The sequence below is a fragment of the Anoplopoma fimbria genome, chromosome 11 (assembly GCF_027596085.1).
Source record: "Anoplopoma fimbria isolate UVic2021 breed Golden Eagle Sablefish chromosome 11, Afim_UVic_2022, whole genome shotgun sequence".
Classification (NCBI taxonomy): Eukaryota; Metazoa; Chordata; class Actinopteri; order Perciformes; family Anoplopomatidae; genus Anoplopoma; species Anoplopoma fimbria.
Genome location: NC_072459.1, coordinates 11307238 through 11379000, shown reverse-complemented (window position 1 = coordinate 11379000; position 71763 = coordinate 11307238). Strand labels below are relative to the sequence as shown.

The window sequence follows — 71763 nt, the reverse complement described above, 5'->3', positions numbered from 1 at the left end:
TTCTTCTGCATTATTTGCATGCCCTGAACATCTGTACGCAATGGACCTGCTTACACTAAAATCTGGTTCTGAGTTTGATGCATCTGCGCCTACTGTATATGCTGTAAAGAATCAGAGATTAAGTTGTGCATATGTGAATTGATTTGTCGATGGGATGTGTAGCAGCGTTCACCTCACTCTTATATTTTAAACCCCTCTCTCTCTTTGCAACTTTTATTCCTCTCCCACAGAGCTGAACTTTGTCCAGCAGCTCTATCTGGCTCCAGCCAGGATGCTAACCAGTCCCAGGTGCTGTTGTAGAGTTAGGCTAACACAGTAGGCCCACCTAGACTGGGAGGCCTTGGGTTTCACCTCAAACCGCAGGCAGCGCTCACTCAAAGATTCAAACTTTACTATAAAAGTGCTGCGGCTAAACTGCGTTAGCCCTTTTGCAAGCACGTCCCATGATGCATTGTAAATCTCTTTACATTTCCATCATGCGCGATGAATTTCAATCACATTTCTATGGACTGAGGTTGTTTACTCTGGTTGAGCTCTGTGTAAGCTTTGAACAAAAGGGATTGCTCAACGCTCCCTGTAAACCAAGCAGGCTCTTTCAAACCTAGATATATTTGTTGTCTTTTGTTAATCCTGATCTTGCTGAACCAGCATAGTTACGGTCTTCGTCTGAAGTTCCTGTATCACCACCATACTTCCTGTTTCTGTTTGAGGTGTACTATATGTGTTTGGCTGATAAAAATTCAGATACAGAATTAAACTGACCTTTTGAGTTGCTTGTCTGAATGCTGTCTACATATTTTGACTCTTTCAAACCTCAGAAATGTAACATGGGTCAACAGATGAACATGCTGTTTGCTGGTGAAAGTACAGCAAAGCAATGCAGCTGGTACTTTGATGCTCGTAATTTTTCTACCTCCATTGTGCCAAAACAGTCTGTCAGGTGTGGGTATTCGGCCATGCAGGCAAATATGGTCTGCACATTGCCTCCATGGCCTTTTGCCAGCACTTTGTGAGGGTAATGTAGTTGCAGACACAGGCAGGTGGAGGGAGGGGTGCAGTGGCTACGTGCCTGAAGAATGTTTTTTACAGGGGAGGGAGGAGGAGAGGGTGTACTATGATAAATCTCCTATACAGTACACAAGACTCTACCACCATGCTCTGCGTATAGAGATACCATACACATTATGCACAAGTGCATACTAAGAACAGGCTAAAAAACACGTAATCCCTTTCATATCACATCCATCACAGCCCTCCCTATGCGCACACTCATATAAACTCACCTCGAACCTCAACTACATCCTCCTTGAGGCCCCGTCCAACTCTTATCTCTCTCCCCCCCCCCCCCTTGCTCTTCTCTTCAAGTTAAAGCTGCCACCTTCCATGAAACCAGTGGTTCTAGATAGCGGCCCAAATGGCTTGGTGACATCATTTTTTTTTTCCACAGCAACTATCGGCCACATCACCAAAAAGTCCTGTTTGCCAGTATCTAAACTGGCATCGGACCCATTTTTTGTTGCCTGTTCACCATGCCACTCCCCGCATTGCCCCACTAAAATACACAAGCATGTACGTGCACACGTACACATGCATACACACACACTGGCACCTCTACCCTGGAGTCTCAGCCAAAGCCTGCAGCAGGCAGCGTCGTAAGAACATGTCCCCACACATCCAAATCAGAGGCCATTTTAGTTTGCTTAGTTTGTCTAAGCCTGAGCGGAGGAGCGTCTGAGAAGCTGTAATACATTTGTCTTCCTATACGACATTTTAATGTCACATTTCATCAATAAAACCCTGCAATGAAATGCACAGGGAATGGTATACATCTCCCTGACTTCAGCTTTAACACAAAATGATGTCACTGTGCCAAGCAGATCCCACCCCACAGCTGCAACGTACTTCGACGGTGCAAAAAAGAATATAATTGAAACATTGCAAGAGACACAGCTCTATTCCAACATAATGAGGTAATTCCTTCACATGCCTTACCCTCAGCTGTATAACTTCATCCTATATGTTTAATGAATCCGCTGGGTTTTTATCTCTACATTCCTTTTGTTACAGGGTCAGCCACGGGTTAACTGATGTCATTATGAAGCCGATTATGAAGGTGATTTTTTCTTTTCTGTCTTTTGTAGTGTCTCTATCAGTAGTCATCTTATTCAGCTACTGTTTGCTTTTCAGCCCTCATGTAGCCAAGATTCTTGTCAACACTCACACATGACATCATGAGTGAGAGGCAGATCATTAGGGTGCAAGTTGGGTTTGTTGTTTGTGTGTAAGACAGGAAGAGAGGCAGAGATACAGAGGGGGAGAAAGAGGAGTGATATAGAGGCACACAGTAGGCCATGAGTCATGGGGAAATGAAACACAATACCCTTTTTAAAGACATATCCTGTGGAGAAGAGCCCTACAGAGGGAAAGGTAGAGGCCGTTGGTGCCCTATGTCATCTCTTTCACATCAAGCATTCATCCTTATCCCTTAGCAAATACAAAGATCTGTCCAATCATGCAAACAACATTAAAAGGCTGCACCGCCATTCTCAAACCAACTTAATTGAAGTTATTTTAAGGCAACACCAACGTTGAATAAATGTTTGCACACGCAGGTACATTATTTGTTGAAATATGGACTGTACCACCTGTTCAGTGTTGGTTATGTTTATTTTATTTTATGAAAAAAAAAAAAATTTAAAAGAAGTATCTTGAGATGTCAATCTTACATGTTACAACATGTCACCTAATGGCAATTGCAGTCGGAGTTAATGAGTGAGTGATGACTGACTGTGTGGGTGACTAACCAAGTAGGAAGAACATGAAAAACAAGAATTGTTACCTGTCTGTCACTGGAGAGTTTTACAAAAAAAAAAGAACAGAAACATTTCCGTTTTATGCACCTTTGGCAAACATCCATTCATTTCACAGAAAGTGTTAAGGTTAGTATTAACCAAGGAGACTGCCCGGTGATCAGGTGATCAGAGCGTGTGGCAAGGAGTGAGAGAGAAAAACTGTTTTAAATGTCTTTTTGAAATGATCAAACAAAAAAACAAAAGAAAAACTTGTCAGTCCTGTAGATTAGTCTTTGTGTGTGTGTCCTGTCAGAAGACTTGCAGGTGTAGAGCAGAAAGTAGGGAGGGAGGAGGTGAAGTGCTGCATGGCCTTGCGTTGCGTGGGTGGTAGGGGTGGAAGTGCAGTGGAGATAATCCCCAGCTTTTGCCCTAAGTCCTGTGCACGCTGGGCAGATCAGGGACTGAGGGAGGAGTGGTGCTACCCCGTGGCAGTCACCCAGCTCCGAGCCTTCCACCTGACCAGCCTGGCAGCCCTGCAGCCTGCAAGCCCGGGGGGGCTCAGCTTTCAACTTCGATCAGTTGCGGCTATCTGACTAAACAGACTTTGAGCGTGCTGTTTGCGTGACTGTGTCCTAAACTGCCCCTGTCCACTCAGCGTTAGCATGATCTGAGCTTTTCCCCGGTCACCTTGTGAGCTTTATCATACCTCATGTTTCAAGTTTCACAGAATTTGTAAAATTAGTTTCTTGAGGCAGGAAATTATAGCTATCGTAACTACTGAGGAAGGATGAAGTGCCCTGTGTATCAATAAGCAGGACAGAGGAGGGGTTAGTGGGTTAATGCGTTCAGTATGGCTATGCGTTTGGCCCTGGGGAGAGATGAAGTTGAGAGGTTAACCCAGAGGTCAAAAGGTGAGGTAACCCCAGAGCAACACTCCAGGCCGAGCCCAGATTCAGCTGGACACCCTGAGGAGAGACCCCTTCAACCCACACATCACCCTGCATGATGTTGGGAGCACCAGCTGTGAAGAGGAGCAACGGAGGGAAGGAGGGAGGGAGAAAGAGAGAGAGGGAGCTCAGCTGACAGGATGTGCTCCGGTCCCAAGACAGTCCTTCACTCCCATCCATCCATCCCACACTCTGGGTTTGTTATCAATCATGCTAAGCCCTTTCTATGTTCATTTCAAACTATTTCCCCTCATTTTGATGTCTTATAAAACAGCAATAAATAATGCCTTTAAATGACACCAATTTCTGAGTAAGTTCTGGATTTGAAAGCTGAAAAACATTGTGGTGTCACAGTTAATTAGTCCCCGCCCCCCAGTGGCAATAAACCGTGGCTCTTCCTCAGCTGGTCGTAACCTTCCGGTAACCCCTCCACCACCGCTGTCATTATGGCCATCACAAGAGCTCTAATCATGTGATATGCGGAGCTTGGCTCCAGCTTTAAGGCCACAGCTTCACACCCATGTCCATGGGCTCGCCAAGTGACTCCAGCGTGGTTGTAAACACATAAACAAGAGCCTAGAACATTGCTACGCTGGAGGGATTCTCTAGATAGCTGAGCTGAATATTTCCCCATTCTGCACCACAAAGTCATTTCCCTCTGTCTGAATAATTCCCTTATCTTGCTTTCCTTCTCTGAGGGGAGTTCCCAGGTGCTTTAAATGATTGCAGGAGGGGGAATGGTGTATCAAAACAGGAAGAACAGCTTGATATGTGTAAGGGGCATTTAATGGTCTGACTTTCAGTATATGCCAAGTATGAGAACAGTGTGATCAGATTCAATTTTAAGTGTGTAATGTTAGGTATCTTGGGTGTAGTCTTAAAGAGGTAAACAAAGGTTGTGTAATCTAACTGGGTGAGAATGTGTTAATTATGCTTCTCACAGTACAAAAAAGCAGAAAATGAAAGGATGTCATTTAGAGTACCTTCATACACTAATTGTGTTTAATTAGACCAGAAGATATTTGCATTATATCCCATGAGAGACTGGGCTTGATCCCTACAGGTGCTAAATAACACACCTGCGAAGATGACAATGTCATTAAAAGTGCTTGAGGAGTAGATGGGACTATTTCATTATGGCCGTTCTCAGGAGGATTCAACGTGGGAATGCTTTTTATCCAGCAGTGAGAACAATGAAACTTTTCACATCCAGGGCTGGATGATCAGGCATTTGTTAAGACTTTCTATTAAAACACACCTGACAGAAACACACAAACAAAGCAACCAATTCACAATTAGAAGTTCCTGCATTTTCTCAAGCTGAACACTATACAGAAACAACAGTGGGCAGCATTTTGGCACAATAGTCTTGCAACCAGATTTTCAGAAGAGGCTGAGGGCCAGTAAAGTCCTTGGTCCTGCTCTCCTACACGAACACGTAGAGAGAAGACACAGAGTCACATCAGGCCCCCACCCTAAAACACCAGTCACTGTCAGTGATTTGTTTTGGTCATGAAGGCTGTAGAAAATAAAAATGGGCCTGTGCATATGAGCGTGTCCCACAAATACATTGATATTCAGAGGGTCTGGCCTTTTAGAGTTTTTTGCAGTGCTACACTTTCTGATCTGGTTGTATTATGTGGCATATGTTGCCACTGACAGATGCTACCGCTGCACTTAACTCCAGAACTCTCACTGACTGGACAAAGGCCAAATGCAATTAATTTCTCCATCCAAATAAAATCCCTTTAAATGAGTGAATTCATGTTTGTTTCTGAGCACATGAAAGTAAACTCTGGGGAGTAGCTCACTGTGTTGTTTTAGCAAATGGACCTGTTGAGTCGTGTCCAGACACTTTTGAACTGCTGTAATGCACAGAGAAGTCTACAAATTATCCACAGCTGTTTTAAAATTGTCCATAAAATGATTCATGATTTGATTGGCTTTGAAATTAGCATCACCGTTTGGAGGACATTAAAGTGTCACCATTGAAGTAATGACCAATATAAAACTCTCTTCTAGCCGACCATTCTTTACCATATGCAATAAATACATTTTTCAATTCCAATATACACTATACACTATTACTCACTAGTACTGAGGACAATATTGCTGTAGGGGAATGTTTTAACTAGTGGGACCCTGTTTTGTTGGTTCCTGTGCTACAACGGCACACATGCATGCGCAAATGTACGTGGGGGTGTCAATGCCTTCACACTGTCTTCACACAATGATCTACAGGTGGAGAGAATGCAACAAGAAACACAGCAATGTGTCAACAAAGGGAGGGACAAAAAAGACTGCTATCAAATGACCATGGATGTAAACAAGGCAGGTTTAAAAATTAAACAAAATATTGGCTTTACAAATACAAAAAGGAAGGAAATGCATTCATAGCGACCTGCTGGAGGCACATACTTTGCACTGAAGAGAAACACTGAAGGTAAACAGAAACTTTGTTTACCTGAAAACTTCTCCGAGCACCTTGAACGATAAAAAGATTAACATCTGAGATGTAAACTGTGCTGCTTATCATATTCATTATTGACATTGTGCTAGTATGATGAACTCCCTGAACTTAACTTAATCCTTAGCATTCTTTTGCTTTTAACCAGCTAAAATGAAAAATGACTGTTTGACATATTCTTCTCTCACCTTTTATTAAACTAAGAAGTAATAAATCAGAAAAGTAATTTATTTAAACTCTGATGTGTAAGATAAAAGAACATATATGTTAACTGTTTGAGGATCTCAGATTTGGCAATTACAACATTACTATAACATGTGAATGTGATAAATAAATGACCTGTTACACAAATCAATGCATCCCAAATTGAATAAACATGATATACTCCAAAGAATTCTGAAAGGTGTTGACCACATTTTCGATGAAGTGGGAAGCGTTTAGAATTTCTGGCGAAGACAGGACCATTCTTGGACTCGCTGATAAGATCACACGTCAACTTTCTGGGCTACATTTCAAGCAGGATGGACAGGAAGACAAAGCTGCCTTTGAAATACAAACACAAGTGAATAAAAACCCTGAGTGTGCGGTATTTTGATCATCCTCTGTTACAAGATCAAAAGCAGGACCTCATTTTATTTTGGATTCATCCGATTTCCGCCCACAGGACGCATGCTGGGTTTAACCTTTACCCTCTTTGGTATCATTGTCAGCCATTAGCAGCCTTAATATAAACTCATTAAAATCTAGAGTCATAGCAGCAGTTTGTGTGGCAGTTAGAATATTTAATTTGGCATCTTACTCGTTCACTTTTCAGCATATTGAACTAGGTGGATTGAAAGTGTGCAATGGTTCCCGACAGAAGGAGAGAAAGGCATAGATGGTGTCGATTTTTGTCCATATCTTTGTTTTGTCCTCTACTGTGTGCAAATATGGGTGTCCGACATTTTTTCTGGTTGATGTAGGTGTGCGAAGGGGGTGAAGCAACTGAATCAGAAGTGTGTGTAGGTGCTGAGGGTCTCACTGGCTGTGTAAACAGGGCCGGACTTCCCTGAGAGCTGATGGCTATCGACCAGCACAGACCCAGGAATGACAGGTCTTATCTGGAACTGGGATTGGCTATGTGAGATACATGTCTACGTGTGTGTGTGTGTGTGTGTGTGTGTGTGTGTGTGTGTGTGTGTGTGTGTGTGTGTGTGTGTGTGTGTGTGTGTGTGTGTGTGTGTGTGTGTGTGTGTGCATGCAATACCTACAGTGTTTTTAACGTACTCAGTTCAGACTTTGTTCAGGGAGACATGGAGGAAATATCTACGTTGCACACAATGCCATGATTGACACACCACCATCTTTGTCCGCGCTAGCATTGTGATAGATGGCCGTGTGAGCTCTTGTTGTTCCTCACCACTCTGCCAGCTCTACACATTGAGAAACGAAATTCAAGTGCTGCATGTAAAAAGGAACTTTGAGAGTGTGGGTCAAGGGGTCACTGCTTTCTCTGACCAGAGGATTCCTGCAGTGTGGGAGGCAGAAAACTGCCGGATCGGTCTAGACAAAAATAATAAAATCCTGATATACGGTGAAATCACAACTCTCACACAAAAGGCAAATAACATAAGGACTTATTTAAAATCTTCACTTCAGTTCACAAGTACTGCTTCAAATTTAATTTCAAGACTTGAAATATACCTTGCGATGAGGTACATTGGTACTGGAGGAAGCAGAGCAAATAATGCTGCCAACTGATTGTAACATTTCTTTCTGACAGCTTCACATGAAGACATCATTTATTCATGCAGCTGACAGGTTGACACCCTCTGTCTAAATTCACCAGAGGCATAATGAGACATCTCTATCTGACTGTTTCCAAAGGTAAACTCCAGAGTACAACCAGATCTTCCAAAGAGGAAGACAAGTGCTGACCTGACCTTTGACATGGCCTGTCTTTCACGAACAGAAGAAATGAGCACCTCTAAACATTTTTGTGTCTTCCATTTAAATCTGAACCTTCCTCTTTTGCCAATCAGTAAAAGGTCAGGCCATTAAAACTGCTGCGCTGAATCACCGACCACTGGAAAGTTTTCAGATTTTCAAGTGAAATAAGAGAGAAAAGAATACATAATTTGTCATAATTTCCCCCGTCGGACTGACTCGGCTCGGCGGCCAGTCTGCAAAAGTTCAAACGTGGTGTTCAGCGGGCTGGGAGTGACGTTCTCACCAAGCAGGGACAACTCAAAGTGTTTGAGGTGGTCTCTCGGCTGGAATTCTGAATCCAGGAGTGAAATGGCCTGTCAGAGTGATGTATGATGTAGAGGGGACAGAGGGCTGGCATCCTGGACTTGAGAAAATCTACCTTCCCCTCTTAATTTCACTCAGATAGGAAGCACACATACACATGAATTATTTTACTGTCTCACACATCTGCATGAAATAATGATGATATACTTGCATGATGAATGTGTTATAGGAGGCGAACAATTCAACAATAATGTTCTAAATGAAGTTGAAATCCTAAAGTATTAGAACTTACTGCTAATCAGCACTGACCGTAATTCATTGAAAAGCACAGTCAGTCATGTGTGACCTAAAACATACAAACCAAATGGAAAAAAAAAACTTTTAACAGAGATAAAACGTTCATGACCACTGGCTTAACATTTGATGATGTATTGTATAGTTCCTCTGTCTATAAATATTTCTATTCTTGTGATCACTTCTCCAGAGACAAAAGGAAACAGAAATGCTGCTCTGACAAATGCTCACATCATCTTTGCCATAATTGAAACTATCCCTGCCTCTCTCTCTCTCTCTTCCTTGCTCTCATTACAAACTCTTGGCTCCTCTGGTGATTGATTCACATCTTGGACTGACAACCCCAACCCACCCCACCCCCCAAAAATCCCACACAACCCCACCCCCAAAACTCTCCCACACCCCCTTGCCCCCGCCCCTCGCCTTGCCTCTGCCTCTTTGCATTGATGCTAATAATTACGAGTGAATGGATCTGCAGATTCCCATGGATGTCAGTGGAGCCTTTGGCCTGTTCCGTTGCTCCCCTCCTCCTCTTCATCCTCTCCTGCTTCCCGAGTCTCCCCTTCCCTTTTCTCAATGGGGATTAAGAGAGTGGGTGAGAGGCGCGGGATGGAGAGGGTGAGAGAGGGTGCTTGCCCAGACTGAGGGATGGTTTCCCATGCAACTGCCTCATCTATGTCACCTCGCCAATCAAGGCAGTCCCCACGAATAAACCAGAAACACTGCAGCGAGTTTTAATATTTTGGGGAAGCACATCACCTTAATGTCACTATCAATTTGCTTTTGACATATTGATAAGGTTCTTACTTGGGAAAATGTGGTCATAATACATTCAAGGTAAATCCCTTGACACATTAAATAATTGAAAACCTGTTGGAAAATAGGTTACCTCTATAAAGAACAATTGTGGAAAATACAGAGAGAAAGGAAAGTAGTGGATTCCCACCATTTCTCCTGAGCTCCTGAGCAGAGCTGAGTGGATCGACGTCATAGCCACTGGGAGCCCACGCACCCTCAGCATGCCAGAGGTAACCCATACCCAGTCAGCGCTCATCCAAGCTCGAAAACCCACTAAAGTTATGCCTGCTTCCAACAAAGTCCATTTGAGGGGCCAACCCGGCACACCACAGTTAATCACATCACACCACAAAAAGCGGCAAGAAAGGAAAAGCATGAAAACTGTAAAGAGGTGCACTTAAAAGTGGGGAAAGAGACTTGGCTTGATGTGCTAGATAAAGACAGAAAGCTGTACGGGAAGAGCAAAAAGAGAAAATTGTCTTACTTTTTCCAGTAAAACCAGAATGTACCAGCGCTACCATGCATCATGAGTGACTTTTTACTGCAATATTTAACGTTCAACATGAAATGTGGACATTTTCCAAGACCAAGTAGTAATTGTGTCATTTTTTTCTTCGGATGCAGCTCCAATTTGAGGAAATGGTTTGGAGTGTGTTTAAAGGCGACTTTGGTGCAGGAGTGTTTGGAACCAACAAGGTTTGGCTCAGGGCTGCATGTCAACCTCACTTCAAATTATCCTCATTAACGACTTTTCCAAGGGGAAACAGACATTTTTTATGTGTGTGATTGTCCTGGTTGAACACCAGCATGAAAAGTGGCATTTATTAGTCAGGGTCACAGGTTGTACTGAGCTGACGGAGCCAATGGCAGCTCTGATACTGTGGGAGAACCGGAGATTTGTTAGTTGACGTCATAAACCGACGACTGGAGGAACACCCCAATTACTGCACTTTTTTATATTGTGCGTACATAGAAAAAGAAGGAAAAATATATATTTTATCTGCGAAAAATTGAAGAAAAAAATAACTAATAGAAAAAATAGAATTTTGGGAGAGTAGACATACTTATATTCTACAAAAGGATGAATAAGGAAGAAAATTAGGGAAGTTAGGGAAGATTGAGCAGGTGTGAATCCTCTGTCTTCATTAATTAAAAAAAATGAATCGTGACTTGCGGGCTGTGTATGAGCCCACATCCCTCTCCAAATGCCCCCCTCTTCCATCCCACACACTCCCTCCTTGAACCTCATGAGAGAGAAAGTGAGACACAATGAAACTTGCACCAAAACTTGGCGCAGCTTCAAGTGAGAGCTCGGCAGCTGACACAAAGCTCGTGCTTGACATTAAAGGTTTGTGGCTTGACACCTCTTGCTGGAATACATTTCTTTTTTTGCGTTACATCGATGCTCCCTATAGAGGAGAGGTGGAATGAAAAGGCTGCAATTATATCCAAGACAGTGTTCCACATCCCTCCCCTTCTTCCCGTCTCCTATCATTTCCCAAGACTGTTTACCACAAACACAAGCGCAACACTGCCTCAGCTCATTATGGACAGCCAGGCCGCAATATACTGCCAAGTCCTGCCCTAAAGCCTCTGTTGTCTTGGGAACCCAGCATCCAAGAACATGGAGGGGAGGGTTGGTTGTGTGCTGGTGGTGGTGGTGATCTATTGGGGGGGGGCATGATGTCATCCTGTGGCATGGAGGGGGCCAATCAAGCCCTGAGAAAATTATGTCACCTTTTGTTGAGCTGCTCCATTCAGGGCTATAGAAGTGCAGTGAATTGAGAGCTGCAGAGAGGTCATTTTTCCCCTGAGCTGTGTATGTGTGTGAGAAAAAGCGGGGGAGAAAAATAAAAGAGGGGGAGGCAGGCAAGTAGGGAAGTCCATTGTGGACATGCTAATGTTGTTGACCATAAGCAGGGCCATAAAGATGTCATGAAGCTCAACTTCCAAAACATCAGCGCCGGGGCCTTCACACCCCTTTTTTCCTTTTTACAGATGGAGATGACCTCGTCCCCCACAAATCTGATTCTTAATATGATCCCTATGAGGCTTTGAACAACTTGTCAGAACATTGTCAAGCGGCAGAATAAAAGCCTGAGCAAACCGCAATGGAGTCCAACCCGGTCTGCTTTGTTTTATCGCAGAGAGAAAGACAACAATAAGCAACCCCTTGAGGAATAATTACCCCCTTAGCAACTCAGCATTGCCGCCGCTCCTGCACCCACGTCCCATTCCCCGCAGATACCCCCCCGCCCCCTTCCGAGCCAAACCTTATTGAATCACAGCTGAAATTGACAGTGAAAGACAGTTGAATGGAAAGTCACTGCTGAATTGTGGAACTCACTTAAAATGAGTGAAAACAATAAATGCATTCGTAGTATGGCGCTGGAATGTCTTTCTACGGAAGACGACGAGGAGCTGTGGGGACTTTCACCCACAAAACTCCCTGCAGTTTCACTCGTGTTGACCTGGACTGTGACATTAAGCACTTCTCTGTCAACATCATACATACAAGGTTTACAGAAAGTAGACTCAGCAGCAAACTCATTTTCCATGAGGTCATCCCTTGCGATAAAACGAAATGATCTTTTAGTACAATAAATTGTTATACTATTTCAAAATTGACCTATTATTCATGCTGGTATTAGTGAAGTAAAACCTTGTCATTTTCAATTCAGCACATCAACATTTAAATGTCACATTTTTCCATTTTCACTATGTACTTCACTTTCACTCTGCTTCTCATTTCCTGAGCAATAGAGAAAAATAGATAGAGTGATACAGCTACTGAGAAACTTCCTAGTAGCAGACTGGCCCAACTGGTAATGAAGCCAGAACTATTATTAATAAAACGTACACATAAACGTAATGACAATGAACGCGTCTATTCGGCTATAAATCTCTTAGATCTGCAGCTGTGACAAAACAAACTGACGGCAACTTGAATACACCTTTTGTTTTTATTTCTGTTACATGGTTTCCCAGACACAACAAAAATGATGGTGCTATAAATCATTATTAGAAGAAACAGCTTGACAAGATTATTAACCAAAAATAAAGAAGGCTGCCAATGGGAGTTGTGGCGTCAATAGTTGTATTCATAAACACCTTGATTACAATGGCTTCTTTGTGATCGCAATTATAAGACATCAAATGAAGAATTCTCGATCTTATATATATTAATTAACTGTACAAAATAGAAAAACATTTGTTGTGCTCCTCACAAAATACACTTTGTATATGATTGCATTGGTGTAAGTGCTGCCTTCAGTCTGTAAAAAGAATAAACCTAAAAATGAAAATAACATCTGATTATTTTCCATTTACTGTTCCAGCATTTGTTGATACTGTATCCATAATAACACAGTATATGTCACAACTGCAGTGAAAGAGCAACAGCGTGAATAAACACTGAATATCAAAAGCAGATGTATATACGGGGAAATATTAATCCAGGTTCAATTTAGAAAGAGTCAAACAATGTGTAGATCCATTGTGGTAACCACGGTAATCGTACACTCATTGAGTTGACTTTCCTATTGAGCGCCTCTCCAGACAGGGTTGACTGATCTGTTCCATAATATCAGAGCACCAGAATACACTCCACTGTCCTGCTGAGTTTATGTCACAGCTTCTCCAAGTCCATGCTGCTGGCGCTGGATCCTGAGAGCCGGATTGTCAGCGAAGGAGCTCACGCTGTTCGCAGCCATGCCAGGAGCAAACATCTGCTGCAGGGGATGCTGGTCCACAGTCCAAACCAGGATTTAGTATGATCCTAGAAACAAAATACAGAAACTAATGATTGAATGAGGCCAAAGAACACTTGAAGCTTAAACATTGACACATGTTTCCCATGGCCATACTAAAGAAAATTAGAGGTTTTGATCTTTTCTGGCAATATTGCTTTTTAAATGATAAATGTCAATTTTAACTGAACTGTTACTTAAAACAACCAGAGAATCATAAAACACCAAAAATTGATCAACACAAAGTTCTTCTCCACTGATGCCTAAAGCAGGTTTGGCTGCTTTCACAAACTTTCCACACAAAAGAGGGCTTGAGGATTCAAACTGGCATAAAGAAGATGCAGATGAAGAGCCACATCCACAGCTGAAATTATCACATTATAAGTGGTGGCAAAAGTGTTTTCGCTTCCAGCAGAGAAGACACAAACACAGATTATTCTCAAGTTGGAACTTGAAAACCAGAATTAAGATGTCAAACCGAATATCGCTTCAGGCCAAAAGAAAGTACTGATTTAAAAATGAATGTCTTATTTCAATGGCACTTGTATCTAGAATACTTGTGGGATATCTGGGAAAAACAGTGGGATGAATGTGTTGTTATCTAACGAGAGAGCTGTTGATCAGTGTAAAACATCTGCTTTTTGCACAACCACGTCAGAACAACCAGAAGGTGAGGTAATGCAGGTAGGTGGCCTCTTGACAAACCTGTTGCCTGCTTTACCCGTGCTTGTGCATACAACCACCCAAGGAAACGACATTACGTCATCTGCCCCCACACCCACACCCACACCCACACACATCCACTCAGCCAAAGTGGCGGGACCGGCCTGTCCCGCTTCGCCCGGGGAAGGAACAACGTGTCAGATGATAAGTAGACATCCATCAGTGTTTCTCGTCTTCTTTCTGCCTGTCTGCACCTCGGAGCCGGTTTACCTGCGAGGAGTCACGTTCCACCGGCGTACAGGATGCGGCCTCACTTGCGTAGCTCTTTCTTCACCTCACCTCCTCCTCCTCCACCCCCTTCACACATCATCATCTCTCTCTAGCTTGCTCGCCCCAACCTAAGCCACAACCACTCTATTACTTTTTGTTAACACTCTCTGTTATTTTCCCCCTTATCTTTGATTTTCTGCTTTTTCAGCTCCACCGCTCAACAATCATCCTTTCACCTGATTTCTTCTCTATCGCTCCCTTTGCCCTCCTCTGTTCAGGGTTTTCCCTTCCCACGTTTCTCTCATATGCCTCACCTTGGAGCAGAGCCAGTAGAGCAGCATCAGCACACAGAACTGGGTCCCAACCTGCCTTTGAGTCTCGGCCTGCCCGTGTACGCCGGTCTGTGCCCGGGGCCTGCGACTGAGGCCGGCCCCTATCACCCTCCCTCATCAGCACATCTACTGTACCTGTCTGCTGGCACCCTGCCAGTCTCTCTCACACACACACACACACACACACACACACACACACACACACACACACACACACACACACACACACACACACACACACACTCAGTTCCCCTTCATTTACCCAGAGAAACTGGAGGATAACGCAAGCCCTAAAATCTATAGAAAAGGACTACTCATGTTGGGGTCAAGCAGGTTTGACCTCCATTGAGAACACCCACGGCTTCCCTGAGAGGCACACGTATACAGTACCACGCATTCAGCCTGCTGGCTGCCCCGCGCAAGCCCATCAACAGGTTTCTTTGAAGGGCACCGACTCAGTGGTGGGCCATCAAAGCATATCTTCATTCATGTCCACTGAAAGGATCTGAGGCTCCTGAGAGACGCCGTGTTTGAAGTGATATCTCTGTGCCACTGCATTCTTTACCGTGCTGTCATGACTTGAGTTACACAATCAAAAAAAGCAAGAACACAGGCGTAAAGCCAGTGCCACCCCCCTGATCATGTCTCACATATATGTGAACTACTGCTACCTTTGTTTGATCAGTGTGTGTACCATCCTCTGGTTGTTTATAGCAACTGACAGTTCATAATAAGGCTGCACTGTGTGTGATTACATATGCCACTTGAATGAAGATCAAACAAAGAAATAACACAGAGCCATCCTTACCGGTTGAATCTCCTGAGATCATGTTTCCATTACTCAGCCTCTTCTCGGCGCTCACCTGAGATCATCTGAAAAAGATAAAGGATGGGGAAATGAAATGATTCAGAGAAGAGCTCATTCAAGAGTAAACAGACGTCGAGCAAAAAAAAACAGAGGAACCAGATGTAATTGCTCTGCCCGAACTTGCATCAATACTCTTGACAAATATTTATTTTTCAATGGTACGATGAGAGCAATCAGCTCCTTCCTCTGAATTCACAGGTAAGATGAGGTTACAGTGCAGCGGTTTCCAAGCTTTGAGTCTCAATTTCAATTTTAAGGAATCATGAGATGATTCACAGGATAGGAGAATGAGAAGAAAATGCATGTGAAAGCAGTGATGGTGGGCCACATATACACATGGCTTTAGTTTAATGGGACATAAGTCAAGAGGCTGGGGACCAATGGTCTAGGACCAGCTGTTGGCCCAAACACGTTCGTGGTACCATCATCATAACAAAAAAAGCAGACCGTGTTACTCAGACTTTATTATCACCCAATTGACCTGACTACCTCCTTATCGCATTATCTTTTAGGCTCTTTGTCAACCAAACCTGGCTTTATAATAACCACATGACTCAAAACCTTCTCCGATATCTCCAAAGAACATTTAAAAAGACAAACCTGGAGTAGTGACATAAATTTACATAAAACAGATTTGGGTGATCTAAGGTTTCAGTGGAGCTCTGCAGAAGCTGTCAGGTCAGGAGAAGCGATGGAGTCAAAGTGTCTTTTCCATCGCAGAAACTTTCTTGATCACGGGTTTCTTCATACCGACATGTTTAAGACTGAAGCTGTGCTCTCTGGACCGACGACAGCTCCAGTCCCTCCTCATCCATTCATGAACAAAGGTGCTCTCTACTTCTGAGTTTCACCGTCCCAGACCTGTTACCTTGGCAACAAATGCACTGTTTCCAAGTGACACAAAGCCTGAACTTAAAAAACCTCCTTTCAGGTCGAAGGCTCCAAGAGTTGAGGGGAAAACAGCAATAACAGGACGGCGGGGAGAGAAACTGAACACCGGCAAATTGCTTCCCAAAGTTTCTGGAGGAGGACATAACAAAATGATTCTTTCTTTCCTCTCCCTTTTAAAATACCTTTCCCTGGCACCAGGCACCATAGGTAGTTGTGTGCTGTGCTGGTCCCATTTCTTTTATATCCCTTCTTATATTTCCGTTTTTTTTCTAGCTAGCGTACTGAGCTAAGTGAGTTGTCATGTAGACCAGCAGGCCCGAGCAGCATGTGGCTAGGCTAAGCCTCCAGATGAGGTAATGTTTAGAGAGGTTGGCGAGCCAGGAGAAGGGGTTGGTCAGGTCTTGATTAGCTCAGGGGTATGGGGCGCTCTCTAATATTGGACACCCCTTTGTGTGGTGAGATTACAACCTTATGAAAAACTGCCCCTGCTGACACGCCTGATGGGATCAGAGCTTCCTGCCCGCTGAATCGTCTTGCTTATGAGCTCCCCACACATGGGAGGGGAAAAACACACAACCAAACACAAAGCTCACACACTTGAATCTCTCCGGAAAGACGGGGATGAACTCTGGGAGATCATACACAACAACTCATATGTTCTGTGCATGCAACAAGATTGTACACACACCGACAAGCACACACATAAGCTGCAAACGTCACCTCCTAGGGCCTCCTCTCTTCCACTTGTGTAGCCCATATAATGACCACAACTGATGACCCCCAGATGTAAAACAACCTGAATTTATTAATGAGGCCAGATGACACACAAACACACGCTCACTTGCTTTTACTGTGGTTGTCTCCTACGGCCACTCTCCAATGAAAATCACATGATGGATCAAGTCCAGCAGAGAATCTCCACCCCGAAAAAAACATCAACAAACAATGTTAAAAAGAAAACACGGATGATTCAGAGGCGAAGCTTTCAGGGGATTTAATCCCAGCAGTCCACTAGAGAGGGCTGAGGCTATAGGATGATTTCAATTATTTGATATAATTTCTGATGGTCCATTAGTTCGAAATAAAGCTCTGATTATAAAAGATGTGTATACAGAAAGTTACAAACAAAACCTGCATCAGTCTTTTTCCAGATGTGCAATTGACTGTTAATTTGCAGTGGCCTTACTTTCATGAAACCCTTTTTCCCAAATAAAGCTCATTTCAAATCAAGAACAACGGAACAAATGCTGCATTCTGGTTTGTTCAACCACATAGCAAACTTCAACACCTATTTATTTCTACTGTTTAGGAGGCTGCACTAACAAACACTCATATTTCTGCAGTGCACTTTGTGAGAGCAAATAAATACTTGGAGGTGTATACTCACAAATATGCAAGCACACATGCATACATCCACACACACACACACGCACACGCACACGCACACAGTTAGGGACATGGCACAACCTTGCGCCAGTGGTCCTTTAAACCAGTCATGTGAAACGACCCGTTAATTTCTGCAAATCAGATTACATCTCCAAGCTGAGGTCTGCAAGTCGACACACACATTTAAAGCTTGGGGGTTCATGTGTGTGTGCAACTCACACACATGTACGCACTCACACAAACACAGCTTAATCAGATTCTGTCGTACAAACCCTCTCGTCTTTGTGAATGTTCGCAAACTTCGAGTATCAGCCAGGGCCAGGCTCAAAATGTGCACAAATTTATAGTGTACAGTAAATGTAAAGCAGATATTAACTATATTCTAGAACGAGTGTAGCTAAGACCACTGATTCCTTTGAAGAACAAAACTTTTTTTTTTGTCAAGGAAAATCATAGAGGGCTGTGATAAGCCTCCTTTCAGCAGCGCTCAACTGCTGTTTGGCCGCTCTGCTATGGAATGAGCACATGTGGAAACATGTTTATAGAGTGTTTGGCAGGAATGCAAATGATAGATTATTCGCAAATGATTCAAGTCCTATCCAGGTTACCTGGAGTACTGATGTGTTAAGCAGCAAAATCACACTTGTTTTAACTGCTTAAATTAGTGTTACATTTTCCTGGGTCAGTGATTGTATTGTGTTTTTTGTAATTATTCAATTGAGTGATTGAGTTGGCAAATAAATAAGTACGTAAATGGTTGAATAAGCACAGTAAGAGAGATAAACATATTGAGCATGCAAACCGGCTGCTTTTACTTTTAACGTCTCTGCACATTTTAGCTTCACTGATCAGATTTGCAACACAGTGTAAAAGAGGCTGTTTGGCTGGCTGGCTGCTGGTGGACCAGTCGGCTTAATTAAACCCAGAAAGTTGGAGGAAGTACAAGTCTCTGTCCCTGCAGGATCTACATTAAGTCTCCACTCTGCTAATCAGAAAGCCCTTCAACTACATCAGCATGTCCCTCTGGCCCAACAAACAACCAAATCTCATTTGTCTTCGCAACTTTTTAAGGAAGCTTAAATTACTTCTCTATCAAGTCTGGAAAATCAATCACGGCTGTCTCTGCGTTCATCATAATCAGCGACATCCTAAACAGATCGGCTTTGTAGCTCATTGTCTGTTCTTCTTATGCCCTTGGTACCATGGAGGTCAGAGGGTGGGACGCTGTGGGTGGCAGGAAGTTGAGAGAGGTGGGCCTACAATGGGGGTGTCAGGACTCTGTCAGTCAGCCCAACTCATGTTCAGCTCAAGCGGGTTGATTCTCCCTCTTCACAGTGACATCGGAGAAGTTCAGCGATGGAGACCGGCAGCGAGGCGGATGGACGAGCAGAGGGGCCGCGCCCTGGGTTAGATTGCACTAAATGCTCAGATATAAGAGGACAGGAAAGGGCAGATTGGGACAGGGCGGCAGGGAGAGCTGGCTGGAGTTACTGTTACTCACAGGAAGAGCTCACTCATCCCTCAGATCACCTGTGGAGGTCAGGATCTGGTTCAGTCACGCAGGGCCACAAGCCAGGAGGACTGAATGTAAACTGGTGTACAGTAGGGTCACTTCTACAGCAATTGTGTACAATCAGTTAGTGGACTGGGGGTTTTACATTTTTTAGCCAAAACATACAAATATGCATCTATAAAATGGCTGGCAACCCCTTTTCAGAGTACACCAAATTTTTAGATTTGGAACATTCCAGTTATTCCATTATTTTTCCATTAATTTTAGTGCAGAAACATAACTTGCAGAGTGACTTGAGGCACGCTTGACAGAATAATTAATTACAATTTAAACATTTTTGTTGAAGTTACATTGTTATGTGTAAATCCTTTTCGGTGCCCTCAAGATCAACCTCAGGTTTGAAAAGTGAAAAACTTCTTAACGCAAAAAATGGTCAGATGTGTTTGATCCTTTATTGAACGTCCACATTGTATGTTGTGAGTGGGATTTTATGACAACATAGCTGTTGAATGCAACACTGGCAGCTTCTACGTTAAATCCTGTGACTCTTTACAGCTGACGTGCCATGTGACCACAGCAATTACAAGACAAGCGGGTTTCTGTAGATTGATTTAAAACCTAACTGAAATGAGATTTGTAGTAATTCTCGGTTTTAAATAATTGTAAATTGATTATCTTATGAACTGCTAGTCAGACGAAATGTGTGCTCTGTTAACAATGAGTATTTGACCCATTATTTCTGACATTTAGATGAGCTTAACAAGCAATCAAATCATTGATTAAAAAAAACAGCAACCGGATAAGGAAATACTGTGATGCAACTCGAGAGACATATGGTCAGTACTGCAGCACACATTCCTGACAACAAACACACACACACACCGGTAAAATAAACCATGCTGTAGTATCTTCATCTGGAGTGCATTTCCTGTCCTCTGGCTTGGCATATGTTTGCTAGTTGCTCATTTACAACATAGCATCTCTCTGTTGTAGCTCCCCGCCTGCACACAAACTACTGTCCAACCATCTGAAACAGAACTTTAAGTGAAGAGGACCACGACGTTAGACTTCTGTTCTGGGTGTTGAAAATGTAAAGCGATAAAATGCACTTTCCCACATCTGGAAAAATCCTACACGGGGGATTATGTTGGTTTAGGGTATAGTTTTGACAAGCACCGTTTCCAGTTTTTGCTTAATTCTCTCACCAAGAGGCAGAGAGGTGCAATCATCAGTGTCAAACACTGACCCAGAACTCACTTGTGGAATGGAAATTTAAGAGGATAATAAAGTAACATCAAGCAGCTTTTTAATAAGACACATTTGACAGCACAACCCACCTCCCTTGGTGAACATGCTGTTGAAAAAAAACTACTTTGTGCGTCGAATTTTACAAGGTGAGAAGTTAGGAGACACTTTAATTCAGCAGCAACAGTTGCGATGAAACTAATAAGAATGTCACAAAATTATCCTCTATCACCTTTTTTAACCCAGCAGAGGTAGTTACCAGAAGTGGTCACAGGAGCTGTGAAATGTTAGTTTTAGGTTGAAAGTAAACAGCCTCTCCCATGGTGGGCCTGTACCCTACACAGAGTAAGCACATGTTTCCCATTGTGGTTAAAAGGAAAGGGGATTAAAGTGTAGTGCAGCAGGAGCCACAGCCATATACCCCATGGTGGGATCACAGTACTCTCAGGTCTTTCAGTACTGCTGATGCAGCCCAGTTGGAAGTGGCTGGTGTGTAGGGAGCAGCCGTGGCCAGATCTATCAGATGGACTAGTCAGGGTCCTCTAGAGCCCAAATATGAGGCCTTTCTTTGGAGCTGAGGAGGCCGACATGTTACCATGTTGACAGAGCTGCCTGACTGAGGCTGGCAGACACTCACACAAACACAGGCAAGGTAAGGATTATGAGGAGGTGTTGAAACAGAGCGGATTTTGCTTTTCAGAGGCCCGATTTTTCCCTATGAATAAGAGAACACCTTTAAAACTCATATTAAAGACACTAACAGAGGTAGAGAAAAATATGACGTTTAGACTGAAAACAAAAGTAGAATAAAATCTGGTAAATGTTTTTTTTTTTTTTTTTTTTTTGCTGTAAAATATGGGCTTTTCACCCCAGGGCCTCAGGGTCAAATAGGCCACATTCAGGTGCCACAGGGGACATTTAACGCAGGAGACTGTGACTGTGCAGCCAATTAAAGGACACTTTAAAAAGGCAAATAGTGCAAGGGACATTGAGGAAGATATGCATAGTGGAGCATAACTGCACTTACCAAAAACTGCCAATTAACCAGCACCCCATGAAGCTCAACTGTGACCGCTTCAGCTGGACGGCTTCCATGTGCAGTGAGAAAAAAACACTTTCTGAGCAGGGTAACAAAGGATGTAGAGGGAGGGGTAGACACTCTTCGAGGGTTTACTGAGCTCGATTCAATTCAAAATTTGAAACCAAGGCATAAAAGTTCAAACTTGACATGGGCTTGACTATTCCGAAACCTGACTGCCTAAAGACTTGCATTGAGGCTTGAAGCATTTATTAAGTCTCAATTTTTTACCTGATAAAAAAACCCCACACAAAAAGGACTTTGAAGGCCTTTCCTGAATATTACTTGTTCTTCGCAATGCAAACTAACACTCTGGGTTGGAAATTAAAATGCTGCTACTTGTCATCCTGCTCATTTTATCCTTTTATTCGTGTAAACAAAATATGTGTAAAATTGTCATAATTAGTATATGGATTCTTGAGTTATGGCCAAAAATGTGCTTTGTGAAGTCACAGTGAACTTTAAACACCTATTTATAATCAGTTCATCTTTGAGTGCTAATAAAAAAAAAAATGTCCCAAGATGTTCCAGAGATATCATGGCAATGAGACAAACATGAGGTCACAGTGACCTTGATCTTCAGCCTCTAAAATCTAATCGGATCACCTTTTAGTTCAGGTGGATGTTTGTGCCAAATTTGAAGAAATTCCCTCTGTGAGTTTATGAGCTATATCGTTCACCAGAGTGGATTGGATGGACGAATGGATGTCGGACATATTTACGAAAGTACCCACTTACAGACGGACAACACTAAGACATTATGCCTACGACCACGGCTGGCGCTGGTGGCATCAAAAGCACACAAGTTACAAAACTAAACACATAGTCAATGTCATATTACACATTAATACAGTCCATGTTGATATCTGTGACTTACATTTTCTCAGTCACGTAGCAATGTGACTCTATTAAGAATATTGATGTTACTAAATTAGATTTTTTAGTTTCCAGAGGATACATCTCGCTTTTTCCATTTTCAACTTGCAATTTGCTTATGTAGAGTTGTGACTGGTTGTGTCCTTAATGACTTGAAACTTGAGTCTATGCCTCAACTCATGTCTAGTACACTTTGCTCCATCCAGTGGGATGTAATTCTCACCCAAACAAGATTAAGTCAAGTATTCTAGAAAGTTATGAAGTTTCATCCTCAACCTCTTGGCCTCAACACCCACACACATAAACAGAGATAATTACGTTTCTATGTCCCAAAAATGTTTGTCAGTCTTGCATTGGTGTATCTTCTTCTCTGTATAGTGTTTGTGGGAGGAATTGGGGAGAAGGGATTTTGGACAGGGCCTAGAGTAAGTGTTTGAGAAAGTCCTGCAAATCTGCACAACCACAAAAACATAATCGGTGAAAAAGTACGGCATGTTATTGTGCATGTGCGTAATCGTGTTTCTGAAACTGGAAACAGATTTATGTAGTGTTAGGGATCAGCTCTTTAAAAGGTCACACTGAACAAGTTAGGTCTGCTCAGTAAACCCTGTGTCCTCTCTGATCCAGGTGACTCCGGGCCAATAGCCTCACAGCACACAGGACATAGACGTAAGTACTCTGACCACTTCATGACATCAGCCATTTCCAATTTCCAATGACGCAAAGCTGACGTGCAGCATCTTTGATTAATTAATTCCTATAGTGCTTTTGATGTGTTTCCTTTGTCCAAATACAACCAAAAACTGTTTGGAAGATATCTACCCAAGTAACAGAGATAACCTGTTGACACTATATGGGAAGGAGTTAGAGGGGATATCTGTCAAACTCCCTTGATTACAACAACACATGTGAAATTGCGCACACACACCCAAACACACATTCATGCATCGACGTACTAGCCTAGAAGCACGCCATTGCATGCGCATGTGTGTGTGTGTGCTTATTGTCCATGTACACATTAACAAAACACACAAAACTCCTTATGTAAATGCCAGGGACTGCAACGGTGGAAAAAGGTAGGATGAGGAACACATCAAGTCTAATCCAGCCGGGGATTAGGAGCGGGCAAATATCGCCAATAATAAACAAACGACTAAAATTCCTGGTCTGTGTGGTTGCAAGGCCTGGGGCTCCAGCTAGAACCCAGCAGGATCTGGATCCAATCCCTGCTGTTTATCAGTGCGAGTAGAAGCGGCCACTTGTGAAACCTCCATGACAAACCCACAATGGCAAACAGAGTAGTCCAACCAATCACTCCTCCAAATGTTCACCTTTTTACTTACATTGTACAGACTAACGATTAATCATAAAAATAATTAAGACAGATTATTAATCAATTTAAATTGGTAGCCCTAGATTCATATCTTGGCCTGATTATGTTCCAATGTGACACAACTTGTAAATATTACCACTTTATGATACAAACCAGGGAAACAGACCATACTTTTTTGTATCACAGATGGCATTTGATATTTGAGTCCATGTAAAGTCTTCACGCTCAAGAGCTGGATGGATTTTATGACACAAGGCAACACAAGAAAGAAAGAAAGCAGAGCAGCACACCTGTTCAGCATTATTGACAAATATTGATTACTTGTCAAGGCGTCACCATGGAGATTATTGCAGAGGAATGTTGGACCGATAAAGTAATGGGCCATAAATTGCTTCAGGTAGTAACAGGGTGGGTAAAGGGAGTAGAGTGTGATGAAACTGAGATCAAAGGTAAAGCAGAGAAAGCAGTTTTTAATTTGGTCAGTGCAGTTTTTCTGCGACTAGGAAACAATGTGCAAGAGGTGAAAGGGCTTCTTCTGGAAATGCAGACCCAGCATGTTTCCCTACCAGCTCTTTTGTCTTATGTGACATCAGATGAGATGCTCCAATAAGTCTCTACTTGGGTGAATGTTCGGAGGCCTTTATCTCACTCTGTATATGTGATTTTGTGTGTGTGTGTGTGTGTGTGTGTGTGTTGTGTGTGTGTGTGTGCTGCGAGCTATGTGGATTAGAGCCCTTTGCTCTAATCCACCTATTTTGTTCTGCTCCACTGTTCAGATTCAAGGTGGAAAAGTGTCGAGACCGCAACGTTTTGTCTTCACCGTCCGTCTGGCCCACAGTGCTTTACCTGCTGAGCCCTAGACTCACCAAGCCTAAAGGACTCTGTTGCTTTAGCCCTGTCCCCAAACATGTCCCTGGCCTGCACAAAAGCCATCTGGGGTGCGGCTGAGGGGCTTTAGCAACAAAATAACTCTTTCAATCTGCACTCTGCATGGTTCTGACCGCGGGGCGCTGAGGTTGCCAATACCGAGAAGACTCTTACTGGACTTCCTCCTCCTTCTCCTCCACCCCTTTAATCCTGGTCTACATGACTGACTCCGACTGAAAGCCCCACACGCCAGAGGTGGGAGCCAAAGGCACTGTGAGATTCAAAAAAAGACCACCTGCTCATCAAACTAAATTGCACTCACTCAAGGCAATGGGGAACAGAGAGAATGAAAAGGAGGGGAGCAAGAGGAAAAAAATAAGTAAGAATAAAAAGAAAGACAAGTCACTGCTCTCCCTCTGTGATCTTGGCAGACAAAAGAACAAATTGCATTTCTGCGTCATGGCACCCGAGGGTCAAAATCGGCATAGGGTCCCTCTCAGTGCTGTTTGTGTGCGAGCATGCTGATAACGGTTCCATCAGTTCCCACAAGAGAGCCAGAGAGGTGCACCGGCCTACGTTTCAGCCTTTCATCTTGGCTTCTTTTGTATTCCACTACACTCTGTTGTCTCTCTCCTCTATTGGGCGGAATTGACTGTTATTATTCCAAACAGCATTATCTTTATTAATGCCACAGGTCTCAGGACTGTGCACTCCCGGGAAGCCGGGTCTGGCCAGAGCTGCAACCAATCTCCCTAGATAAAAGCTCAGTGGAGAGCTGTATGCAAGCCAGACAGCTCCAACAGGCCTTCATCCTCCCTCTTCATTCTCAGAGAGAGGTATTGGCCCTACAAAGACTAAGATATGGCTTTAATCTTAGCACTTTCAGTCAGAAAACATTTGAACTGAGAGCAGCTCTCTGGGAGGCTATCAGAAGCCACCAGTCAAAACAAACAAATGTATTTCAGTAAATACATGAAATAATACTTAAAAGTTGCAAAATAAAAATTAGCCTTAATAACCAAGTTTTGAAAACCTGGATATTGAGTGAAAGGCTCACAAACTGCTCAGGTTATACGTCATAAAACTTTATCTTCTGGTGCGACGGTTTATGAGTGTGCCCTCCGTTTCTACTATGGTGGCTTATATTGTTGGTGAACTTGGAGCTGAAGCAGTTTCCCCAAAGTCAGCCATGCATGACGAGTTATTCTAAAGGTGGTGTGGAGAGCTGACGTGTGGCCAGGCCGGGCCGGGGCAGCGGCTGGGGTCTCGGCTTAGTGCCTCAAGCCCCCTCGCTCCAGTGGTCACACAGCATCAGCTCCCGGCCCGAGCCCGGACACTGATTTATGGGACAGGGGGATTACCATCAAACCAGCCGTGAGGACCACCCAGATGGTGGCACAGGACGACAGCCACACAAACAGACACACAGGCACACAGATTCAAATACACTAAATATATTCACACAAGCACTAAGATGGACCTTTTTAAGGATATACCCACAGAAACAAATATTGACTCGAAAGCAAGTAAAAACGTTGCTGTATAAGATGTTGAAGATTAAAACCCTCTGGAAATAAACAAGCATGAAAAGCTGCACATGCCATTTGTAATGACTCTGTTAACCACTCAAGTGCAGTGGGAGGGATTAGTTTGCTGAGGCTTCCTCATTACCACAAAGCAAGGGAGCCAACTTTGCTCATCTGGGTTCATATACATCTACAGGATGTAGCCCGGCTAGAAGTAATTCCTCTCAATCACGTCATACTGTTTGTCTTTTTTCCCCACTTCAGTTTGCAAAATGCCTAATTGAAGAGTGACGAATCGTGTAATTTGACGACAAACAATTCACTGCAATGAACAATTCACTTTCCCCTTTTGCTCGATAAAAAGGACCGGACACATCTCACTTTCATTCCAAATGCATTTACCATCCTTAATACTTTTCCACCAAGTCAAATGTTCATCCAAGAACACGTGCAAATACACTGAGCAAGAAAAAAAAAAGCACATATTTCTCACTTGCCAGGGCGCAGCACAGCCTAACCTCAAAGCACCAGTTGGATGAGCTGAACAATAAGAGTCAATGACAAATCGGACGTGGTGCATTCCTTGGGCAAACACTCACTTCATAAAGGGAGACGGGTAGGCAAACACTCACCTGCCCTAAGCTAATAACTTGTGTGGTGGCAAATACACAAACACACACACACACACACACACATGTACACACTTGAGCTTGTCGAGATGTTGAGACAATGATGGGAATTAATTAAAACTGTGTGAGTAAAGAGAAAAGGACCACACTTCATCTTCGAGAGCATTGTTTTGTACTAAAATCATAGCAATGAGAAATGCAGGAGATCTGTGTCTCTTTGTCCTTAGGTACTGAGCTATGTGAAGCGTGGAAATAGACTGATACACATCTATAATGTATATGATATGCCCGCTCAGTTTAGGGTTCTTTTAATTAATGCACTGCAAAACTAAACAGAAATTGAGTTATTATAACCAAGGCCATGTCAATGGCTGCAAAAGGAGAATTTAAAAGGCTAATAAAAAATGTATTTTATACTAAGCAGCAGATCATAAACCACATGTCTGTACGTAAGCCTCCTTGAGCGCATTGTGTCCATTTTGGTTTGTAAATCATGTGTCTTGTGTCATGTGACTTACTTTTCTACTAAACAAATTACACACACTTTCCCCTAAGGCCTTCTTTCCCCAGCAGAGCAAAGCAAAGCTGCAGTGACAGCAGCGCTTCTCTCAGTGGGATGCACCCTCAACACTTCCTGACCATGTGACTTCCTCCAGCTGCCTTTTGATTGGACGCTCAGAGGCGGCTACTTGAAGAGATGGAAGAGGGGGCGGTTGTGGCGGGGAGCTAGTTGGCAGCGGACACATGGGAGAAAACAAATTCCTGCCCCATTGCCATGGAGATGAGTCAACAGCCGGTTGGGGGGTGGTGGTGGGTGGGTGGGGGAGCAGAGAAGGCCGGGGGTTGTGGGGCACAGGCTGACCTGCTGTAGTTAACAATTCATCCCCGTATCCGGCTCCCAAATGATTGGGCAAACACGGAGTGCTGCAGAGTCAAAAGGGCCCCGAGGGGCTGAGAGAGGGGCATCACCCTGGGGTGACATGCTGACAGGCACACACTGGTTGGTAGAGGGTGGACCAGCAGAATGAGGGAGTAAGGGAGGGGGGGGGGCACCAGTGGGGAGGAAGGGGGCTGATGGGATGGGGAAGAGGGGCGAAGTACATTGAGGCAGGCTGCAGCACAGTCACAAAACAGTACTGGTGGCTGTGCATTGATGAAGCTGTGTAATTAAATATTTGATGTTAATAGGCCATTTTTAGGATGATAAAAATATCTTCATTACATCACCACAAATATCACCAAGTAAATGATATCCATATTTTTCATGTTAAGCTAAATAATTAATATTTGGCTCCTAGTTGTGCCAATAGATTTGTTAGACTAAAAGTCTCTGGCATACGTCCGCTTTCTCCAAATCTTGGAGAAAATAAGAACACAACATCACCTTATGGCAACTAATTCTGCCCAATAGGGACACATGGTCAAACCCACGGACTTAGTGTGCTTGTGGTGTTTCAGTTCTCTCCTGTAAACATCTGCTGATACTATTTGCAGTCTTTAGAAAAATATAGGCTACTCACCAGAAATTCCCTGGGAAGCAATTAAAGGTCGACATCTCATTTCAAGTATTTGGATTCCTTCACTGTGAAAAAAAAAAATCAAAAGAGGACAAACGTCACTTCATAAAACTACAGCATATAGTATTGCATTGCTATATCTGCTTAACTCTTAAATCCATTTGTCCAGCTGGGTTCATTTAGCTTAAACAGTGTTAGAGCATGTAATATGAGGCATGAATGGAAAATGGTTTCAAAGCCTCAACCCACAGGACCAAGTTCAAAAACATTGACCACTTTACAGTGGAGCAGAGCGGCGCTTAACAATAATGGGTCAGGGACAGAAATAACAAGATGGGCGACCTCATCAATATCACATCATACAGAAAAAGAACCATAGCGCTTAAATACGGTTCTTATAATAGGCTAGACTTTATGTAGTGTAAGGTTTTCTCTCAGTCAGCATAAGCTGTCACTGCATGCACTGTCATGGTTTAGTTTGCTCCTGAGAATGGCAAACAAAATCCCAATATCCCATTGGCCATTTTATTTTGAAGGGTTGAAATGCCACCAGTACAACAGACGATTCACTGGGCAGCGGTGTAAGGAGGGTGTGTTAGCAGAGAGGACCTGTTACTGGTTCTCCACTGTTTCTCACGTCAGAGTACAGGGTGTTCATAAACACTGTTAAAGCATGTCATTCCTTTAATGGGAATTAGTATCCTCTCCATAATATTCCACCCAACAAATCGTATAAATGAAAAACAGGACTGCATCATTTATAGCGTGTCTGTCAGGAAAAAAAAAAAAAAAAAAAAAAAGAGAGAAAAAGGAACAAAAACAAGGGAAAAAAGTAAGACCGTGATAAAAATAGCAGATGTTGAGAGTCATTTCTCGAAAGGTGTGTCATTCAGGGAGTTTGGGACGAGCTTTTGGCTGCGGCTGAGCTCTAAATTTAGCATATTTACTAAAATAAAAAGTGAGTTCAGTCGCTGGCACTAGAACTTTCTCCTCCCCATTTATGACCTCAGTGGTGCAGCCGGCGTCACTCATGACGAAATACAAACCATATAAAACAACAAAAAAAGACCTCCTCAAATACTCTGAGCACACGAGGAAACAACCACAATTTAATGTTCCCCGTAAATGATCGTATTATGGCAATCCAAGTCCAGATCAACAGAATAATATGGTTTTGCACATTCTAAATTTAGAACAGAGTTTGGGCATGAATTACCTTTTACATAAAACCTTTGAACAGAGCAGTCTCTTGTTTGAAATTGAAAACTAAAGTAACTTAACTTTCAATGAATACAAACTTGACTGTATGCACAGAAAGAGAATAAAGCATGTATGCGAATAGCTACTGTGTTTGTTAACTGTACTCCAACATGCCGGTGAGCCTGTGTGTGTGGCAGGCTGGGGAGGATGCCCCTGGGCCAGGCTGACGAGTAAGTCAAGCAGAAGCCCCATCTAAGCTCCAAAGCATGCGAGTATCAGGCCTGTAACTAAAACACAAGCATAAACATAGGCGATGTTAGGGATTACACCCTGCAATACTGCCGCAGGAAACCACAGACAGCGCAGGTGTAGCCATCGACCACGGACACATTCTTCCCCGTCTCCGTTCTATCGCTGGAGGTCTGACTGACAGCTCATCACCTAACCTCGTTAGCTGTGTGAAACCTGTGTAAACATCTGCGGGCGTTTGTGTGTATGTGTGCGCGTGTTGAGTGGGACACAACGGGTGAGGAGGACACCCACACACACACACACACACAAGTATTACAATGGCCTAATGTCATGTTGAAGAAGCCTTGCAGCACAATACCACACACTCCACAAATCTTTCCTTTTGAGAAACTGTTTTATTGATTATATTTAACTTTATTTGTCTCACTTCCCCTTCAAAGTTGAATCTGATCCGACACATCAATTTTGAAAAATAGTTGCTACTGTTGTAGCAATAATTTAAAAGGCTGCACAAAAATAGGATGTTTCTAAATGTTTTCTAGAGAATAATAAGGATAAGATTTAGCGAGAGCAGCAGGGATGAAGGGAGAGACAGTACATTTCCTCAGTAAACAGCACCCTCTAGAGCTACACCATACATTCCATCCTGCACGTCTCTCTTATTGTTGCTGCCTGTATTATCATAAACAGCAGAAAATTATACGGCAGACTCATTAGTAACAATTACTACATGTAAAAATGCCAATAAAAAAAACCTGTTGATTGGTAAACTGAGAAAATCAGTCAAGCTCACAGGTTAATGGTTATTTCTAAGCAGGTTGTGTTATTCCTGAGCCACATATGCAGGATTACAGAGGTGAGGTCGAACCACTCATTTTCCCAGTGTGAGTTGATAATGGGGTAGGCCTTTATTAAGATGTTTGCTTTAATCGTGTGCAGGTTTATTAGGGGCGGTTTTCTGTACACAAGAGAGATTAAACATAGGCCACGCACGACGGAAAGAGCCGAGGAGGCCAACGATAAGCCAGCTACCCACAACTGTGAGGCGGGCTGAGAAATATGAGTGCACAGTAGGACATGAAACCCAGCAAGACAAACCTCTCCCTCTCTCTTTCTCTCTCTGCCTCATTCGCCCTCTCTCTCTCTCTCTCTCTGTTCGCCTCAAATCATGTTACACAACCACAAAGGAATGCCTCGTATATCGGAGACAGATTTAAAGCAAGCGGAAAGGAAAAGAACAGTAAAGAGAGAGGAGTGCAGAGGGATCTATAGAAGCAGTGGGTGTTGTTTGGTTCATTTCTGTTTGTGTAAAAGGACAACATGGCAGTGAGCTTGGCAGCACTATAAAGGCACACTGCAGTGACACACAAGTCCAGACATATACGCACCTAACTACTTCACACATGCTTACATAAACTAAATCAGCCCGAGACGCACAGTTGTGTGCACCAACCAGGGAGCACACGCTTCCTCTATGTTTTTTTCCATGACATTAATAAAAATAGACACTGCACTGTTTCGATACATTTTGTTGGGATTTAGGGAGCACTTGGAAATTCATCATTTTATGAGCTTTCTAACTTTCCCACAGAATTCCAACCACTTTATTTTCCATGCATTGGACCCAAACACATTAAAGTAGCACTCAATTAGGACGGCACACTCGTATGCTACTTAAACATGAAATATAGCACCCACTACCAATATTAATAAGACCCACGTATTAAAGAAGTATATTTCCTGAAATGTGGACAATGGAAAGTCCTTCATTAAATACAATTAAAAGAAAAAAAAGTGTTAAAGTTGTGAACTGAGGCCAAAACTGAGCTAAATGATCTCGATTTCATCAGATGGATTCACATACAGCACAGATTTGGTCTTTGTAAACATTATGCTGGACTTTGTTGCTTTATCTCATTCAGTTGCACAACTATTAAACCACAAAAACCTGTGATGAAAATGAACATTTCACAATACCTTTTGCACAGCACGGTCTGACTGCACTAGGGGAAGGTGTGTGTGTGTGTGTGCGTGTGTGTGTGTGTGTGCGTGTGTGTGTGTGTGTGCGTGTGTGTGTGTGTGTGTGTGTGTGTGTGTGTGTTTGTCTATGTGTGTATCAAGTTAGCAGAAGGTCATAGTGGTGAAGTATTAGAGCACTGTTTGCTCTCTTCCATGTACTCTTGGGGACCAGCCTGTTTGAGAGTTTGAACAGTGACGTGTGAAACCCGTAAAAACAGGACATAGCACCGCTCTGTTTGTTTAAGAACACCAAAAGAATGGACTGCCATTACAAAACAAATCCCTCAGCCTGCATTCCTCCTGTCCATCAAACCCTACCTGTTGAACAAGATATGACACAGAGCGGAAAAGGTAGTTACAAGAAGATCTACTTCATGGGGGGAGGACTTGCAATTATTCAAAAGTTGTCAGCTCTCTGGCCTTCATATCGGACCCACGGAATGAGGCAGGCATGCACAAGTTTGAGCATTTATTCTTTTCCCCCTCTCTCCTCTGATTATGAACATGTGCAAACAAACACAGAGACAATACATAGTTTTTAAGCATATCTATTAATCACTAAGAACCATAATGGAAATAATCTTCGATATTTTGATTGTACTTCATATATTTCATTTTGTATAGATTGTTGGACAGAATTCAGGGAGAAATTGATTAAGTTCCTTTTCTGTGAGTGGCTGTTGCATTATGATCCTCATTAAATGATATTAAACCACAGAATTACATTTGGACTTAACTACACTTTGGTGCACCAAGCTAGTGCTGCTAGCAATAATTAAGACTAAAATAAAAACGTTATATTAAATCAAACAGCATGTAACACTTAGTATTTATGTATTACAGGATCTAAATGATGGTGCTTTGTTTGATATCATTGTAAAATGATTAACTTTTTATTTAATCAGATGTCGTCACCCTGAGCTCAGGAAAATTGAGATCTGTATTTTCACTATGATTTCTGACATTTTTTCTATATTGGAAAAAAGAATCAACAGATCGGGGCAATAATTACAGATTTTTTCATTCTGCTGATTTATTTTCTATCCATACATTTTTTTTAGAATAACTGCTTAATTGTTGCAACATAACACATGAGAAAACTGTGAAAATGTCAGTCACAAATCAAGGTGGTGTGTTTCAAATCTTGTTACATCCAATCAACGGTCCAAGACCCACAATTTAATTTCGTATGATATAAGATAAAGAAAACCAGCAAACGCTTATATTTGAAAAGCTATTAATTAACTTGCTATTTTGTCTTGAAAATAATCAATCAATTATTAAAATAGCAGCCAATTACCTAATCATGAAAATACATGCTTTTTGCACACAGTCACAATTATCACAATGCTCCACAGTGTCATGATAGATGAGTTTTTCCCAAAGTTGCATCTTACATTTTGAAGCACCAAAGGCAACAGACAGTTTAATAACGGACGCCTTCTGTCCAGTATCTCTCATATGAAACAATTTAATGATGTTTTCAACTTGCCCTTATGTAACATGGGATTGAACACAAAAACAAACTGATGGATCTGATAGTAAAACTGGGGGTGACACTGCGTGGAAATCCATCAATTTGAACATATGAAAGGGGAGAGAGGCACCACAAGATTCCAGCCCCCTCCCCTGCCTGCTATCATCCTCGTATCAGAGGAGCCATTGGGGGAACTGGATGTGATTTGTATGTGTGTTTTTGAAGAGGGGTGCTCATAAACAGCCATGAAAGGGGCCCCTCTATTCAGCCCACTAGCAAAGATGCGCTTCATTGGGCCGGCCTTTTGTTTTCCCCTGTTCACAAAACCTTAAGCATAGAAAAAAAAAGGGGTTGATTCTCTCGATGTGTGCAGGCCCAAATGATGCCATTAGATTGGTGCCCGCTTTGGGTGAAAAAAGGCTTCAGTAGCGCTTGAAGTGATTTAAAAGGTGCAGGAGAGAGCTGCCTGCAAATCCTGTTTGGGAATAACACTGGGGGAGAATGGGGAGGCAAAATGCCAAGCTGGTGATCATTCTATAGTATGCAAAAATGCTCTCAACTCCATGAGTGCCGTGGATGTTAAAACAAAAGATGCGGAACATTCCTTTGTCACGTGATGAGGGTCAATGTGCTGCGGTAGTGCATGGGGTCAGGAAGTTCACCAAAGTTCCCACGCTGCCTCACACCATCAGATCACGGTTAAAGCCTGTAACACTCTTCATTATTGGCAGGGGGGAATTTTGTTTCGGAAAAAGGGCCAGTGCACTCACACAGGGATGAGCCATCAGAAAAACTAAAGGACTTCCTCTTAAGCATTACAAGGCAAAAAAAACCAAAGTGTATCAGGTACGCTAGTTATGTCACAGTGAAACAATGACTTAAAAGTTCAGGTATGTCATCCGTTGATACAGTTACGCTATAATGAAACTAAACGACGCTTACGATCGGTCTGCAACTATTCAAGTCAAGCAAGCAGGTGACAGTGGGACAATGACACCCAGCCAGTGGCATTGTGCAGGGCATGTCATCATGGTGCCCACTCACCGACAGCAACCTAATAGGCATGAGAACCTCGCAGTGTCAACAAAAGGGACGATGCCAAACAAAACCACTTGTTGTGAGTGAGAGGGCTCCTGAACAGGCTAGGTCCGGTTCCACTCTGCTCAGACTTCATTTCCATTATTTCCATTTCCATTTCCTCTTGACATCTCAGCTATCAGGAAGAATATTTTATGTTTGTTTTCTCTCACAAATGATGCTCTATTTTCAGCAGCCAACCACGTTGACTCTCAGATGTTCTTTTCAGTGTTTGAATTCTTTGGAGGTTTTAATTGTTTAGATAGTTTAGACTCTTTTGTTGTTGCTGTTGCCCAATAACAGATTGACAACGTCATTATGACATTTAGGAATAATAAGCAGGTAAGTAAAAGTTCTGAGTGATTATTATATTATTACATTCAGGGTAACATAATTATTGACATGTGATTAGTCTTGTAATTACTTAAAGTTTTTCCTCATTCCACAGGGCATGGAAATAACAATCATGTATATACAATTTATTTATTTAAATTATAATCTGTATTTATACACACCAGGTGACTAACAGTCAGTTGTTTGGAGGAATTCAGTTTGTCAGCTGTCTGGCCTGCAAAGCAATATCAACTCTGATTGCATACGATAGGGTTGTCAAATGCCCTGAATACCACACTTATCTGTGCTCGTTAGTAACAGTTTGAGATAAAGTTTCTGCTGTAGACTACAGTCACCTCTGGGACATACGTAACTCTACGTGGACACACTGTTTTCATCTCAATAGTCATATCTACAGGAAAGGATACTGAATGAACCAACTCTTTAATTCCACTACTAGGAACTAACTAATGCTGAGCCCTTCTAGGAAGCTTAAGCATTGAGCAGAAAGACTTCGAGGAGAAATTTGAACTCGATACCACAGCAGCTGCTCCTCAAGACCGTTATGTTTACCAAATACTATCATCAAAATCTACGTTAATGAGAATGAGATGATGAACTCTAATCTTCCTGGAAAAAAACAGGAGATACACAGTTGTAAAAAAATTACACTTGTTTCCATTGTTCTAACAATGAGATGTTATTCTAATTCCAGTATTACTTGTGACATCCAACACTTCCATAACAAAATAAATCTTGCATCCTGGGTTTCAGCAACCTTAAGTTCCTCAGAAGGAAGTCAATTTGAAAGTGTCGTAAAACTTGCACCTCTGTACTGACCAGCAGGGGACAACTCCTCTGGTTGCAAAAACGACCCTTCTTGTCACTTGATTTATTACCTCAGTAAACATGCTAAACATGACTTTATGGTCCCAATCACTAGTTTCAAGTCTTCTTCAATAAAGCATGATGTTCATTTCGTAAATTATGGTCCTATTTAGAGTAAAATAGATCGTAAACCAGGATATGCTTTTGGGAGCTTACTTTGATTGACAGGTCGCTGTCGCTAGCAGAGCTGTATACTGTGTCTCTACGTCACTCCTCTGCAGTTCAAATATGGTCACTTTAATTCACCGGTTGCAAAAAGTAAAAATGGCGACAGCCATAATCCAAGATGACGACTGCTAGATTGCCAAACACAAGGCTTCATAACAGAAGTCCACAAACCAATGTGTGAGGTCAGGATGACTAGGTCCACTTCTATAGTCTATGGTTACAATTCAGCACCACGGTTGTCAGATTGAAGAGCGACGGTAATGTTATGAAACACATTCCTTAGGAGGACTTATTTACATGTAGTTAGTCAAATCACAACTGATTTAAGACAACGTGTGTTCATTGCCTCCGCCAGGCGTAAATGATGTGTCTGGCTGGTGTGTACGTGCATGTGTGTGTGCATGCGTGTGTGTCTGCCCATGGCTAATCTTGCATACTACTGGATCCATCAGCCTAATATTTTTTGGGACTGATTTATAACTGTATGCTCAAGGACCTCTCGTGGTTTTGGTGATTCACAAAAAATTGTATATGGTATTGGGGCCGCAAGTGATCAACAACTGCTTCAGTTTGGAATCAGCTTGGAATTTCGCTATGGCTTAGGAAATTGTTCCAGTCCAGATTTGCACGCCTGGGTGAGTTGCAAAAGTCAGTCCAGTTGTCCTCCTGATCTACTTTTCCATCAAGAGTGTTGCATACGATTGTGTGTGTGTGTGTTTAGCAAGTGTGTGTGGTTGATCGAGCGAGAACGGGAAAGACTGGCAGACAGCTGTTGGCGATCGGAGCAGAGGGAAAGTTTGCAATGAAGTTGCCTTAAGAAAATGTGCAGTGTAGATTAGGTTTGCACGTAAATAAACACTGCAAAAATACTCCTCAATATGCCCAAGAAGTTCTCACGTCTTGCATCCCAGCTGCTGGGCAAAAGTGAAGTGAGAGTCTATGGGATTAACAAAACGGTCTGTGGACAGAGCCTCAGGCCTCAGGTCGCTACAAAGCACACTTTTCTGGTATTGTTCATGCTTCCATGTGAAACTAGGTGAAACTATAACTGGTGTGGAACTTAGAGGCCATGATGTCAGTGGAAGTCTTTACCAGGATGCTTGATATGGCTCCTGTGGGCTCCCGCTGATAAGATTGAGGAGCAGGTCATTAGGAGACCCTCAGCCAACTGGTTGTCGGCTAACAATGCTGCCTCAGTCTCAGCTATCAGGCCATCTCCCCACAGACCACATGTGGGCTAGCCGGACACAGGTAATCAGGGCTGTCAGAATGCAACCAGCTCTTCTTGCAGAAACCATAAACCGCCATCTCCACCCTATGAAGCTCCTTCTACTGAAAAGCAGGATAGAAACTTGTGCATTAAGACATTTTATTTTTATTGGTAGAACAAACTAAATGCTGTTGGTAGCGCGGCACTTTGGCAAGGACTCACTTTGTGCTTTGTGTCAAGCAAACATTTCTTGTCCTCTCTTAAGTGACCCTCCTTGCACAAGCATCGTCACAGACTCTCTGTCGAACCGGTTGGTGTCGAAATCACTGTTCGTTGTGTTGCCTGTTGTCATGGATACGCCCAGGTGTTGCTCACGAGCCAACGCCGAAGAATCAGAAAAGCAAGGGCGCTCGCTAATCCTCTTCCACAGCAAAGTGTGTCAATAATCAGGAATGCACTGGCTAAACTAAACCATTGTTCCTCTGCCAAGAAAATCACAAATATAAGCACTGACACTGCCTCCGGGCACTGCCGTCTCTGGGACTGCAAAAGGAATGAAGTGAAGAGAAACAACAAGATTCAAAGATGGAAGAGGGAAGCTTTGAAACCTCTCCAGACAGCTTAATAATGTCTAAATCATAAAACTTTCTACTACAGTGCATGGGGGGGATGTATAGTGTTGTCCTGCTGGGGGTTGACTAAAGCTGAGTAGTCGCTTTTTCTTTTTTTTTTTTTAATACAGTCGGACAAAGTCAGAGCTCCTGAGAAGACCAGCGGCTGTCAACAGTTGGAAGGCTTTGAACTCGCACTAAGTCCTGAGACAGCAGGAAATATCCTCTTCACTTCTTTGAACTCAGCCCCATTACAGTTCAATTCAGAACATAAAATGTAATTCAACAGGGATCTATACAGACGCCCCTTACAATAGCGTCTGATCTTTGCAGACAAAAGCTACCGAACAGAACTCATGGTTACCTACTGTTCATCTGCCATGGAGTACATATTTATTACTTTGATCCTAAGAATGGTATGTGGCAAGTTGCCTTGTTCAGAATGGCCGGGTACTCTAAAAAAAATAATAATTTGTGTCCTGTGTCATCACTCTTATGCATCTTACTTTTAAGTTGTTTGGATGCTAGCTGACATGTTGAAGAGTCATCTAGACATAAAGAAGCAACAGCAACTGTCTTACACAAAACCTCAGCTCATACCTTAAGATCAGACATGCAGACATGAGTAGTTCTGAGTCCATCATATGAAAGACAAGACAATAGCTCGCCTGTTGTCTCTCCTCCTGTGTGTGTGTGTGTGTGTGTGTGTGTGTGTGTGTGTGTGTGTGTGTGTGTGTGTGTGTGTGTGTGTGTGTGTGTGTGTGTGTGTGTGTGTGTGTGTCTTTTGAAATGTTGCGGTACGACAGCACAGTGAAGCACCGGACCAGGCAAACGGATGCGGCAAGAGTGGTGAGACCTTCGTGGAACGCCCCGGCATTGAAAAGGTCCTCCAGAGAGCTTTATTGTGTGAGGCGGCTAGCCGCAGCAAGTTCTATTTCCCCGAGATGCAAGGTCTCCCCTGCAAGCCTCAACAATGAGCATCTTTGTTGGCAACACCATTATCTTCTTTGCACATTACTGTAAATGACAGGAGAGGGTAGTGTGTCGAAGAGCCCATTTAATGAGCTCCAGGTATGTGCTTGTCATAAAAATGAGAAACTAATTTAAACATCTGCAGAGCTGAGCTCATGCGCCTTCGTTGTCTAATAGCATTAAAAAAGCTGCTTCTACAGAAAATCATTTCAGCACTTTTAGCACTGAGGAAATGAAGTCAACGAAATCTGATTTCAAATAAAGTATCACAAAACACCTTGGGATATGAAACTGAAATCTTTGGGGACCAACGTAATTTAAAACTGTGTGCAATCACACTGTTCTCTTTGGCCCAAACTATAAATGAAATGCTAACTTTGCAGCATGTTCTTTTTTATTTGGAGTGAAACAGGGCTTGGAAGCAAAACGCCTATATGGATGCACAGGTTACATATCTATCAGGCCAAATTTGGGCCTTTTTGGTAGTTTAGAGACTTTAACCATAGATTTTGTTGTGTTTATTGTGGCCCTGAAGCAAAGTTAAACTTCAACTTAAGGTCTTTCTTTCCACAGCTGGTGTGTTTTAAGTGTCAATCTGACAATGCACACCACAACAAAAAAGACGGAGGTGCACTTTTTCAGGATGTCTTAAATCGAGGCCATTTTTCTCATCCGTACAAATAAAGCTCAAATGTTCCAGAGACTGATTGAATCATCCATCCATGGCACAAATGCATCCTGAAGAGCTAAAAACACAGATCATCTTGTTAAGTCAACAGGTCAAAGGCAATCAGACAGGCAGAAGCACTTGACCCGCTCTGCTAGATTACAGCTCAACCTGAACTTGACCCCTCCGTCACCTGATTTAAGAGCCTGCATTTTAGACAGAGCTGGTTGGTTGAGGATCATCTGACCCCAGACTTGTAGAATTTAGCCCTCCTCTCTTGGCAAGTGCTCACTCGTCCTGATGTCATGCGTCTAATTCCTCAAGTTGCGTGGGATGTGAAGTCTGATATAAGGTACATTGTTGACTGTGTGCGCGGACTTGTGTATGTCATCAGGAGCCGAGCTAACACTTGCCTGCAGCAACACCCACACACACACACACACACACACACACACACACACACACACACACACACACACACACACACACACACACACTCATGTCTTCACCCGCCGCAACCTATCATTACCGCTGTCACGTAGCCACCTCCGCAGCGAGCCTCACAAGCCCCGACAACCACCGGCACACACACCTGGAGGGCCAAACACTTAGTTCCCAGCCCTGTGCTTCATAAAAACAGCCTTTTAAAACACACACACACACACACACACACACACACACACACACACACACACACACACACACACACACACACACACAACACACACACACCTATTCATATCCTGCAGCCTCAGCTTCAACCTTGCCCCTCCCATTCGCTGTAAAGTATGTCTCACTTTTCTCTCTCCCCGACCACAAATGCTTTAGTGCCATTTAATTAATTTCCTTTGTTATCATTTCCACATCACCTGAGTGAAACAGCACACAAGCTGCAGAGCCAGGATGGCAGCCGCATCCAGGCCGCTCCTGTGACAAGACAAACAACAGGCCACAGTATGTATTTGAGAGCAAACACGGTACGGAGAAATGGATTCTGAGAAGTTGAGCGGCGCAATTCAACAAAAGAAATAGGAACTCTCTAATCCAGTTTCCGGCTGAGCAGATTGTAATTCTACAAACCCGATATTTAACTGCCATGTCCTCCCTCCTTGCGTGTTTCTTCATCTATGTTTGCTTGAGCCGGGGCAACTTCAGAGTGTACACGGTTGAAAGAACACATAACCACTGAGCAAACACGTGGCTGACGTTGCACACCTGAGCCCGGCCCGCCCGCCACACATGCGTGACCTTTGCAAAAGCTGTCACCGTGACAAATCAGATGGAGGAAAAACTTTGGATAATCCCAGGCTGCAAGTTTAGGGCAGCTCAGTACAAACAGACACTTCAGTCAGAATCAATTGAGAGAACAATGGGGGGGACCACTGGAACGTGCTGACCCAACAGACACCTTTGAAAAAGAACAAGAATCACTGTGGTGTTTGTCATTCTTTGTCATGTTACAAGGTTGGCTTGGGCCTGTGCTTGCTCTGCACCCTGTTCTATTCAGAGAGGGCTTAGTGTGTAGCAGGTTACTCTCAAAAAGGTGTGTGGAACCTGAAACCCACAGGCTTAAAGTCAAACTCTGCAAATGGAGAATCCTGAAAAACAGTCACTTGCTGCAGGCTTACATTTCCAGAAACTAAATTCAGATTATCGAGAATATGAGTGACCATGAACATGAATGATTTTTCTTTAAAATTAGCAAGTGCAGCATGCTGTGTAGTGTGTATATATATATGTGTATATAAGATATACAGTAAAGTTTGCAGATCATGTAGGGAAGTGAAGAAAGAAAAGAGAACTGACACCCTCTTTACTGGAAATGTAATTCTGCTTTCCTTTGATCTTTTTCTCTCTTTAAAAGGACAGTTTTGTCAGTAGTTCCGTTGTATTATGGGTAATGTATGCACTGGGTATTGAAAGATAATTGTGTGGGATATAACACGATATTTCTGGTTCTGCTGCATCAGCTTTGATTTTTTTTATTAGTCCATTGTTAGTCTAATAATATAGCGTAGGAGTGCAATGCTAAATCGGTGTAAAACTCTTTTAAAACAACAGTCAGGTGCCCGTTGGTACATTGCAACATACATTCATACTGGCTGTTAAAAGATGCATGTGCAACATGAGGCTTAGCTCTTTTTGTCTACCTAATTTCTGTTGCTTACAATTGTGTGTGTGTGCGTGAGTTGCCTATGTGCGTTTATGTGCTTGTGTGGAATGACCTCATCAAACCCGAGGATATACAGCAGAGGGTCTGGGGAACATCAGGTTCGAGCTATGCCACAGAGCGTTGATGGTCTCTCCCTGCTTCATTTACATACAACAATATACAGGTCCACAGCCCACTCCCAAACACATACACAAACCATTCACGGCATGCTAAACTCAATCTCACTCAGAGCGCGTCTGCTCACAAGTGTGTGCATGTGTTTGTTTGTAAGTGGGCTAAAGAAAGGGCAATGTTCCCAAAAAACATGTCATCCGAAGTCAGTATGATGAGAGAGTGTTTTAGAGGCATATAGTGAGATGGTACAATGGTTTTGTGTCTCAAAATAATTTAAGAACGTCTATATTTCACTTTGTTTCAGTAACTGGCGTTCAGAGTACAAGGAAGAACTATTGTGTAGACGTATCCCTTCACCTATCTGCTGTTAGAGGCACAGATTTCCATACTTGCCAACCTTGAGACCTCAAAAATGGGGATGCTTTAAAAATTACAGTGAGGGGTCTTGGGTTCTTCACCAAGAAAAATGTGAGTTTCAGGGACTTTGTTTCCTGTATCCTGGTGACTTTTAGAGAATAAAAATAATAACACTGACGCAGCAGATTTGACAAAATGCATGCCCGTTTTCCTTTAAAACTGTTCTTGAGAAACCAGAATTTTTGTTTCCAAGATTTCTTTCTCTTAGTACTCTCCATCTCTCTGGACGCGGTGTGAGCGGGTGTGCGAGTGTAGCTGTATTGTTGTCCGGGTCGAAACAATTGACTTTAAGAGTCTTGGGGCTTATGCACACTGTACAGTGCCAGAAACTGATAACGAAAATGACAATTTGTCATTAATTAGGGGAAATACGGGAGAATTGTGACCCTGTGAAGAAACTGGGAGGGGGGGGGGGGGGGGGGGCAACAAAAACAGGAGTCAACCCTGGAAAATCTGGATGGTTGGCAAGTATGGTGATTGCTGTGAGAAATATGCAGAGCTGTCTCCAGTGAGAAAGCTTGGGGAAAGATTCAGCCTAAGGATGTATGTGTGTGTGTGTGTGTGTGTGTGTGTGTGTGTGTGTGTGTGTGTGTGTGTGTGTGTGTGTGTGTGTGTGTGTGTGTGTGTGTGTATGTGTGTACATGCAGATGGCTCAGGCATGATCAAACAAAGCACATCCAGGTATGGTATGCCATCTGTACTTACCCACAGCCCCCCAAAAATGTACCCGCCCCCTCCCCAACCCTCTCCGTCTCCATGCAGAGTCCTCGCGGTATATGTAGTGTCAGAATGAAAGAGGCCTTGTCTAAGAGGCTAATCCTTGGGCGATTAGTCAACGCGTCTCGATTAAAGGCAGGCATAGCTGACACGCCCCCCATCCCTCAACCCCCAGTCCCTCAGTGGAAATTGCAGCCCACAGGTGTCCATACAATGTGTCTCATTAGAGAAAAATGAATGGTAGGTTGGGGGTGACTTATATATGAGACAGTGGAGAGGAACGAGGAAGTAGCATGACCTGAACAATCCCTCAAACAACTTGACAGGAGATGCAGAAATGCCAACAGAGCAGCATTTTTTTGTTTTCTACAATATATATACATTCTCTCTCATGCTGCGGTTATTGGAGCTTTTTTTTTTGTGTGTGGAAAAAGTAGGAACCAAGAATAGAGAGAGAGAGAGAGACAGAGATAAAGAAAGCAAATGGCACATATACTTTTGACAGATTATCCCCTAATCAGCCGGTGTTTTCTGTAAACAGCCGTTTTGAAGTGGAAGGATTGAGAGCAGAGACAGGTATTTCACCTAATCAGACTCATACACCGTTGCTTTCCATCAACATAAATACCTAATCTTAGGGGTATTCCCATGCCAGGACATGCTAGCGATGACTACAATAACTTTGACGACACTGTACACACAGTGGAACGCTCAGAAGGGAGCACAAATAGCCACAAAGTGACAAATATACATATGTTTATGTTGAAACAAAGTCTGCTGCTATTGGAAATTTGTGAGTTGTTTTTTTAAATAGTTTTCTTTACAATTGTCATTCACATAAGTAAGTGTCACATTACGTGCATATTAAGAGTGAGGAGTGATGTGCTTTAAAGGGAAGGCAAGAGCTAAAGGGTCCTTTTTTTTTTTTTTACATGAAAGAGAAATGTAGAGCCATTAGAAAAAGCCTCTATGATAAAATTAAAGACAAAAAATCGTAATGAAGTGTCCCACCGGCTTAGAACTATTCACAAATACTGATCAGTTTTTGTAATTACTGTGTACCTGCATAACTACCGGTGGCTTAATTCCTCCATTGTCATTGTGAGTATAAGCTATTTCTCTTAATCTGCTCATAGTTAACCCGTGGCAGCTTGAGTATCAGGAAATGACCTTTGGCCCTGGGGACGGACTACTGTACTTCCCCAATCACATCCATCGTGTGCCTAACATGCAATGAAAGCTGCAAGCGGGAGGGAGGGAGGGGTGGTGTCTTTGGAGACCGGACACAGAGAGGAATCGCTTACCGCTTTCCCCCAAGAGACCCCAATGGAGTTACACAGAGGGGGGATTCAAATAACAATGGCGAGAGGGAGGGACTGAATGTTTCCTGAGATCACATGTTGTTAAAAAAAGACCACAGCACTTGCCAACCAGTCAGCCAGGCCGGCTGTGTGCAGAGGTCCACGGGGTGAGAACACACATGGTTTGAGTTTGGCTCTGTGTACGACCGGGAGGAAAGAAGGGGCCTGGTAAGAGGAACCCTCCAATTCTCACTTCCTGCTTCTGCTGGAAACATGATCTCTGTGTGTGTGTGTGCCCGTATCGTCCACCGTCAACACAGAGCACAGTGTTCAACTGGCAGCCAAGGGGATGGCATGTTCATCCACAGGGCACCCCATCACATCCAATCAGCCTGTCAGCACCCTGAAACCCCGGGCTGGTGTTCCCCTAACGAGCTGGTTGGAGACAAAGACAATCCCATTCAATCATGCCGTCAATCCTCTCGTGCCTCAACGGCAGGTTTGGTGACAATTCTCTCTGCAGTAACCATTTTTTAAACGTAGAGTTAAATGGACAGTTTGAGAGAAGAAGTACTACTTTTTCAGCAGCGACACTAGAAACAAACAATATCTTAAGTACCATAAGTAGAGCACTTAACTGCTTTTCAGCAACATACAACAGATAGATATTTACAGCTGATAATGAGAGCAGAAAGAGACGGTATACATGGGTGACGCATGGGGAGGGGTCATAATTATAGGTTTCAACCGTCTTACCTTTGCTACCTAAAAGCCAAATCAGTGTCACTTAACTGCTCCTGCAAGGAAAGAACTCCAGCCGACCCCACCGTCCCTCCTTCACAGCGGAAGATGACTCAACTCAGAATACCTGAGGTTACATTTGGTCAGGTGAACACGCCACACTAATAAAAGCACTTGAAAGGGCGTACATGTATGAACCAATGATCCACGTTTGAACTAATGACTCTAAAACAGATAGATTGTGCGACAACACCAGGCCTACTGTGAACAATTCTGTCGGAAGTGAAGCAGCTTTTGGGCAACAATAATAATGTGTGTACTGTTGTGTGTCCATGTGCTCTGTGTGTGTGTTTGCCAAGGCCCTACGCTCCATTGTTTATGCTCTGCTGTGTCTGGGTCAGCAAGGCCCTTGACTGAATTCTTGTCCCAGCATGCAGAAGGTTTTAACGGTGTTGTTGCAAGAGGAGGAATGATTACATTATAAAAATACACCGCACCATGTGTCCTGATGAGAGCCCAAACCACACGATGACATACTGTAGAATCCGTTAACCCTGCTCCTGCAGCTCACGAGCTAACACAGCCTCAGTGCGGCTTTGAGCGATCCACTCACCTGAAGTTATTTTCAGAAAAAAGAACAGGATGGAGTGACTGAATAAGCATCCAAGAATTGTTTATTCAGCAAGTACCAAGTTGGTGGAAAAATGGGACCGAAAGACTTCAGTAAGAAAGCTTTTGGTTCCTTAATGTGTGCTTTTCAATCATGCTCAGTCGTGACCACAGAATTGGCACGTTTTTAACCCAACCAAACACATTAGCAAACAGATTTTAATGATGTCCACACGTCGCCTTCCTTTTTCTTGAAGACTTGCCAGTCAGTGCAATTAGCTGATGTGGTGTGTTTGCTGAGGGTGAAAACATGCTCCTTGGTCTCGTTGACTGTATTCAGCTACAGAGTGAGCCACTTTGAGAAAGGTACCTGCAGAAAAAGACTGAATGCAAAATGTGGCTTTGGCAGCAACGGTCATCAGCGCTACTTCACATGTGCACAAACACGGCACAACCGACCTAGAGATGTCTGCACAGCTTTTTGCATACAAAGTTGCTCCTTCTGTGTGAACCTTTCCCACACAAGTCGGTTACCTCGATCAGAACCTCGCCCTCTTTCTGCCCGTCTCCATTTCACTCTCTCTGTACTCTCCTTGTGTCTCATAACAAGACGGAGCATGCTCACAGTAAACCTCTTGGGGGGTGAAAGGGATTGGGAGATTAAATTTATTTTGAATTCCTTGCCCTTAATGTGGCAATTACCCTCCCCCCCTTCCCCTCACCTCTTCTCTCCTCCCCAGCAGCAACAGCACAGGGCCTGTTCCAGAGCACATCTCGTTAATGTTTTGTACACAGAAAGCATTTCTTCTTTTACCCCCAGCCGAATCTCAAACTTCACAGCAGAAAAAAAGATCTGCCACCCATTCAATTTAAGGTGGATTACATGTACCTCCATTGCACAAAAGTGTTTGCTGAGAATTAATTCCTCAGTTTGAGAAGGATAAGAAAAGATCTGAACAAAATCATTGCAAGTTAATTTAACAGTTTATGTTAAAAAATACACAAAGAACTACTGACTGTCTTAACAATGGCTTTAAGGGTCACATAAATGGATATAAAAATGCAATTATTGATTTGATGTAATGAGATCCTTGTTTGTTGCTAAATGATTTCTTGACAACTTTTATAATGACATGTAAACAGGTATATTTATTCCTTTATCGTAAAGTAATACTGCTGATTGAAGAAACTCAAGGCTTCAACTTAACTAGTTAAACTAGTCTTGTGCTTTTTTTTTGAGACAAAAGTAGATGGCTAAAAGCTTTAAAACCATCTTAATCACGCATTTTTGCTGCGTCATAAGCCAGGTCATTTGTGTCTAATCTTCGTAAGCAGATCAGAAACTTTGTGTGTGTGTGTGAGTGTGTGGGTGTGTGTGTGTGTGTGTGTGTTTGTTCGGTGTGCACAATCCTGCTATGCCATTTTTTTCTGCATCCAAGACATAGGTCAGAAATGTCAAAGTCACCAATGCTACGTTTACAAAAGTGTCTGATTCTAAACCACTTGTGTAACAAACCCAGCCGGGGATGTGAGATTCCTCGATTCAATTTTTGTGGCCACTTTTCAACACTCAGTGTCCAACCTCCCAGAGGCAACACAGACTCTCTTTTGGTAAATGAATCCCACAAAAAAGGCTCCATTTCCCTCTTTTCTTTGGATGGAGGGCCAGTCACAACCCCCCTTTTCACTGCATTTTCACACATTCAATGCATTCAAAATGGTCTCGTTTTCTATCAACTAAGCTTCTTAATTGACTGTTCTATATGAGGAGGGATTAGCAGATAAGAGGGGGGGTAAAGAAAAAGAGAGAAACCAAAACAAAAAGAGGAAGTTAACGGTCAGTTGGAGGGGGGAGGGTGGCAGGACACCAAAGGATTACCCCCTGTCATCTGTCCTGTGATAAAAATACATCTTCAGATGCGTGGGGAGACGGAGCAAAGACTTTGTGAGGCATCCAAGAAAAACGTGTGCTATCAGGCACTTCGGAGGCACCTTCTCTGCAGGAGAGAACAGAGGAAGGCCCCTGCAGTGAGGATTCAGTATTTCCTCCACCAGTAGCTACAGTTAAGACACTCTGAGGAACTGGAACTCTTTCCAAAGGCATGCCTTCGATGTTCTCTCACAGTGTTCTGGCCCATATCTCTCCCGTGCTCTCTGTTTCTTTATGTTACTTTACACAGCTGCCCAGGGCCCACTCGTGCACTAAATATCCACGTCATGCTGCAAAGTTCTTTCCATTGTCTGCAGAGTTGCCAGCATGTTCTATGATTTTAAACAAGGAAAGTCGGCTCGTAAAAGAAGGTTCCATGCTGCTGCGAGATCTCCAAACTCTTTAGAGCAAAGTTGTAGAAAGATTAAGTACAACAGGGACTGGTATAGTCTATAACACACCAACACACACACATACACAGAGTCACAGACTGCCAGCTGTGCCACTGACGTAGGTGGAGTCCGAGTATCAAGCCAACACAGGCCTTTATAATGGTGCTAGATTTATAGGTGTGGTGCCTTGTGTTCTATATCTAATTACAGATTTTTACAATGATAGCATGTTCAGTGAAATGCAATACAAGAGCGTAGGAACCACTGATCTGACCTAGACATAGCAGCCCATGAATCCCTACCTTTTAATTTCACCGTATAGGGTTTCAGCAAAAAAGGCTGATATTCTTCCTCCTCAGGGGTGAAGCAGTCATGTCACTGGCTGAAAAGCAGACAGGAAAGGTTTTTTTTTAAACTTTCAGTCTGTCGTTTTCAGGCTTATCACTCCATTCCGTCTGAGCTCACTCCCTCCCTCCCCCGTTTTCTCATTCTCCGCCCGTTCTCTCAAAAAAAGAAAAGCACTTTTACCTGTATTTGACAAACAAAGGTGCCATTAAGTGGCATGCCTTCGAGCAATATTTCATTAAACAAGTAGAAGTGGGCCAAGTCTGACTAGAGGGAAATTCCAGCTCGGGGATGACAGGGGTTGCGAGGTAGTGGGAGGGGTTTCGGTTGGGGGTGAAGCAGTGCAAGAGGATGAAAGTCAAGCTCCATCCCTTTTTTGACAGATTGGTAAGGACACGGGGAAACTTGAGCCGTTGTTTATTTGACCATGCTTTCCATATGCACATATCATATTAAAAACCACAAGTTATGGGAGAGGAGGCAGAAGAGAAGGGATCTTTCCTTTATCAACAATACCTGTTGAGGCTGCTTTATGCTGCAAAAAAAACATCTCAGCGAAGGGGAGAGAACTATACTCACCAACAGTCTCTAATGCCACTGACGATATGCCATGTACACAGAAACACACGTGGGCATATGTACACACACACACACACACACACACACACACACACACACACATACGCATACTTAAACAGCTAGTACATCTGTCAGTTGTCGCTATAATCTTCTATCTGACACCTGGCGATCAGCAAACAATTATAAAGCCATCAAGCAAGCAAATCCTGGTGGTATTGAAAGCCTGATAAAAAAGCGGCGAGGTGAAACTGGATTAGTGATGCTACATTGTAAACAAGGACTGCATATTTTCTAACATTCAAACTTATCTGATTGTTAGCGTATTCAAAAAACATGTCTTTTACTCTTGTACAGAGTAAATGTAGCACACTTAAACTGATTTTGTTTTTTTACATCTGCAATGAAATTCTCAGAAACAAAAAACACGCTGTTGTGTTTGTCAGCAGTATTAAACATCACAATGCATAAATCTGTGTTTCATAGTCTGCATGGGCTCTCACATTTGCAAAGCAGATGTCTTGATTTAAGCATACCAAGAACAAGGGAGACAAGAAAGGGGACGTGAAAATGCATGCAGAAGTTTGGGTTGGTAAAAAAGACAACGTGTTCACCACTAAAACAGTTTTGTTTTCTAATACCGATATATTGTCCTGACGATTCGACATACAAGACATCAGATTGCACATTAAATAAAATACTGGATTTCAGCCCAGATGATTAGAGAAGAAAAGCGAAGACCACCCGTGTTCGCTCAAATAAAAAAATGTGCCTCTCATGTCCAATCACGTATCATAGATCAGACTGTTTATGAGACAACCTGTAAAGACCAGAGGCAACGGCTCAGCCACATGTTTTACTGCTCTGTTTGAATAATCAGGTACAAGTAAAACAAACAGCTACAGAAGGGATGTTTAGCAAGGAGCTCAGGATCCAACTCGGGGTAATAAGTGTTCATTAGTTTAAATAGCCTGGCTCCTGGACCAAATGAAATGAGGACCAGGAGACCACATCCAGCTAATGTAAATAAACCCAAAATCTACCCTACTGTCTGTCATGACAAATTTTTCTCCCTCTTTCTTTACAGATTGCGTAAGAAAACTGGAACTGGAAGATTATACCGCCCTGACCAAAAGGTTCAGTTGCATTCTGGAGAAATTAAAATATGTTTATAATAATAGAGCTTTAACAAAACTACGGATTAAATAACTAAAAGACTAGAGCCACTCTTTAAGCCCACTTGGATCTTTATCTTTTTTTCTTCTATGACTGTTTTTAAGTGCTATGCCAAGACTGCAAAGCATTGAAACAAAAATGTAGGGGAGTCAAGGATTGTTTAATCTTCAATAACTTTTAAAGAAAAAAAACATATCTCCAGTGACCCCAATGGTTATGTTTAAAGCATATGTTAGTCCAGTGAGCAGATGCTGGTGTTTGGTGGCACATCTTGATTCCACCTGAGCCCTGAGAGAGGCGATGAGGCAGGCCCAGTGGTCCAGATGGCCCCCCCAACACAGGCCTGAACATAAACATGGCTTGGGTCTGGTTGAGGAGAGGGAGACCCCGTTTATTTATGGACATGTCTGGGTCTGGGATACAATTATAGATAGAGGAGGCGAGAGACAAAGGAAAAGGGCAGGAGGTGTCCAAACTTACACATGTGAATGGCTTCCAGTATGGTCAGACAGTTGTGTGATCTGGCCCACCTACACAGTAGTAGCCGAATATGAGTGTGTGTGATTGTGTGCCAGGTTAAATGCCCTTATGCCCACATGCTCTTTCTTATCCACAGATTCAGTCCAATGTGCAAACTACAAAGTAAAATGTATTTATACACTGGGCAGGGGAAGGCAACAGCTCGCTCATTTGAGGAACTAATTGACGTCAAACGTGCCACAAACAAGCCCATGTAGAGGCCAGAGGTTCTGGCTGCAGGGCGGCAAAAGTAGAGTGAGGGTGTGAAGGCCGGGGAATTCAAAGAATTTTCCCGTGTGCTTACCGGTAAAAAACCAAGCCCAACGTGGGTTTATGAAAGTATGGCTGAGGGAGGCCCTTTTCATCTTTGCTGCACTATATCGGTTCAATCTAGATTTTTACAATAGGGCTTTACAGCTTAATAGCCTGGCTACAGAAAACCAGACATCGTAAGGTGTTTTTATGGCTCTTGTAGCTCCTTTATGACTGGGCTGTCATTGTCATTGCTTTACTGTACAGCTCAGGGACAGATAGTTCTACAAAACTACAGAACTAGACAGTTTTTTCATCATTTTCATTATCACTGTTGGATGTCTGACATAAACCTGAGACTCTGTGGTCAGGATGAGGAAGCATCGGCGAGCACACCATTGGCCCTGGCACGCACACATGCACAGACACATACAAATATGCATGCACGCACGCAGTTTGCAAACAAAGACCCCGGATGAAACAAAGCTACATTGCCTCATAAACTCTGCAAGCTCATATGTTTTCTGTTGCCTTTCACAAAACAAGCATCTAATGTGAAAACAAAGTTTTACTAAACCACCCCTCATGGGAGCCTCTGCAAATCTGCAAGATGTTTGCTTGTGACGAAAGACAAATCAGCAAAAGGTCACTTATTTCTCACTTCTAACATGTTTTTGTGAGGTTAAGGGAAGCAAAATGTTGCACAAAGTAAGATAAGGTACACATATAGGTAAAAAAAACTACATCCACACTTTTTCTCGGTGACATTAAAAGCTATCAGTCATCAGGGTCACTGTGGCACGGCCTGTCTAACTTCAGCATCATTACAACATCGCATCTGGCAATAAAACTCAGGCTAGGTGATTAGCACGGTGGCCTGACACAGCATGCACACACTCGCTCGCTCACTCACACACTCACACACACACACACACGCACACACACACACACTGAAGTATAAACATAACACAATCACACCAAACATATGAGCAGCTTCAGCTAATTAAGACCACGCTGCCTTTTAATGCCTGTTTATATCGGACTCTTAAATGAATACTGCCCCTGGAGCTCCTTCCAAAACAGCTCCGTCAAGGAGCGGAGCTGGGAGGAGGCGATAGGAGAGGACGGATGAAAATTACAGTGGGAAGGGGACTGGCAAATAATTTTGCCCTGCAGTGCCCCGCAGTAAAGGCTTCACAAAAACAGGGAGAAAATGGATGAATTCGAAAAATTGTTGATCGGGAAAGAAGTTAAGCAGGAGGACGGGGTTTATATTTTATTTTAGCAAACCTGTTTATTAGATGATTAAAATGAATTTTCTCTGAGGCAATTTGAGAAAGCAAGACATTGGAGACATAGAGATTATCAAAACGTGCCGGACTGTTCCAATTTCTTTGATCCTCATGATTCAGTGAATGGGTGAACTCGAGCAAAAGGAAAAGGAACTTTAATACCTCTCAATCAGTACCATGTGGGGCTTTATTGGTGTGCTGCTGCCATTCTTGCTGCCTTGGCGGGCACGAAGGACACAGAGACCCAGGGGGCAGAGGGACTGGCGGTCGCTCGCTCTCATCGTTAAAGTCGATAAGCTGGCAGGTGGCATGAGGGAAGCCTGCCATCAGTGAACCACCAGATCCCTGACCACCTCACTCACATTTTCCAAAACCTTTTTTCACAATCTGCTCTCCGCCTCTTCTTCCCTGGTTCGACTGGACTCAGCCCTCCAGAACACAGGCCAGTCGGTCTGATGCATGGCGCCGCGCTTCTGGAAAGGATGGAAAAGTCCAACCTCACCTGAGTGACCTTTGACCCCGTCCTCAATGCCACCGGGCTCTCCCCTCAAACCTCTGAGTAACAGTAAACCAGATACTTAAACATACCTCCATGCCTTTACAGGACACACAGTGAACATAACGCACAATTAATACATGAATTACCCCGTTTTAATACGCCCAGATTTTAGGGACACACGGGTTTGGATTTCAAGTTGCAGCTTGTACGGACTTGGGGATTAATTGAGAAAGTAGCGTAGGCATTTGTGGGTGTGTGTGTGTGTCTGTGTGTATGAGGAAGAGACAGATGTCTGGAAGAGGCTAGGCTGGCAAAGTTTACAGTGGAGGAGTGCAGGCTTTGTAAACGAATGGAAGAACACACACAAACACACGTACCCACCTCACACACACACAACTCCCCTCTTTACACCACACTGAAACCCAAGCTTACAACAGCCACGCACCGCTGCTAATGTCCTCCTCATGTTTATAAGTTGGTGTTTTGTGTGCGCATGTCTACTCCAGCTATGCTACGAGTCGAGCTTCGGGCTCCCTTTCTACAGCTGTCCACGCCACAACGCACGTACACCCCGTGTACCCCGCCGCCGCTGCTGGCTGACAGGCCTGCAGCCGTGACTGGGGGGGTAGCAGCATGAGGGGAAGACGTAGTTGTTCATTTTGATTGCGCAAGGATTTCCCCCTGGTTTCTAATTGAGATATTGCCAATGGAAGCGTGACAAAGTGTTGTGTGGAGAGGGGTGGTAGTGCTACGTACGTTAGCAGGGCCTGTGAGGGAGTTGTTGCCACTAACAACACCCCATTAACTTCAACCACATGGAGCACAGACACAGAACCATACGAAATGGTTCACCATGTAATGCTTTATTGCACTGCGGCAAATATGTGGTTGACACAACAGCCAGCATATGCATTCTGTGGTTTAAAATGTGAAGAAAAAAATGCAGCTAATGAACAAATGGTTTCCTAAAGCCTTGATTGTACTGAAAGACAGAGTCCACAGTGGATGATTAACTCGGAACTGTAGACAGAGGTTTACCTGAGCCATCGACTAGACTGATAAAAGACTCAGACTTCCTCCTCCGTATCTCTACCAAGCTCCACCTTGACTTGCGCACTTTTCCCGCTCTGCCATGCCTCAACATATTGTCTGCAATAAACAACAGCTTGGAAAAAACATAGACGTCTTCCCTAAAGGCCCTTGAGCTCCTGCAGAACCTGCCCGTCTGCCTTGGACACGTCGGGTCGGGTTATTAGCTTGGCTAGCCCGCGGTAGCTGTAATCAAAAGCTGTTGACGGATTTAGATGATCGATTATTAAGAAGAGATGAGTCATACTGGAGAACATAGACAATATGGAGAAGATAAGCAGCTGGAAGCAGTGTTGCAAGCATCGACTCCTGTTGTGGGTTACTCTGAAAATGAATGAGATTTGACGAAAGTGCTAATGTCAACAAGCTCTGCACAAAGGTTTGCACTTTCACTGAGAATAAATAGAAAATAAATGAAAAAGAAAAGGAGCAGAGGCATATAGTGGCCAACAGCTGATAAGCTCACAGTTTTGAATTTGATTTTGGTTTTGGTAAGAAAGGAAGGTAGATAAGACGGATCCGGAGGAACTGCACAGTGTTTGAAATACTACAAAGGTTATGCAGAAGACTGTGTGTGCATACATGTGTGTGTGTGTTTGTGTGTGTGTGTGTGTGTGTGTGTGTGTGTGTGTGTGTGTGTGTGTGTGTGTGTGTGTGTGTGTGTGTGTGTGTGTGTGTGTGTGTGTGTGTGTGTGTGTGCACAACTTGGTAGCACAGTTCTTCAAGGTGGCTAAAGTCCCCTTAGGGACAAACCCAAAAGGAGCAATCTGATTAGCGTGATTACGGACAAGTTGACATACAGTTACACCAGTGCAAGAGGTGTGGCCTCGTGTGTAAAGTACACAGACACTGAACTGATACACAAGTGCACTAAACCTATATCTGAAGCTGCCTTACTGTCCATGCACACACATGAAGTAGTTTATGGACGCATGACCATGTGAGAGGTCAAACTATATCAAAACAGGTTGCATTTGCACAGTTGAATGATTCTCATACGATTATTCCCATGAAACTCTTTGTCATGAGCTCCAACTGACAGGAACCGGAATAACAACATACTCCAAAATCTGATTTGCTGAAAGCAAATTGGTCAGCGTTCAACAATGTAGTGCAAGTGCACACACTGACAGGAAACGGAAAACCAGGTCTTTCCAAAGTGACCAACAGAGCTCTTAGAGGAAACGTTGGTATTCATTATTCAAAAGGAAACTCATTTAAGAGAAATTAATCAGGAGCAGATTAAGTGAAACTGTCATATTTTAACAGCCGTTACAAGGATTTGAGTTTGCAGAGGTCTAATACAGATCTGGACACATAGAGAACTTTTGCTAGTTCAGCATGGAACAATACACAACAATAATTATGAAGTACCTGAACATGATGTGCCCGACATATACCTGAAACATGAGGACACACATACAGGGCACCTGTGGGAACTAATCTCTACGTGGCATTATACTCGCTATTACTGTCACCCAATCATAAGCTGCCCCACCTGTTCCTTAAGCATGTTGCCTGTATCTTTCTTTTCACTCATTCTCTGTGCTCTGCAATGCCGCAACACAGAGGACTGAAGCCAACAAAGAGTCAAAGGACTTGCCAAGTTTCTGTTTCTTCAAACAGCCAGACTGGTTGCCGATGGTCGTTTGCAGTTTTCACATTAATATTTAGCTCTTCTGTTGTTTCTTGGCTCGCTGCACTTTCATAGATTTAAAATCTATATCCCCAACTTTGCTGAAATTATTCTGAAATATCTTCCTTTGAGCAATCAACATGAAGTGCTCCACAACAGTTGACTGCTGGTTCAACTTGTAAGGCCAGAGAAGGGTGAGAAGCGACAGATGTACAGAGTGAACAGTTGGCTTTATTGAAGTTCACTCTGGGTTTATCAGCGTCGGTATGCACAGAGGCTCACGGACACTTTGATCTTCAAAGGGAGATGAGCTAGAATGAGGAGCAATAAGAAGATAATAATGCCAATCGAAATCCATTACCCCATAGATCACAGAGTTACCCCGACATGCAAAGTAGCTTTTACTTTTCAGAGGGGGAGCCATTTTTCATGTTACCACATTGCCATCTAGTGATACAACTTGAGACTAACCTTTGGTCCATTAGAGAAACTTACAGACGTGCTCAGTGTTCTCTTCCTCTAATAGGAGCTTAACTTTACTTAACAAATTCAAAAATATATATATAAAAACACTGTGAAAGAACTCTAAAAAAGCAGCAGATTTTTTTTCTAGATTCTGCAAATTTCTTTCACACATAGATTTTAAACAGTAACAAGTTAAAGACATAAACATGTGCTTATAAAATAATTTGTAAATACCATTATTGTGGATATCTGAGGAAACTAAAGTAGAGAACTGCTCATTGTACCGTAGAGGACACTGTCTACCCATTCATAGTTTGTGCAAGAGCGACACATTGTGGCTGAAGTAGTCAACTGCAGAAGCATGTTATTGGGAAGATTGAGAGCTCACCCAGTTTCAAACCATTACCATCTCAACACTCTAAATACGTTTCCAGGATGAAATCCTCCACATTTGCTTTAGACAGTATCACAACAAAGTTGTAAAAATAGGTATGACCCACAATTGTTCCTTTTCTTTTTTTGGATTATTCAGTTCTCTGACATCTTTTAAAATGGTTTCAAGCATGCAATTATTCAACTGCTAATGTTAAAAGAAAATCTGTATCCTCTATCACTCGGTTATCAGAGACCAATTTTTTTTAATGATCAATTTTATTGTAGGTGCTGGAGAAAGTCATTTAAACCCAATTAATCTATTTTAAAAATAACTAAATTATTTTTTACTATATCTTTAATATTTTCATTTAGGTTCTAGAGGTCACGTAACACAAAGAGCCCTTGTGAAGGTCTCTAAAGGACTTATTTTTAACAACTTTCAGAGGCGACTGCTCAGGCCTTGTGCTTTTAGATTGAGGTTTGCTTTCAACGCAATCGATCACTCTGTCCGTCTGCAGTGTCTGGAAACTTGCGTTGGTCTAAAGGGAACCGTTACATTCTTACCTCTCCAATAGAACTTTTCTTGCTATTATAGAGCCTGCCTCTTCCTCTGTTGCTCATTTTAAATCATGTGGTTCCTCAAGCGTCTTTTTTTAGGCATCTGTTGTTTTCTATATACACGCTTCCTCTCAGCCAGATCATTCAGAACCGTTGTTAGGCACATGACACACCGCTATATGTCCGACTGTAATAAACCTCATGTTGGTAACAGCCAGAGCTCCATTCACCTACTCCAACTGGTGCAGAAAGCAGCCGCCTGAATATTAACAGACACTAAGACATATGAACACATGACTTCTGTGCTAGCCAACTTACACTGGCTGCCTGTTATGTACCTTATTGATTTGACATTTTTACTGACCACTTTAAAAGCATAAAATTGGCGTTCCTTAGATTGGTGGATGCTGGTGGTACTTTGTTGTTAGAGGCCTCAGACTGTGGAACACTGCCTATTGAGATCAGACTGGCTACATTATTAGCATATTTTGAATAATCTATTAAAACTTAATTTATAGGAAAGCGTTTATATGTTATATGTTGCTGGGTTTAATTATTCCTCTCTGGCAATTTTAAATATATTTTTCTCAGCTTTATTTTATTACCCAGTTTTGGGGGTTTCTCTGATCCCTCTGTTGTTTGTATTTTATTTTATCATTGTTTTTGTTTTTCACTACTGTTATTTCTGAAAAGCTTCTTTAGATACTTTGTAATCTAATAAAAAAGTGCTATATCAATATAGTTATTACTATTCTATTATTATTATTATGGTACACACCCAGCAAATAATGAAGCTCTGTTGTTCTATGCAGTCAAGCCAAGAGCAGAAAAATCAAGTAAGAATGTAAAATCAGCATTACACATGAATATGTTTTGACCTAGTGACATGTTCCACACAATACAGAACTCTGATTTCAAACTGAAAAATCATAATGCCACTGAGGACACATGCTATAATTGACAATACTATATTTTTTACAACCAGACCCCTATATTGTATTATACTGTATGTTACAGTAAACAAGCAAGCAGTGGAGTCCTCCTGCATGTCTCCTAACAAGGATAAAACACTGACCTCTAGTGGTTATTGATGGTCATGACATGACTCTGTTGCTTAAAGGTATGTGTGTGGCAATCATATCTAAATGTAATATATTAAAATAAAGCCATCCATCCACTAATCATGAAAACAAATGACAGGTATTTTATAAACTAACCCACCTTACAATGGAACACATTAAACTAAATATAACCTTTACAGTTTAGACTTTGCAAAAACTCAGAATTTGTTGAATGTAACGTGTAGTTCATATTAAATTGAAATGAAATTTGAATACACATCTGATAAAAAAGCTAGTTTCAAGTGACCTTATGGTTTTACTGAGAAGCATACACTGTATCAAGAGATCCTTACAACTGTACAGTTGTATTATGATTTATTTTATAATTTGTGTTAACAATAGTGTTAGAGGAGGTTATATAGAGATGGCAACGATAGGTAAATACATATTTTCTAATGTTTTCAATTGCAATCGACACATTGAGATATAGATGTGGTTTGTAAGGGATTAAATCTGCACATTTCCAATAAACAATGATAAGACTTCCATTTAAAATGTCCTGTTAGTCATTGCTCACTCTATAACAATATCATTGGGACAGCACAATGTAAATATTGCTTGATATAAATACAGAACTTTTGTTTTCTATACGACTTTGCATAATGAAATTTGAACATAACGTTTATTAACTGTTTCACTGTTATTTTTGTAACAAAAAGAGCTTACTGAAAATCCTTAATGTCTTAACTTGGGTTTTCAATTGGCACCACAGATTCCTTAGTGGCCAACAGAGAAAATGCAGCCCAGTGAACTATTATTCTGTTACTGCATACATTGTCCACAAGGGAGCAGTAGAGTCTAACAATTACACAAAGGCAACTGAGACCATCAACCAGAGGACTGCACTACAACATAGCTGCCATTCTCAATGAAAGATTCTTCAGAAAGAAAATATATGTCAAAGTCAATTTTTGGTCCTAAAACCAAATAGTAGCCCATTAGCTAGTCCTGACATTTGAATGCTCGGCCAATTAAGGAGCAGGACAGTCAGTCTCTCTGCCACAGCCTGTTCAATGAGTGACGCCTTGTGATGACAGCCTGACGTCTGGACAGCCTCCAGTCGTTTAAGCTGTCGTTACAGCACTTTGGCTCCGCATGCATATCTGTTCCTCTGGTCAGGGACACTGACAGCCACTTCCACAGCTTCACTGTCAGAAGCTCAGGGATCACTGTGGTAGCTTGACAACCTAACACACAGGGAGAGCCTTCGACCTCACGTTCATCGGGCCAACTGCTTTTATCTGACATGATAATGTTTGTGCACTTTCTCAATATGAGGACACTAAATACAAAATAATGACATTTCTTACGTGGAAAGCAGTGTAACTCGCCCTCATTCAATCCCCCCTAGACAAAGCAAATAAAAACAGACACTAATTAAAGTCTGTCAGCAAGCGTGACACGGATCTTTCACACAAGCGCAGGATTTAAAGGCACACATACACAGTCGTCTGAGGAGCCTGGTGGTCTGCTGTGTCCCGGGGAGGTCACAGAGGAAATTTCACGCTCCTCTTCACACTGAAAATGTCTCCTTTATCCTTCCCACTGAGAACTAAAGAAAAGGGAAGAGTGAAAGAGTGGATCGAATGAAAAAACAACAACTATTGAATGAGGATGGCTAACTCGTGTAGGTGTGACTCGTTGTAAGGCAGTGACGTTGCCGTGGCGACCCACACCCAGCAAAGTAAAAAGGCCGAATATGGTCACAGGTTCGGTGGAATGTGACATTTGTGAGAGGGGAACACAAAGGCTAGGAATTTTCCCTCCAAAAACGAAAGCACGAAAAGAACTAGTGAGGTGAGCTTGAAGGAAAACAAGAGAAGGAATGTTTGGTATTTTAAGCATTGTAAGAACAAGAACATATTGATTTTTTTCACACCAGAGCAGGTCAAGAAGACACCTGAAGACGCACCACAATACACCTGGGAGCTTCACAGTGACAGACATACAAAGAAACACAAGCTAATGAGTAAAATTACAGTTTCACAATGGGGACAAATCCCAAAATGTAACCAAATTCAATGCACTTCGTCTCCACTGTGCAAATTAAGTCAACTCAGTGCTACACTTCCACACTGCAAACCTTATTCCATTGCAACTCGCAGAGAGTTCAGCGTGTTTTTAGCATCTCTTATTCACTACCCTTCTACAGACCCATAGTGTCCTTGTAGTGAGGCGGGTGGTGCATGCAGCCTTTCTGTGGCTGAGCGAAGTTTGAATGGAGTGCTGTCCGTCTGCGTCCTTGCCGACAGAGACGCCCCTGTGCTGCACTGTGTGTCTTCCCTGTTTGCTCTGTGTGTGTCGAGGGGGGCGTGCGGGGTGAGAAGAGCCTGTCCTCCACCCATCTTCCCTTCACCTTTCTGTACTCTCCATCCCACCAATGCTCTCTTTTAATCTGTATTCCTGCAGTGTGGCTGCACTTTTACACAGGAGGGCAAGGACAGAAAGGGTGGCAGGATTTAAAACGACACTCAGAGGAAGTGTGTCAGATTTTTATCACCCAATGGGGGAATGGCGGGCCATTTGGCGGGGGAGTTAAAAAGGTCTGAACACCAGGTGCAGAGGGAGGTTTATCAAAGACGACACGCTTTAAGTGGCAGACCCAGAGGCGACATTGTGAAGAATCCCCCACTCATGTTCACCACTTCCTCTAAAGCAGCCTGCCACACTCTCACTCAAGCACGAGCTGTCTGTCTCTCTCAGCCTCCCACTTCCTGATAACTCCCAAAGCAGGATAAACACCCTCCTTTGCACACACACACACACACACACACACACACACACACACACACACACACACACACAATGACGCACGCACACTTAGTTGTGGTTTCCCTGAAGGAAATCAGCAATCTGCTGCTATTACCCACCAGCATTTAAACCTTCTCCCTTCCATTTCTTTACCCCCCTCCCCTGTTTAAACACAGCATGTCTCCCTTGTGAGGCATCATTAGAGAGAGAAGACAGTAAGAAGAAAGCACCAAACAGACTGCCAGAGGGAAACAAAATAGCTAATTCATTTGAATTTGAAGGGGTGGTCTGGTGTTGCAGCATCACAGAGGTCTGTAGCTTTGTGTAGAATAAAAGACATGGCACTCTGTTGAGTATTACTGAAGGTATTCGTTCTATGATAGGAAAATTGGTGACCTCAGTTTGTAAGTAAGAGGTCTTAAAGTTCATCATCTCAAAGCTAATATTCAAAACACTGCATTGAATCAATAGGTTTCAAATTCTGAGCAAATTCTGAGGTGATGGCTGCTCACAAAATGGCATGTCATGATGTAGTTGTGTGCCAGATAACTTGTTGATTTCCCCTCACTTCTTACACATGTTCCTTGAGAATCTATCACACAACAGCTAAGAAAAAAAAAATCACAAATGGAGGGAAAGCACTGAGGAAAAAAACACTTTACACAGTGCTCCCAGCTTTTCAAAACCCTCTCTCCTTCTCCCTCTTTCTCTCACACACACACACACACACACACACACACACACACACACACACACATAAACACATAGGCACAAACACATACACCTCGAAACAAAGGTGCCATTTTACTCAGGAAGGGTCAGCAGTTCTCTCCATCAGACAGGGGCTTGTTCTTGGTCAGAGGCTGCTGCCCAATCTCAGGCCACCCTCCCCTGGCTCCACCGGCCCCCCCTCTGGCCCCCACCACCCCGGAGACAAGCTCCCCATTGTTCCTGCACTACTAATAAATGACAGTTCTCCTGTTCAGACAAACTTTAGAGCCCATTCTAAACATACACACACACACACACACTCACACACACACACAGAGTGTAAATGTTGCTCTATATGAAAGAATACATAACAGCTAGATATTTCTCATGGAGCTCATTTAAAGGCTATCTGACACTAATGATTTAAGGATATTTTCCTGCGATCCGAGCCCTGTGGCCCCCCCAGACCTGATGAGGTAATGCTGAGGGCCAGTTGGCTACAAAAACAGGGGGTAATTAATGCGTAGTAAATGTTTCTATTGCTTTCCGTTTCCCCTAAGCAGTCCACGACACCGAGACACACGGTTCACCAGGAGGTCATTCCGCTCAGTCAGCGTTGTCACCTGCGTGTAATGTCACACATACACACACACACACACACACACACACACCAGATACTGAGCTTGATCAAGGCCAAGGGACCCGAGGTGAGCCTTGAGTTTAGACATGATAAATCACCACTCAACTTAAGCTCATAAACACGCCATTAACACGCTCGACCACAGCAACTTGATCTGTTTACCTTCACCGCTGTGCTGGGGACTGTGGCTCTGTGGCAGGCCTGTATTAGCATGCCTGGGGGCCTGATGTGCATGTCTATCAGTGGGGCCGGCCAGCTTTAGCTCCGGGCCACAACTCAGGGGTGCTGCTTCAGCGTTGTCTCACACTGTATGAGGTCATTTTCCAGCGATTCCTTAAAGACTAGGTTATAACTTCAAGGAGCAGACTATAGAGCTCTATGGAACCACTGCAGTGCACCACTGGTTTGGAAAGGGTGTGTGTCTGTTTAGTCTGAAGTGTGTGTGTGTGTGTGTGTGTGTGTGTGTGTGTGTGTGTGTGTGTGTGTGTGTGTGTGTGTGTGTGTGTGTGTGTGTGTGTGTGTGTGTGTGTGAAAAAAAAAAGGTAATTTCAATTTATGTTAATCCTCTGACAGCTTGTGAAAAACTGCCTAAACTGCAAGCGAGAGGAGGTAATTATGTTTTAATTGAAGTATAAAACAGAAGACAATACAGCTGAACTCAACAGAATTGGAAGTGATGAGAAAGTTCCTTGGAAATGTTGAGCGGAGTAAATACAGGGTTGTTAAGTGACTCTGACCCTGGTGTGTATATGGCTCTCTGCTGCGGTTCACCACAAGTGTATCATATGACAGCTCAGCACAGCACACTCAGCTCTGTGAGAAAGTAAAAACCCTGCTTTGCCTTGTCTCAGCCATGGACCAAGGCATAAACAAAAGTATCCAAAAGAGGAAAAAAGTACATCTACTGAAATATCATGGCAGCTTTGATGTAGTAAGAGTCGGAGTAGGAGAAGCGGGTGTATGGGAGTGGGGCGTGTGTGGGTGCATCTTTGTGTTTGCATGGTGCTTACACAGCACAGGGGTGATGTTGGCAGTGTGCAGGACAGATGCTGGGCGAGCAGGGTCACGTCAACAGACATGCTCCCGCCGTTCAAAAACCACAAAAGGAGGAGGAGGAAGAGGAGGCAGAAGTTGTGAGAAGAGGAGTAAAAAAAATAAATAAAAAAAAAAGCCCTAGTGTTTAGTCAAGGCCTGCTCACTGACACAAAGTCTGTCTTTGTCTGCCTCCTAGGGTGCCAGATAAAGGAATTCTTGTGTGTCGGGGGCTCTGACCGAGTTTATTTGACACTTCAGCTCCTTTTGTGAGGCAAGTGTCCCACCGTCAATGCTGGCCATGAGAGTCACTTGGCATTAGACAGAGGGTCCCTCTTCAGTGGAGAAAGGGGGTCTTGTTTGGAGAAGATTTTTAATGGAGGGGGTGTGTGTGTGTGTGGTGTGGGGGGGGGGGGGGTGCTGAGTCGGTCTGTGCTCTGCGCTGTATACAGACATATAGTGGGGCTCTGTCTCCCTCACTGCCCCGACAATAGACGGAATTCTTCACCGCTGAGGAAGTGGACGGTATCGGGGAGTGAGAGCTGAAGGGTGAGGGAGAGGGAGGAGGAAGAGAGGGGAGCTGTGAGCTTCATCAGATAACTTCACCTGCTATGAATGCAATGCCATGATGTCACCGTACGCTCGTTAAAAGATGGAAATGCCAACAAGCAGAGCGGGTACAAACACCTCTCTCATATAAATCCGACCGTGTATGGTTTACCATCGAGTGAGATCATGTGCACCTGCAGGTTCCACTCAAATGAAGCACCTACACAACATCCAAATCTGTGTGTGTGTGTGTGTGTGTGTGTGTGTGTGTGTGTGTGTGTGTGTGTGTGTGTGTGTGTGTGTGTGTGTGTGTGTGTTAACCACAGCATAGCGTTGATCTCTGATACATGCCATGTGTGAGGTAGCAGCGGCTTTCACTACTGACAGCTGCTTCACATGGCAGGACTCCCTGTGGGCAAAGTTTTCTGGAGACAGATTTAGCCCCACCTGAATGGAGTCACTGTGGGAGAGGTGGGTACGACTACACGTCGCTCTCTATGGTTACTGTATCCACACTGTTCATTTACTTACTTACTACTGCACCTGGTCTTTACCAAATTATGACAGGCCGTGGCTCTGTGAACGGTCTGTGGACACCTGTCTCTGCAGGTGTACGGCCACGTCCGGGTAAGGAAGAGGTTATAAAAAATAAAAAAAAAGTGTCAGTTTGAAAAATGAGGGGGATTCAAGTCAAGCGTCTGAAATATAAATACATCAGTGGGAGTCAGTTTTGAGGGCGAGAGCTGGGAGCGAGGTGAACCCAGAGAGTAACGGAGCAGTGATCTCAGGTGAACCTTAGTGTGTGGAGCAGATCAGGGGGTTGACAGGGCTTAAATACCGAACACACCCCCCTGCACAGAGACAGAGTGGACCCTAAGTTGATAAAAGATGCCCTGAGGAACTCCATGTGAGAGGATTTTGTATGTTTGGGGGGGAATTGGGTGGTGAAGATGTAGGCCAAATGGGGGTGTAGGGAGATGAAGACAGAACCCTTGGTCTAAACAGGCTTTGTCTCTGAACGTTTTTTATATAGTTTGTGAAATAACAGCGAGTGAAATGTAGTTATTCCTAATTAATACCCCTTTGGAGCACCACTCACTATGGTGCACGTTGTTTTTTTTTTTTTTTTTTTACAACTCAACAACTTAAATGACAACATGAATTAATGACAACAGGCAACATCTCACTGACAAAAAAAAGAAAAGGTACAAGTCGTAGGTAACTGTCTTTTCTCACATACCTTCTGGATGAGGAGACGCCTTCTGTCATTATCCAATCTGCTGGACATCTGCTGAGTACTTTTCAAATCATACGCCAGGATATTCCTTTTCATTGTGCCAAAAATCCAGCTCAACGAATACCGATTTCCGAAAATCATATCATGGTGTTTACCATCTGTGACACTGGCCACACGCGTAAAGTATCCCAAGAGACCCGGCTGTCCCACACACTGCTTGTCCTGCAGCAGGAGACATGGACACCATTCATCCCTTGTTAGAGACAGTATTTCCTCATATCCTACAGGACGAAGCACAGCTGCAGTGTTGAATCCATCAGCTGTTGCCATCACAACGTTTTACAAATATTATTATTATTAATAATAATAATAATAATAATAATAATAATAATAATAATAACTCCTCCACGGGTGTCAAAGCTGTAACGGTAGCATATAATCCTTTTAATGCCTCCAAAGAATCCTTGAGGAACGTGATTGCTGCTTTGGTAAAAAAAAAAAAAAATCAAGCAGATCGGTCAGTGTGATTATTTCCCATAAGCAGTGAACGCAGCCGGTTCCTCCTTGTGGTCCAGCGCAGTGATGGTCCGCTGGAGCGCTGAGACGTTGCGCTCCTGTGGAGAGCCTGAGCCGCACTGAGCCATAGTTGGAGAACAGCAGCGCAGCACATGCTGCCTCTCAGCCAACGTAAGCGCGCAAGGCATGATGGTACTTGGAGTTTAGTGTTGTTGCTGAGAAATATTTGTGAACTGTAGTTAGTATGATACCAGATTAAAAACAATATGAAAACACTGAACAGTGTATGGAATGATATTATAGCATAACATATAGTGTCAGTAAAGTATAAGTAAAAGTACTGCATAATTCACTTTGTTTACATAACTCTTACTGGAAAATGTTGACTTACATTAAATAAACCCTGTAAATGAAACAAGTGCTATGAATATTATCATCAGAGTTTTTTTAATTATATTTTGCTGGTAAATTACATTTAAAAAATGATCATATAATAATCATAATCAATAACAGCCAAGTAAGTTATGTGTCATAACTAAAGGCTGGTATATTCTTGTAACAGTCACTCATCAGCTGTCAGCTTGATCTCAGGTTTGCGTGTGAGCACTGGGTGAGCAATGGGAGTGAGTAATAATGATCTTCTGTCGTTGTGCAGCGATACAGCGATGTCGGTACCTTGAATCACCTTCCCATGAATGAATCTCTTGTCTTTCTCACCTCACTTTCATGTCCTAACCACCTCCAGGCTTGCTTGTATTTCTGGGAGCATAGCGTCTCTTAAACCTCAAAACAAGGACTGGATTCATGGGAACGGAGTTCAGCCTCAGAAACTAAAATTAGAACAGAAGTAAACTTACAGTATATTAAGATGGTTGAATGAAACTCAAGCTTAAATAGAGTTGTGATCGTTGAATGTGCATTAGAGCAAAACAAACTTCATGTGACATTTGCTTATGGGTTGTTCATGTGTTAGACTGTTAGCAGATCATTTGATTGTATGTCATGATAAATTCCACTATGATAAAAACCATTGTGAAGATACAGTACTGCATAATGTGTGAATTATGACATGATACAATGTGACTGAAAGTGATCAAAAAAAAAGATCTAATATTAGTTGAATGAGAGGGTAAACTTACTGACTTAAGTGATCAAACAATCTAGCATATTTCCATGAACCAAATGTTCCCCTTAAAATCATAATTATTTTCCTCCTCTAATTTACCTGCATTCATAAATCAATATATTTTAATTTAAGTGGCTTCACCCTCCACTAAACCACTGTTACTGATCTCCAATCACGGGACGGTGTGTATTACACTCTAAGCAGGTGAAGCTCCACTCCACCTTTTGCTTTACTCCCCATTTGGCCTTGCTCCAGTACAATCCTGGAGTACCTGAATTGCACGCGATTCTGTCAATTGCAGGTACTTGATGGCTTTCTTGTGTGCTGGGGTTGAAAAGTTGCTGGAGGTTTGCGCACACAGCATTGCGTGACTAGAGCTGGGGATGAAAACACAAAGACATTGTTAGCAGTGATCAAACCCCCTTTATAGTAACTCAACAGCATTCCTGTCTCGCATTCCTAAGCCACCGCTGCTGTGTGAAGGTTTTTTTTTTTTCCTTTGGAGAAAAAAAAAAAAAGAGAAAAAAGAAAGGTTAGACATTTTTATCTGGTTCACTGTGTTAACTTCGCTTTTTTCCACAAAATGAATTTTGCTTCCTTGATTAATGCTCATTAATCATTAATCACGGCTAAATTAAAGCATTAGTAGAGGTAATTATCTTTAGAGGTAATTAAGAGATAATGATCTCTTACCCCAAACAATGTGATGAATGTTAACAACAGAGACAGCCGGTACTACTGCTTTCATGCTCAGCAATCACTCCATCTCACAACAGAGCCAAATGAGATGGAAATGCATTATTTCTGAATGTCTGTAATTAGTGCATAATGCATGCATGAGTGTGTGTGTGTGTGTGTGTGTGTGTGTGTGTGTGTGTGTGTGTGTGTGTGTGTGTGTGTACGTGCGCGCATGTGCCTACTTTGTGCATCATCCTCCTCCATATCCCTACTCAGGCCAGCGTGTGTTCGTAGGTATGTGCTAATGTGCACACAAATGTTTTCCAGATTGGTGTGACAGGGATAATCATATCCAGAGAGCACAAAACCATTCTGAACGCTGCGGACACAGACTGGAGGAAAAGGAGGAATGCTTCAGACAATCCAGGGGAAACAAGGCTGACTGAGCAAAGAGCAGATTCAGACATTTTCATGCCGGATAAAAAACTGATTTTAGTGCACATAAAGATGCAAAACTTTTAACATGTGATGCAGTGGGATAAAAAAATAAATGTAAATGCAGATATGGAAATCTACTGTGTTCAACGAGCCCGTACAAGCTGCACAGTGATCACCGTGTGGTGGTGAAACAATCTTATATTTACTGATAGCATGACCTCTACGCCTTCTGCTTTCAACATACAAAACATAGAGAGGAGGACAATGGAGTCAGTCATATCTCCAGTGTGTGCTCTGAGAGTGATTAAGACTAGAGGACATTCATTACTGGCCCCAGCTCAGACAGAGAGGGGCTTCAGAGCAGAGCTCTTGTGTTGGACTGTTTGGATGTCCTATCCCCTTGTATCTCTTTGACTACCTCCAACACAAGGCTCTATTCAACCAGACTGGGAACAAATGTTTCCTTATGTGGCTCTGAGTGCCCAAGCTCCGGCGACAGGATAGAGAGCAAGAGCCTATGAGACCGAAAGACTGAGAAGGTTACTAATGCCGACCACAACTTTGCTTTTTAACTACTCAGCTTATCTTGTCTTATGATGTGAGCTGTGTTATTAGGTGGAGGAGGGGGTGATGTCATAGAAACCAATGAAAAATGACAAGTATTTCCCAATAACAGCATGCCCCTTCACTGGCATGGCCCCACCGCAGGCTCACTAGCCTGACACACTTGGTTTCCCCTCCTTTTTCTTTTTCCCCCACTCGCCCACTTTTCATGGGTGTTATTATTTTTACATCCGCCTGGGAATTAATTCAGTAAATATAAGCCAGGAAACCTGAGGTTGGATCCCATGTTGGCAGCTCACGTAATTCCATGTAAGGCCAATATGTCAGCTTCCGTCAGGTTTTTGGTCTCTCCGTGGGAACGGGCAGAGTGAAGCTAAACAGGGGTCACCGCAAGGTTTCAGTGTGACTTGGGTGAAGATTACTTGTGTGAAAACTGGTTAAAAAAAATGGCTTGTGCCTGCTCTACATAATAAGACATAATGCGGCGTGTACCTCTTCTCTATAGAATCACCCAGGATAAAGAGCTAATCCTCTTGTGTTATGAGACTGATAGGGTTGGAATACTTCCAGCACCTCAGGGAGTCAGATCTGTGGCAGGGAGGCTCTTTCAAAGGGACCCCCCCCCCCAACCCCCCATCTACTTTGTTATTCTTGACATTCAACTGTAATGTTAAGATTTTGGTAAAATCACTTCCTTTATTCTAAACACTTGTCTTCTACCTTCATCCCTCACTCCGTACAGGCCCCCCCTCGTCTTGCATTAAGATGTCAAACTGTAACAGGGGTTTTAATGTTTTACTCAGACATGTTTTCCCACTTAGGCAAAAATTAAATGAACTCTTGGCCTGGACCTGCTGTGCAGTACCTCTGACATGTACATGACTCATTCTTCCATCCTCCCAAAAACACTCTTTGGACAAACACACCCTTCCCGGAGCCTTACCATAGTGTGACCATGGGAAATTTTTTATTCCTGCAGGTGCCTCTGTTTATTGGGCTTTCTGTGTCAAAGAGCACACATTGTAAACATTAAATGTAAAGAAAGTATTGGCAAAAGAATACACGTTAACCCACTGCAGAAAATACCATGTAGTGAGTGTACACATTGGCTTGAACATTTTGTCATTTTTAAAAAAAAAAAGATATATGTGTTTGAAGAACAAGAATTTGGGGTTTGTAACTGCCAAAAATAATCCCATGTTAAGGTTGGTTTAAGGTTAAAGTTTGAATAAGAAAAGGTTGAATGTTAAAAGTTTAAAAAGTGAGGAGTATCTGTAGTCAGCAGGTTGGCATACACTAGTCTTTGCCTGCAGATGCTCTTCTAGATGTGTGCGTGAGAGCTCAGTGGCAGGCTGTGTGTAGGCAGCTGGGAGTGTGGCAGGGCTATGCGTGACTAGGAGAAATACACCTGTCTCTGTGCTCAGGTACGGAGGGGGAGCCGGCACGCAGGGGCCTGCCAGCCGAACAATGCTCCCTATTGTACCTGCACTCTGACTGCAGACGCTCACAGGAGAGGAAACCCTGAGCCCAGTGTGTGTGTAGCTCTCTCTCTCTCTCTCTCTCTTTATCTCTCTCTCTCTCTCTCTCCCTCCCTGCTCACACAATCACAAGACAAACAGAGTCAAATTATTTATAGTACACATATTGTGCTGACCGCAGACGCCCTGGGCTAAATCCCCAAAACTTTGCCTTTTACACGCAAGCTGCCAATCAGAGCTGTGACTGACTGACAGATTTTTCATCCAATCAAAGAGAAGAGAGACAAAGTACTGGCAAACGGGCAAAGGTTGTGTTTGGTTATATGCGTAATTGTCTTGAAGACATTTTGCACGCACGTCATTGTAACAGCAGTTCTAATAGAGAGCATGCTAAATGCAACATGATATTTCCTCGTTAAACGGCTGTTAAAACATATGCTAAAAATTTGAATATTTTTCTATGCAAGTCTGGTCTGCATTTAAAAGTTTATCATGATGAAAAACATGACTACGGCTATTATATCCACACAGAGATAACCAAGAAGTGTTACTGTTACTGTAAAGAGCTTTTAATACAAACCTATGTTGTGGCTATTGTTAAGTAATCTATTATCAGTCTTAAACCAGCCCAGCTTTTTGCAGGCTTTTTGTTCTCGGTCCAGATAAGGCGGCCTTGAGATGGTGAGCCAAGATAGTGTAGATGTAGAGACAGTGGGAGACAGATAGTCAGACAGAGACCCCGAGAGAAAGCAAGAGAGAGGCCATCTGTCTGTAAATCACTGGGGTTCTCTGTGGTTTCTACAACAAAGGCTGACTCTCATTTGGTCTTGATTTGTTGGCCAATTATATAAAAAAAAATAAAAAAATGAACAGGGCAACCGCAGAGAGAGAGAGGGAATGCTGAAACATCTGCTTTCAGACGTTTTGGTTCAAGGTTGAGCTTGGATAGACACAAGTACCTCTTCCGTCAAACAGAAACTCCAGCTGTTCTACAGATGGGGTCAGCTATTTGGTCCCATTTGGTGTATTTCGTGTGGCCACAAAGGAGTCCAAGCCTCTTTGATCCCATTATCTGGAAGTCACAAAGGCCTTCTACACCTCTTTTACAGGGTTTCACATGGGTAGCTGCAGTGTAGGTGTGTGTGTAACACCAGCGGTATCATACGTGAATAAGTGTGTGTGTGTGCTCACCGACTAACGCAATACAGTCTTCATAAAGGTAGTATTGTTAAGTTGCGTGCGAAGCTCATGCTTTAGGCTTTGGGTCCCCGCCCACCCCTGTAAACCACGGCCTTTTTTTCCTCTCCTTTTTTTTCCTTCTACACCTTCCCCTTTCTTTTTGTTACAGGTAAACATTTGATGTCCGCACGCAATCCCCAGAGAGTCTCCTCCCCTTGTTCTCTCCTCGCCTGCCTGGCTTCCACTCTGCGTTACTCACACTCACACTCACACACACACACACACACACACACACACACACACACACACACACACACACACACACACACACACACACACACACACACACACACACACCTCTCGTGCAAATACGCACACAGACATGCTACCCTTCCCTCCCCATTCTTCTGACATTCCTCTCCTCACTGACTGAGCACCTGTTTCCTTTAGAGGTTATGAGGTTTCCTTCTTTCTTTTGCTGAGTGACTGACCAATTCTTTGGAAACACTTCTCCACTGTCAGGCTTTACAAGCATCCTTGGCTCTTAGCTTTTTGCTGGCTTATTGAACTGTCTCTTTGGTTGGAAACAGTTGTTATCCTGCAAGAGCAGGAAATAATAAATAAATGCCTTTATTGTTTCATGAAATGCAAGAAGAGAGTGTGTTCTATTTAATTAATTAAAGTTAACATGTGACCAAAACCATAACAGAACCAAAATAATATGACCTAACCAAACATGACCTCACCTGAGGAGCTGAAACGACCGACAAATGAAATCAGGAATATAATAGACAAAGACACTTTTAAGTATACATGTACATCCAATTTTAATTTGTCCCACTCTTTATCAACCTCAAAGTGAGAATGGAGCCTTCATAAAAATATGATATAGTCAATATGTTCACAACATATAGATAGCAGGAGATTTCTGAGGTTTTTAAGGCTTCCTATGGAGAATGTGTTTCTCAGAGGTAACCAAAAGCAAAAGACAGATTTGAATAAAAAGCAATTGCGGTGGGTTGAGTCTCTAAAAGTTGCAAAATGGAAAAAATTCTGTCAGAAACACTCCATACACTTTAGTGTTGTAGTGGATTTTTGATTCTCATCAGCTCCAAGAAACATTAACAAAATAGGTCTGGTATTTGTAGAAAACGTCAACGCGTAGTACTGTTACAAAAACATTATTTTTGTAAGATATGCTCCCAAAATACTAAATCCAAGTATGAATCCTTATTTATGACCATGGGGATATGTGGCATTCCTTCTGCTTTTTTACGGTTTCATGAACACGTTTCAGTTACTTCTGTAAACTTTTAGCTTACATGTGTTGTTGCTACATGGAACTCCTTACACAAAGACAATATGTGTGAATAATATCCAAAATATTTATTGGTGCGTGTGAATGATTGGGATCTACCAG

General features: G+C 42.9%; 1 long non-coding RNA gene across 1 annotated transcript; it reads right to left on the bottom strand.

Annotated features, from left to right (window-relative positions):
- Positions 1 to 12511: 12511 nt before the first annotated feature.
- LOC129099064 (uncharacterized) lies at positions 12512 to 64698 on the bottom strand. Its single transcript, XR_008531618.1, has 4 exons — positions 64368 to 64698; positions 28277 to 28338; positions 15353 to 15417; positions 12512 to 13308 (listed from the first exon to the last, which is right to left on the bottom strand). It is a non-coding gene; the product is annotated as an uncharacterized LOC129099064 (long non-coding RNA).
- Positions 64699 to 71763: the final 7065 nt, after the last annotated feature.